Below are 72,089 nucleotides of genomic sequence, written 5' to 3'. Positions count from 1 at the left end.
ACGTATTAATATGCGTCTGTGCCCTGGGCTTTAAGAGCCTGACCCGTATTAATACGTCATGGCGATTGCGCGCACACAGGCTGTGCGGGCGCGATCGCCGCCGGGTGTCAGCTGATTGTCACAGCTGACACCCGGTACTATGTGCAGGGAGCGGTCCCGCACCGCTCCCGGCACATTAACCCCAGCAATGCTGCGCTCAAAGTCGATCGCAGCATTGCAGTGGATATGGGGAGGAGATCAGAATACTCACCTCCTCTTCCGGCCTCCAGCACTGTCTGCCGCGGCTTCCCGGATGTTCCATGACAACCCGATGTCGTCATGACAACATCCGGGTCACCAGACAGCAGGAAGATTTTTTGGTCATGCGCAGTGCATGACCAAACTATCTTCTCCCTGTGCAGCGCTGACAGCCTGCATAGCACAGGGATGGTGCTCCATTCCTGTGCTATGTAGGCGATCAGAATAAAAAAAGTGAAAGTCCCATAGTGGGACAAAGTATAAAAATAAAAAACTGTCAGAAAGTGAAAAAAAAATACAAAAAAAAGTTGTAAAAATATAAAAAAATAAATAAAAAAAATAATCCACCAAAAATAAAAATATAATGTACCCATCAATAAATATTATTATGAAAAAAAAAAAAACAAACAAACAATAAAAGTACACATATTTGGTATTGCCGTGTCCGGAACGACCTGACCTATAAAATTGTCTCACTAGCACTAGTTAACCCCTTCAGTGAACACGGTAAAAAAGAAAAAAACAAAGCAAAAAACAATGCTTTATCATCATACTGCCAAACAAAAAATGTAATAACACGCGATCAAAAAGACGAATATAAATAAAAATGGTACCGCTGAAAACGTCATCTTGTCCCGCAAAAAACAAGCTGCCATACAGCTCCATCATCCGAAAAATCAAAAAGTTATAGCTCTCAGAATAAAGCGATGCAAAAAAATAAGTTTTTCTATAAAATAGCTTTTATTGTGTAAAAGCGCCAAAACATAGAAAAGCGATATAAATTTGGTACTGCTGTAAACGTACAGACCTGAAGAATAAAGCTACCTTATCAATTTTATCACATGCGGAGCAGAATACAAAAATGTAAGAAAACACAATTCCTGAATTGTTGGTTTCTGTTTATTCTGCCTCCCAAAAATCGGAATAGAAAGCGATTAAAAAATGTCACGTGCCTGAAAATGGCACCAATAAAAACGTCAACTCATCCCGCAAAAAACAAGCCGTCACATGACTCGGTCAGCCAAAATATGGAAAAATGATGGCTCTCAAAATATGGCGATGCAAAAACTAGATTTTACAAAAAAATGCGTCTTTTAGTGTGTGACAGCTGTCAATCATAAAAATCGGATATGATTCTGGTATCTCTGCAGTCGCACCGACCCGAAGAATAAAGTCGTCTAATCACTTATACCGCACTAGGAACGGCGTAAAAAATAAACGCTAGGGCTGGGGTTGGGGTTGTATTAGGGTTGTTTTTTTTTTCAAAAGTAAAAAAAAAAGATGACGATATGGCAACTAGTGTTGAGCAAGTGCTCGTTATTTGAGTTTGCATCGGGTGCTTGGGTATGCATTGAGTATCGCGGGTGCTCGAGTCTCCGCCTCATATGCTTCGCGGCCAAAAAAACCTTGCGGGGATAGCCTGCCATGCACGAGTGATACCCGCATGTTTTTTTTTGGGTGTCTAATAACCATGAAACATCCGAGCGGGGACTCGAGCATGTCACTCGAGCACCCTTGATACATGGTGCATACCTGAGTACCCGATGGAAACTCAAGTAGCGAGCACTTGCGCTCAAAACTAATGACAACTTATCCAATATGATGACCTAATGTTATCAAATTCTGTGTCGTACCTCTGGGTTCAAAATGTTCACTATACCCCTTGATAAAATCCTTGAGGGGTGTAGTTTCCAAAATGGGGTCACTTGTGGGGTTTCCACTATTTAGGCACATCAGGGGCTCTCCAAACGCGACATGGCGTCCGCTCTCGATTCCAGCTGATTTTGCGTTCAAAAAGTCACACAGTGCTCCTTCCCTTCTGAACTCTGCCGTGCGCCCAAACACTGTATTTTCCCCACATACAGGGTATTGGCGTACTCAGGAGAAATTGCACAAAAGTTTTTAGGGTCCATTTTCTCCTCTTACCCTTGTGAAAATAAAAAAATTGGGGCTAAAACATAATTTTTGTGGAAAAAGTTAGATTTTTTTATTTTCACGGCTACATGTTATAAACTTCTGTAAAAGACTTGGGGGTTCAAGGTGCTCACCACACATCTAGATAAGTTCCCTGAGGGGTCTATTTTCCAAAATGGTGTCACTTGTGGGGGGTTTCCACTGTTTAGGCACATCAGGGGCACATCCGCTAATTATTCAAGCAAATTTTACAATCAAAAAGTCAAATGGTGCTCCTTCCCTTCCGAACCCTGCCGTGCGCCCAAACAGTGATTTTCCCCCACATATGGGGTATCTGCTTACTCAGGAGAAATTGTACAACACACTGCATGGTGCAATTTCTCCTGTTACCCTTATAAAAATGCAAAAGTGGGGGCTATAAAACATTTTTGTGGGAAAAATGTGAAAATTTTATTTTTACGGCTCAATGTTATAAACTTCTGTGAAGCACCTGGGGGTTCAAGGTGCTCACCACACATCTAGATAAGTTCCCTGAGGGGTCTAGTTTCCAAAATGGTGTCACTTGTGGGGGGGGGTTTCCACTGTTTAGGCACATCAGGGGCACATCCGCTAATTATTCAATCAAATTTTACAATCAAAGAGTCAAATGGTGCTCCTTCCCTTCCGAACCCTGCCGTGCGCCCAAACAGTGATTTTCCCCCACATATGGGGCATCTGCTTACTCAGGAGAAATTGTACAACACACTGCATGGTGCAATTTCTCCTGTTACCATTATAAAAATGCAAAAGTGGGAGCTGAAAAACATTTTTGTGGGAAAAATGTGAACATTTTATTTTTACGGCTCAATGTTATAAACTTTTGTGAAGCACCTGGGGGTTCAAGGTGCTCACCACACATCTAGATGAGTTCCCTAAGGGGTCTAGTTTCCAAAATGGTGTCACTTGTGTGGGGTTTCCACTGTTTAGGCACACAGGGGCTCCCCAAATGCAACATGGCATCCGCTAATTATTCAAGCAAATTTTACATTCAAAAAGTCAAATGGCGCTCCTTCCCTTCCGAGCGCCCAAACAGTGTTTTTTCCCCACATATGGGGTATCTTCGTGCCCAGGGGAAATTGCACAACAAATTTTGGGGTCCATTTTTTCCTGTTACCCCTGCGAAAAAAAAAAAAATTGGGTCTAAAGTAACATTTTTGTGAAAAAAGTTAAATGTTCATTTTTTTCTTCCACATTCCAAAAATTCCTGTGAAGCACCTGAAGGGTTAATAAAGTTCTTGAATGTGGTTTTGAGCACCTTGAGGGGTGCAGTTTTTAGAATGGTGTCACTTTTGGGTATTTTCTGTCATAAAGACCCCTCAAAGTGACTTCAAACATGATGTGGTCCCAAAAAAATGGTTTTGTAAATTTTGTTGGAAAAATGAGAAATCGCTGGTCAACTTTTAACCCTTATAGCTCCCCAATAAAAAAAATTTTGGTTCCAAAATTGTGCTGATGTAAAGTAGACAAGTGGAAAATGTTATTTATTAACTATTTTGTGTGACATATCTCTCTGATTTAAGGGCATAAAAATTAAAATTTTGAAAATTGAAAAATTTTCAAAATTTTCGCCAAATTCCCGTTTTTTTCACAAATAAACGCAAGTGATATCGAAGAAATGTTACCACAATCACGAAGTACAATATGTCACGAAAAAACAATCTCAGAATCAGGGGGACCCGTTGAAGCGTTCCAGAATAATTACCTCATAAAGTGACAGTGGTCAGAATTGTAAAAATTGGCCTGGTCATTAACGTGCAAACCACCTTGGGTTGTAAAGGGGTTAAATACCTGAAGAAAAAGTAGTCAGACATGGCAACAAAGCCATTGAATTCAATGATGCAAACAGAGTCTAAAACATGAATCTTTCTGGAAGTGCTCCTTCTCGCACAAAAGAGTAGATACTAGTCCTACTGCTGGGTTGATACCCTCTTACGGCCTTCTTCGGCTCTGCTTGCATCGTAATATTTGCTCTATGGTGTTGAGACTGTGCTGGAAGACAAAGCAAACCTTCTTGCCATGGCAGGCATAGAGGATCAGGGCTGTGGATTCGGAGTCGTGGTCCAGTTTAGTGGAGTCGGAGTCTGTATAAAATGGACCGACTCAGAGTTCATTAGCACAATGCAGTATGTGCTGTAAATGTTTTCGTAAGAATTTGGGAAAGTTTTGAAATGTCCTATAAATGTCTGTTCTATTCTTGATCGAAGGATCTATTGATGTGGAAACCTATATCCAAAGTTTTAGGAGAAGCTCAAGAGGCTTCACACGTTTACCAGTTTTGATCAAATAAGGGAGTTGATCGGAGACAAGAGAATACACAACCAATTCTGTGTCCCAGACTGGTCTGAGTCTCACATATCTTTATTACAAGCAAAGAGATAAGGAAAAAAGGGGAATATCTTTACAGGCTTTACCTAAAAAGGAATGTTTCAGTTTGGGAAAAAAAGGTTGCAAATTATGTCAAAATTCCTTAGAAACGGGCTAAATCTACTTTTACTATACTTTAAAAACAAAGGAAGGTTTTAATGCAAAGACAGCTCTGTATTAGATATGCCTTATGCTATTTGCTTTTACGAATAGTACATATAAAGCTAATATTAAAATACAAAATTATAAAAGATGTACAGTACAGACCAAAAGTTTGGACACACCTTCTCATTTAAAGATCTTTCTGTATTTTCATGACTATGAAAATTGTACATTCACATTGAAGGCATCAAAACTATGAATTAACACATGTGGAATTATATACTTAACAAAAAAGTGTGAAACAACTGAAAATATGTCTTATATTCTAGGTTCTTCAAAGTAGCCACCTTTTGCTTTGATGACTGCTTTGCACACTCTTGGCATTCTCTTGATGAGCTTCAATAGATAGTCCCTGGAGATGGTCTTCCAACTATCTTGAAGGAGTTCCCAGAGATGCTTAGCACTTGTTGGCCCTTTTGCCTTCACTCTGCGGTCCAGCTCACCCCAAACCATCTTGATTGGGTTCAGGTCTGGTAACTGTGGAGGCTTGGTCATCTGACGTAGCACCCCATCACTCTCCTTCTTGGTCAAATAGCCCTTACACAGCCTGGAGGTGTGTTTGGGGTCATTGTCCTATTGAAAAATAAATGATGGTCCAACTAAACGCAAACCGGAAGGAATAGCATGCCGCTGCAATATGCTGTGGTAGCCATGATTTTCACTGGTCTAATGTCCATTCCTTGTGTTCTTTAGCCCAAACAAGTCTCTTCTGTTGCCTGTCCTTAGCAGTGGTTTCCTAGCAGCTATTTTACCATGAAGGCCTGCTGCACAAAGTCTCCTCTTAACAGTTGTTGAAGAGATGTGTCTGCTGCTAGAACTCTGTGTGGCATTGACCTGGTCTCTAATCTGAGCTGCTGTTAACCTGCGATTTCTGAGACTGGTGACTCGGATAAACTTATCCTCAAAAGCAGAGGTGACTCTTGGTCTTCCTTTCCTGGGGCGGTCCTCATGTGAGCCAGTTTCTTTGTAGTGCTTGATGGTTTTAGCAACTGCACTTGGGGACACTTTCAAAGTTTGCCCAAATTTTCGGACTGACTGACCTTCATTTCTTAAAGTAATGATGGCCACACGTTTTTCTTTACTTAGCTGCTTTTTTCTTGCCATAATACAAATTCTAACAGTCTATTCAGTAGGACTATCAGCTGTGTATCCACCTGACTTCTGCACAACACAACTGATGGTCCCAACCCCATTTATAAGGAAGAAATCCCACTTATTAAACCTGACAGGGCACACCTGTGAAGTGAAAACCATTTCCGGTGACTACCTCTTGAAGCTCATCAAGAGAATGCCAAGTGTGTGCAAAGCAGTCATCAAAGCAAAAGGTGGCTACTTTGAAGAACCTAGAATATACAGTGCCTACAAGTAGTATTCAACCCCCTGCAGATTTAGCTGGTTTGATAAGATGCAAATAAGTTAGAGCCTTCAAACTGCAAACGAGAGTAGGTTTTATGAACAGAAGCATAAATCTTACAAACCAAAAAGTTATGTTGCTCAGTTGAATTTTATTAAATTTTAAACATAAAAGTGTGGGTCAATTATTATACAACCCCTATGTTTAATATTTTGTGGAATAACCCTTGTTTGCAATTACAGCTAATAATCGTCTGTTATAAGACCTGATCAGGCCGGCACAGGTCTGTGGAGTTATCTTGGCCCACTCCTCCATGCAGATCTTCTCCAAGTTATCTAGGTTCTTTGGGTGTCTCATGTGGACTTTATTCTTGAGCTCCTTCCACAAGTTTTCAATTGGGTTAAGGTCAGGAGACTGACTAGGCCACTCCAACACCTTGACTTTTTCCCTCTTGAACCAGGCCTTGGTTTTCTTGGCTGTGTGCTTTGGGTCGTTGTCTTGTTGGAAGATGAAATTACGACCCATCTTAAGATCCTTGATGGAGGAGCGGAGGTTCTTGGCAAAAATCTCCAGGTAGGCCGTGCTATACATCTTCCCATGGATGCGGACCAGATGGCCAGGCCCCTTGGCTGAGAAACAGCCCCACAGCATGATGCTGCCACCACCATGCTTGACTGTAGGGATGGTATTCTTGGGGTTGTATGCAGTGCCATCCAGTCTCCAAACGTCACGTGTGTGGTTGGCACCAAAGATCTCGATCTTGGTCTCATCAGACCATAGAACCTTGAACCAGTCTGTCTCAGAGTCCTCCAAGTGATCATGAGCAAACTGTAGACGAGCCTTGACATGACGCTTTGAAAGTAAAGGTACCTTACGGGCTCGTCTGGAACGGAGACCATTGCGGTGGAGTTCGTTACTTATGGTATTGACTGAAACCAATGTCCCCACTGCCATGAGATCTTCCCGGAGCTCCTTCCTTGTTGTCCTTGGGTTAGCCTTGTCTCTTCGGACAAGCTTGGCCTCGGCACGGGAGGACACTTTCAAAGGCTGTCCAGGCCGTGGAAGGCTAACAGTAGTTCCATAAGCCTTCCACTTACGGATGATGCTCCCAACAGTGGAGACAGGTAGGCCCAACTCCTTGGAAAGGGTTTTGTACCCCTTGCCAGCCTTGTGACCCTCCACGATCTTGTCTCTGATGGCCTTGGAATGCTCCTTTGTCTTTCCCATGTTGACCATGTCTGAGTGCTGTTCACAAGTTTGGGGAGGGTCTTAAATAGTCAGAAAAGGCTGGCAAAAGAGATCTTTAATCCACACATGTGAAGCTCATTATTCTTGGTGCCTGAACTACTTCTTAATACTTTAGGGGGACCAAACAGAATTCTTGTGGTTTGAGGGGTTGAATAATAAATGACACTCTGAATTAACTTTTAACGTTTTAAAAAAAAACAAAAAAAAAAACAAAAACAAAATTTGCTGCAGTGCATTTCCCACTTCCAGGCTGATCTACAGTACAAATGTCACAATGCCAAGTTAATTCCGCATGTGTCAACCAGCTAAATCTGCAGGGGGTTGAATACTACTTGTAGGCACTGTAAGACATATTTTCAGTAGTTTCACACTTTTTTGTTAAGTATATAATTCCACATGTGTTAATTCATAGTTTTGATACCTTCAGTGTGAATGTACAATTTTCACAGTCAAGAAAATACAGAAAAATCTTTAAATGAGAAGGTGTGGCCAAACTTTTGGTCTGTGCTGTACATATATATATATATATACACACACACAATATGTAATAAACTATGTAAGTGGCAAAAAAAAGTTTTCAACAAAAACATACTAAATAAAATTTGTGCAGTCTCTGAATTTATTCTAAGAAATAGAATTGCCTCCATCAGATCCTCCTTCATAGATGACCTCAAATCTGACCTAATAATTTTAAGGCTAGAGAACAACCTCTCTAACTTGGGTTGGAGGCAAAGCCGTAACAACATGGGCAACATCTCTAACACTTTCCGGGTATAAAGGAATTGCCTCATGCACAGTCAGTTTTGATGAACGGTTGAATTTTTCTATTTCTTTGAGAGCAAGTGAAACATTTTGCTGAAATATGGTCAATCTGCTTGCTATAGGAGACGGAGTGAAATCTTTTTCCTTGCGGCAACGCTTTGCCTGCTCCATGTCATCCAATTACTTGTTTATTGAAAGTTTAAATATGCTTTAAGAAGTAATTACCTTAATCTTGTTATCCTGTTCACTCTAGCAATTCTTCTGAGATGAGTGCAGGCCTTCCTTCTTTCTGAGTGTGTTTACTTTTTACCCTTGTCTGTAGAGGAGGAGCTTCCCTGGTGCTGGAGTGCAGCACTGACTTATCTCAGCTAAGACAAAGCCTAGATCCTCAGGCTACATTCACACCATGGGCGTAGCCAGGATCAAAACTAGGGGGGGCAGAACCTCATACTGCACACCTCAGCTGCTGCAGAACCTCATACTGCACACCCCTACACTTGAAAATAAAGCCTGCACCTTAAGAAGATGTGGTGAATGCAGTCTATTTATTCCAACTATCAATTGATGTTGATGTGCTACTGAAGACGAGCATTGCCTGTCCTGGGCGTTCTTTTGGGCAGCTATGAGGTGTACCTGACTGGTGCTAAAAAAAAAGGAGTGTTAGTTTGTGTGCTACCCGGCTTTCATTCTTTTTGGTACAGATAAGATATGGATAGACAGATATGGATAAATGGATAGATAGATGGATAGATACAGGGATGGATGGATAAATATATGGAAAGATAGATGATAGATAGCCATATGGATGGATAGCTGGAGGGATAGATAGAGGGATGGATAGATAGAGGGGTGGATGGATAGATGGAGGGATAGAGTGTGATAGACAGATGACAGCTACAGACAGCAAATAGTACATTGCACATATAGTTCACACACATTGTACAGAGAGCACATAATAATCACCTACAATATTAGCATTAGTTACCTTCCTGTGACAGAGATGAGAAGTAGTACTTTCACTTTCTCCAGCTCGGGGCCCAGGAATCGGATCCTGTGCAGGGCAGGCACCCCTCCCCCTCCTCTCTCTGGTGAAAACTGCAGAAGACAGGACAGAGGAGGGGAGATTGCCCCCTGCAGTCTGGAGCCAGTGCAGGACAGGAGCACTGCAGCATACAAGTGAGTTTTGATAGGTGTGTGCCCCTGCTTCTAGGGGGGGGGCAGCTGCCCCCCCTGCCCCTCGCTGGCTACGGCCATGATTCACACACAGCTTTTTTGCAGATCCGTTTTTTGCAGTAAAATGCTGTGTCTCTGGGCATCCCAGCAAAGTCAATGAGTTTCAAGATATGACACTCAGACACATCGTTTTGTGAGGATCCGTTTTTGGGCTCAAAAACGGATCCTTACAAAGAATGAGCATGTCAGTTTGTTCGGCGTTTTTCTAATCTGCTTTTGCTATAGAAAACATTATCTATGAGCTCAAAAACCTTTCAGGTGATGCGGTTTTTTAAAAAGCTGATCTGCTTTTGCAGCTGAAAAATGTATCCTTAAAAAACGCAGCAAAAACGCTGTGTGTGAATGTAGCCTTAGATCAGGAATAGAACAGCCATTTATAGGACATTTCATAACTTTCCCAAATTCCTTTTAAAAAATATTCCCCACAAACTGCATTGATCTACTGCACCCAATTTATTATATATTTTAGGAGTCGGTCCATTTTATACCGACTCCACCAAAATGAGCACCGACTCCGACTCCACAGCCCTGGTTAAGTCTCCCCTCTCGGAATATACTGGCTGTATAGACTACAACTCCTATTATGACATTTTCTCTCTTGAGTTCACACAGCACGGACACCAAGGATGATGATTCATCAGAACTAGTTCACATAAAACAGAGCACAGGCACTGAGGACAACGATTCTGACTCACCAACATAATTTTACACTACGTCAGTCACTCAATCCACAGTCCACAAGCGCTGCTATAAAATCCTCCTGCTGTATTCGGGCTTAGGCTGCATTCAGCGCCTCTTTCAAGAGTGCCCTTATCAATTTACAGGGGACAATTAATACCCTCAGAGTACTACCTTACCATGAAGGATTCCTCGGTTATGAACAGTCACACTTCCCTGATCCTGTTAGGGACCAATTTTTCACTTCACCACATGTGAACGAACACACCTAACGGGATCCCTTATCAATCGTAGAGACCGTAGTACCTTATTGATCACTCAAAAATCATTCAGTCCCACATTCAAGGATCCTCATAGTTTACAACAATATTACACCAGACTTTACAATCACATAGACAATGAGGACTACATATAACAATCCTCTGACTCCTGAAATATACAGGCAGAATTGCGAAGGCGCCTGACCAAAATCGTTGGGCAAAGATGGCTTGTCACTTCATTCAATGTTCATTCAATCACAATTATACATCTAAAGACACATTGAAACGTATGACAGACCACAAAATATACAAGCAAAATTCAAAAACCGGCAAAGGTTCAAGAGAGATTGTCTTGTTCAGACCACTAATTACCCGTCTTGGAGCCCTCTAGGTAACACTGAATTTTTAGTAACAGAATGGGCTACTGACCGAGGATCATCATTCAGTGTTCCGAGAGATATCCTTGCAGTCGGGTCCAAAGGAGGTCCAGCTCTGACAATCCCGGGTTTTCGGCACCATATAATGATGTGGAAACCTATATGCAAAGTTTTAGGAGAATCTCAAAACTGGTAAACGTGTGAAGCCTTTTGATCAAATCAGGGAGTCGATCAATCGGAGACAAGAGAACACAACCAATTCTGTGTCCCAGACTCGTTTGAGTCTCAGATGCCTGGTCACATATCTTTATTACAAGCAAAGAGATATAGAAAAAAGGGGAATGTCTTTACAGGCTTTACCTAAAAAGGAATATTTGAGATTGGGAAAAACAAGGTCGTAAATTATGTCAAAATAGAAACTGGCTAAATCTAGTTTTACTGTACTTTAAGAACTAAGGAAGGCTTTACTGCAAAGACAGCTCTGTATTAGATTTGCCTTATGTTATTTGCTTTTACGAATAACACATATAAAGCTAATATTAAAATACAAAATTATAAAAGATATATGTGTATATTTAATTGTCTAAATAATAATCAAGGTAAAGTATAAGTATTTACCATAACACTATCTATGCTTTTAGTTGAGATGAATCTGTGCTGCACATTATGTACATGCTCAGTAGTGAGACAGTGCCGTGGAGCTGGAGTCAGGAGTTGTGGAGTCGGTGTAATTGAGGAGTCTGAGGTTTGGCTTACCGACTCCGCAGTCCTGATAGAGGTGCTATCCTGGAGGAGCTGGACTTCCTTTACAACCTGAATAAGCTTCAGGAACCACTTCATGCTACCAGTAGTGACAAGGACACTAGGAAAATTACTGAAGAATCAGTCAAGAAGGATAAGGAGAGAGTAATAGTCTGTAGCCATCACTTTCAAAACCATTCCCTTTGGGGGCTTTGTCTTGCTGTTTCCTCTCCTGTGCACCTATCACTTATGCGTCCTAAGAGTTTGAGGTTATGGCTGATTGTAAATGATGTGCAGGTTTATCAGCTGTTATTATTGTAATTATTATTTCTTTTTAAAGAATCATTAAAGGGAATCTGACACCCCCTTGGACGTGCCTAAGCTATTAATATGGGAATACAGGTTCTAGAATACTTAAAATAGTCATACCTGTATGCCTCATATCCGCAGTCTTGGTCTTCAGAAATCATCCTTTAATCCTCCATTCTTCCAGGCTCTGGGGCGTGCGGTGCCTGGAAGGAAACTCTGCCTCCGGTCTTCATTTGCGTGCCTGTCGCCTCCCATCAACGTCACAGGGCCCTCTGACGTCTTGTGGTTGTTCAGCGCCAGCGCTCTGCAATTCTGATATTCCGTCTTATTTCTCTGCCCTTCTATGGACATGGCTTCTGGTTTCTTCTGCGCAGGCGCTGGAAGAACAAGACTGCAGATATTACTATTAAAGTATTATAGAACCTGTATGCCCATATTAATAGCTTAGGTACGTTCAAGGGGTTGACAGATTCCCTTTAATTCCATAGTGCTGTACATATGAACAGGATTAAACACATAAAACATGCGTAAAATAAAGCTGTTCCCCCTACAAGATCAACTAATTGTCATACAATCACCAAACAGCAACGGTTTAACTGTCGCTCGGAATTTTAGCTGCATGTCGCTGAACCTCTGCTTTTCCATCTGGATATTCCCTAATTAGACAAATAGATATTCCTGAAGTTTAGCTTGACTTGTGGTTATACTGTGATGTGCAAGTGTTGCCTTGAGACCTTGAGAGGTGTATTTCTCAATAATTGCGTACACAACATGTAGATCAAATCATTGAGATTTTTTGCAATGAGAACCAAATTCTCTGTTCCCGTGGCTGTCCGGTCATCTTCAGATATAAATAATGAATTGAACATGCGACTCTCAAGATTATAATATCATACATGTGTGTGAGTGTTACCATCTAAGACAAGTGGATCGATTTTTTTTTTCTCAGGTGTCACACTAGTTGCATGATATTTATTTTACACTGATGTAGACAGACTGTCTGAACTTTCTTATTGACTCTTAGCAATGGATCAGTTAAAAACGGATGAATCTCGGATGGAAAACTGAAATACAAAGTCTGGACCTGATTCATCACAGCTTTTACGTCAGAATTCTGGCATAAAAAACTTTGAAACGTCTCAAAATTTTGTTACAACATAAGGCGTCACTAACATTTTTCAACTCTTGGCGTTCTTGCGCCATTTCGTCCCAGGTCTGAGAAAGTGGGAGGAGCTGGGGCAGGATGGGCATGTGGCAACCTCCGCTAGTCAAATTCATGGCAGGCGGCGGCGTTCCTTAGGCCACAAATCTTACTTCAGTCCTAGACTGGAGTAAGATATGTGGTGAGGCGTGGACACGCCACTTGTCAGACGCTCCTGACTCAGTGCACCTCTTAATGAATCAGGAGCGTCTGATTCCAGCACGCCTCATCATTAGGATAAAAGTGAACAACTCTGGTCGTGATGAATTGGGGCCGATGTCTGATTATTATTATTTTACTCCTTTATATAGCACCATTAATTCCAAGGCGCTTTACAGACATTATCGCCACTGTCATCATTGGGGTTCACAATCTAGATTCCCTATCAGTATGTCTATGGAGAACCTAGAGGAAACCCACACAAACACGGGGAGAACATACAAACTCCTTGCAGATGTTGTCCTTTGTGAGATTTGAACCCAGGACTCCAGCACTGCAAGGCTGCAGTGCTAACTACTGAGCCACGTCTTCCATGTTTTATCCGTTTTTACTTGGATCCCCACTAATTTTAATGGCCGAATCTGATCTGCAAAACAGATAAGAATAGGAAATGCTCCTAGACTTATCGGATATGGATCTGTTTTAAAAACCGATGTGTGTTTGGATTTATGAAATGCTAAACGGACAGCACACAATCTTGTGGTGTCCTCAGGGGCACTGTAGCATACAGCATCTCCTACTTTTAACGTAATCATATTATTTTTTATACATTTATGATGGATGAAAACATGCAGTTTTTGAACCATTGTAGATTTTTTTTCACAATAATTTTTTTCTACAGTTTTTTTTACATATCATAGCCATCAGAACAGTGTGTGCAAATTCTTCTTACTCTGCCCAATTATAGAGTGAATTGTGCAGTTGTTAGGCTAGGTTAACCATACATTTTTATTAACTCTTGTAGACGAAAGCCTCCAGCTTTCAGTCACAGAGGCGTACCAGCACAGCTTCAGTCACCGCGCAGCACATAGTGGGTGGCGGCGGCTGTAACTAAGCCCTGGCACATTGACTGACAGCCGTCTCTGCACTGTTATGCTGCTGAATCGGCTGTCGGTCAGTGCCAGACTGTGCTTACAGTTACAGCCACCACTCACTATGTACTGAGCGGAGACTGCATTTGCACCTTTATGACTGAAAGCCGGAGGTTGCCGGTAGGAATAAAGTTCATTTCCTTCTGGCAGCAGGGCTGTCAGTGCGGCAGTTGCGCAGCTTTGGAACGCTGTTAACTTGCAGATCAACCCCATATCTGAAAGTTAATTGCATTTGAAGATATGACAGGTTCAGTATTTTGTGCTTCAGCAAGAAAAGCTAAAATTGAATACAAAGAGATGAAAATGTTGTATGCACTCCAAAACTGTATCAATTAAAACTATTCGTCCAACGATTGTTATGTGCTGCTGCTACCAGGGCTGTGGAGTTGGTAAGCCAAACCTCCGACTCCTCAACTTCCCTGACTTACGACTCCACAGCACGGCCTCACTACTGAGCGTGCACATAAAGTGCAGCACAGATTCATCTCAACTAAAAGTCTAGATCCTTAGATCAGGAAGAGGACAGACATTTATAGGACATTTCATAACTTTCCCAAATTCTTATGGAATCATTTACAGCACATCCTGTATTGTACTACTGTACTCAATTTATTATATATTTTAGGAGTCTGTCCATTTTATACTGACTCCGACTCCACAGTATAGTGCAGGTGAATGGGGCGGCGTTGTGGCCTGCAAGGTACCACAAGAAGCAAAATGTCAGAATCAGTAACACTTTTTGCGACTTGCTTGTTGCGGCAACAGTAACTTGTGAGTTGTAATGCAACTCCATTCATTTGCATCATGCTGCGATGTAGCAGCGGCACAGAACGATTTTTGACCGAGCAACCTGAGTCGCAGCCAAAGTTTCTGTGCCTGGTATATGGGAATGGTCACACGCAATATCATGGTAAGTGCGCACGATGCATAATTGGTGATTTTCCTTATGGGTTTGCATGCGGAAAATCTGTCATGTACACAGTTCAGCAATTGCATCCATTTTCTGCTTGTTAACCTTTAATTAATCCATTGGACCCCAAGCGAGTTTGTTTTTGTCATATTTCCACAAGTATGGCAGGTAGGTTTTGGTAGTGTCCTAGTATGGTCGCCCCTCCCTCCTCAGTGCAGTGCGAGACGTTTACTACGTGTCACAGTGAGGGGCTTGTGACTAAGGCTATGTTCACACACATTGTGTTTTGCAGTGTATTTTGCTGCAGATTTTTATTCAAATTTTCAGCTGCGTTTTGCAGTACCAGCAAAGTGTATGAGAAACCAGAATTCTCAGTTCACACATCGTGTTTTGTTTTTTTTTTGCTGTGCATTTTGTGTTTTGGTTGGGTTTTTGGGAAAATAGAGCATGTCACTTCTTCCAGCGCTTTTTCACCCATATGAAGTAATGGGTGGTGAAAAAAACGCTGAAAAAACACAGGTACATTTTTTTTCAGCGCTTTTGATGGCAAAATAGAATGGGGTTCTTTTTTTTCACAGAACTTTATATACATGCCTAAACAGAGCATTAAAAAACGCATTAAAAAAAAAGCAGCAATACCTGTGTTTTTGACGCAGCTGATTTCCTGACAGAGATCAGTGTTGCTGCAGATTTCTGCAGTAAAAAAAACACAACGTGTGGGAGCATATCCTAATAGTGTATTGTTTGGGCGACTGAGGGTTAATTGACCTGTGGTGCAGATTTGTGTGGAGTCCACTGCTACTTCATATGATAAAATCTGCATGTGACACTCTGGGATTTTGCAGCAGATATGTTGTGGAAAATCCGCTGGCGATGGCCACAAGTCTAAGGACACGTTTGGTATTTGGTCAGTATTTTACCTCAGTATTTGTAAGCCAAAATCAGGAGTGGGTGATAAATACAGAAGTGGTGACGTGTTTCTATTAGGCTATGTGCCCACGATGCAGAAATGCTCTGGATTTTTTCCTGAGCGTTTCTGCATCTCCCTGGCAGAAAAAAACGCATGCGGATTGTACATGCATTTTTCCTGCCAGGGACATGCAGAAGTGAAGCGTTCTTCACATGCATTTCCGCATATAAATCCATGCAATCGGCATGGATTTATATAGTGTGACCCCAAACATTGGTAAAAAATAAAAAAATATTATACTTACCTTATGATGGCCCCCGGTGTCCTTGTCTTGGCTTGCCGGCAGCTCGCGGTGGACTAAAGGACCTGCCGACGTCAGCAGTGGCGTGACCCGTCACATGACTAAATGACGTCAGCGCAGGTCCTTTAGTCCACCGCGAGCTGCCGGCAAGCCAAGACAAGGACTCCGGGGGCCATCATAAGGTAAGTCTAATATTTATTTTATTCTTTTTTTTACAGGTTCTATGGTACCCAGGTCTGGAGGAGAGTCTCCTGTCTTCCACACCAGGTACCATCCGCACATTGAAACGCATGGAATCCGCATGTACATATACAGTGATGCGTAATCCATGCGTTCCAATGAAAGTCAATGGTGACGAAAACGCAGCACTTCAGCAAAATAATTGGTAGTGCTGCGTTTTTTTCCGCAATGATAATCCGCAGCGAAAATCTCCGCATCATGTGCACAGCACATGCGGATTATCATTGGGAACATGGCAGGCCTTCTACCTTGCGTTTTTGCCCCTGCAGAAACGCTTAAAAAACGCATCGTGGGCACACAGCCTTATACTTTTCCTCTGCTTGTTACACTCCTGGTTTTGGCTTACAAATACTGAGGTAGAATACTGACCAAATACTGACCATGTGAACGTGGTTTAACAGCTGCAGTAATCTCCCACAGAGTTTAGTGTGCGGCACTAATACAAGTCAGTTACATGTTTCTCCAACATTCACTTCGTTCCTGGCGCTGGGAAAGCGGGGAATGCTGGGAACTCTGAGGACAGTTTGCCACCACTAATATGGCTGCTCGCGCCGGCTATTTGTGAGGTCTGGGGGTGGGCTTTCTTGTATCACTCACAGACCCCGTTGGTGCGGCGGGCCCACCACATACCTGCAGCGTCCCCGGGCCTCCGGACTACACTGCAGCCTGGCGGGTGATAGGCGTCACACCTGTGAGCGGGGAGACCAGGCCAGCATCACGTGACGGCGGTTGGTTGCTAGGCAGCGGCGGCTCCTGGATACTAGTAATGCAGCGCGGAGGCTTCGGAGGAAAGATGGGGGTCAGCAAGCAGGTAACGTCCGGGGCTGCTCACTGGACTCCCACCTGTGTGTGTGTGTTAGATGTGTGGTGAAGTAATGGAAGGGGCAGAATACATGAATACTCCAGGTGTGCTATGGGCACTACAACCCCCAGCGTGCCCACCACAGCTACTACATGCTAACTGTATCAATTAAAGAGAGAGAAATATTATATAGAGTATTGCTGGACTTTGTCAATAAAGTTTGTTGACGATAAACATGTTGTTGTTTTCGCCCTTCAGGCCAGGATTATGTGCCGACTGCAGTCACATGACCAAAAACATGTCGGATCTGTCTGCAGGTCGCTGTCACACAATTGTGCACAATCACCATCGTATTGTGAGCGATTCGCCGTCACTTGTAACTTTCACTGGGTTCTAGGCTGGAAAAGTCTCCTATGACTGCAAACCGGAGATCCCAGCTATGGCCTCTCTGCGGCTGCTGCGACGTGGCCTGCGGCACATTGGTGGTCATTAGATGTCATGTCCGAGGACCTAAGTCGCCAGGTAGCTCCCGCCTACGGGGTGGGGGGCGTCAGTACATGTTCTCATCCACATGGATACAACTACAGGATATCTACATAGATCTCATGGACACTAACCTCATTGATCGGTTTCCCTTAGGCTTAATTCACACATTGGTATTTTTGATCAGTATTTGTATGCCAAAACCAGGAGTGTCTCCAAAACACAGAACAGGTGTCAATCTTTCGATTATAGTTTTTCTCTATATGTTTTACTCCTGGTTTTGGGATACGAACACTGATGAAAACTACTGACCGGATACTGATGTGTGAATGAGGCCATCGGACCATATCAATAAAGTTTATAATGTAGGGCACCGGACATGGCCACACATTGTAAGTCTTGGATATCATGGCTACGGGTACTGCTATGTCTGTACAAAGATGAGTGAGTATATGTATTCCTTGTCTGGGTATATACTTGGCGTAAACCAACAGCATACCATGTAGGCTAGCACTCGGGGGGGTCAAGTTGGCACATACAATATGTGATAAGGTTTGATCATGATTGGCGGACCATCTGATGTGTAAGTGGGCTTCTCGACTTCCCCTGACAATTACATTTCAGCGTGTCCAATCCTTTTGGGGGATAGCGGTTAGCTGCACAAGCATTTTGCGACATTAGGCCACGGTCATACATTCAGTATTTGGTCAGTATTTTGCCTCAGTATTTGGTGAGTATTTGTAAGCCAAAACCAGGAGTGGAACAATCAGAGGAAAAGTATAATAGAAACGTCACCACTTCTGTATTTATGACCCACTCCTGGTTGTTTTAGCTTAAAAATACTGAGGTAAAAAACTCACCAAATACTCAAGTACATGTGGCGGTAGAGTAGTATTTAGCTTTACCCTCTGAGTACATGCACACTGGCATGAAACATTGTAGGCTCTGCTGGGCTCTGTATGTACAGATCTATTTTTCCCTGGAAGCAATAATTCTTCAGAAACTAGAACTCCATACTTAAATGGAGTGTGCTATGTCAGATTTGGACGAAATCCAAAATCAGAGACATAATTAGGTACAGAGCATTTGGGTGACTCATGCACCTCTATTTAAAGGGGTTCTGTACTGGATATGCTATAAATGTTCAATAGATGCAGGTCTACTGCTGGAACCCCATTTGTCAGGGAAAAAAAAGGTGGCTGCGTGTGCGCGTCTATCTCCATTCATTTCTGAAAATTGCAGAGCAAGCTTTGATCCAGTGATATGCGAAATGTCTCTGATGGAACAACACTTTAGGCCGGTTTCACACGTCTGTATATTTCCGGTACCAGAGATGTCCGTATGTGTTTTACATGTTGCATCCATGTGCCTCATCAGGATCACACGTACCATCGCCTGGGAATCGCGTTGTTTCCAAGCATCGGGTGCTGAACGCTGCTCTCATCATGGTTCCCTACCGGCGCCGTGATCAGCACCGGCAGGGACAATGATGAGGGTAGTAGTATTCTGCTCCCGCAGTGTCTCTGTGTAAAAATAAGAATAAAATAATAAAAGCCTTATACTCACCTGTCCGGAGATATAGCATGCGACTGCTGACACAGAGGAGCCGAGGAGAGTGAGCCGCTCCAGCGAGCTGGCCCCGTAGCTTAGGAGCGGTGGCCTGTCACTGACTGAGCGTTTCTCCGGAGCCGCTCATTCTCCCTAGCTCCTCTGTGTCAGCGGTCGCATGGATTACAGGGGGGGGGGGGGACACTTAGGACAGGTGAGTATAAGAATTGTATTATTTTATTAGCTTTTCACAGGGACACTGCTTGAGCAGACTACCGCTACCCTCATCATTGTCCCTGCTGTTGCTGATCGCAGCACTGGCTGGATCCATGATGAGGGCAGCGTTCAGCACCCGGGGCTTGGGAACAGCGCGATTCCCAGACGCTTGTACATGTCACACGGATGTCATCCGTGTGGTACGTTTTGCGGACCGTGCATCCATGAAAAAAAGGACATGTCAGTGTGTGGAGCACATGGAAACACGGTTCGTGGAAACACACTGACATGTGCACAGGCCCATAGATTTTAATGGGTCTGCGGCATGTGTCTGTGTCTCTGGTACGTGTGGAAACTGTCACCACTTGTACCGAAAATACTGACGTGTGAAAGAGCCCTAAAAGAGGTTTTACCTTTTCACAATTTATTTGCCTATAGATTTATTGATGTGTAAAATATCATCCTGGGCTTTTCTTCACCCTCCCCAGGTCCAGCCCTGCCTCTCACCACTGCTCTAGTCTTGGGCTGCATTGGTGACGTCATTACTATTGCACTGCAGCCAATCACTGAGCTGATGTAGAGGCATGAGCTGTTCAGCTCAGTGTTTGGCTGCCGCACTGAAGTCCTGTTATCACTGTTGCAGCCGATCAACAAAAACCAGAGGAGGCAAAAGGCAGCGCTGGACTTTGGGAGGGTGAAAAAAAACAGTTTGATATTTTATACGTCACTGAGCCTATAGGCTAATAATAAAGTTTTAAACCCAACAACACCTTTAAAAAGGACCTGTCTCCAAGTCAAAAGTGCCCAGTTTTGCTGCTATTTTATTCCCTCTGCTCCTCTGAGCATTCTGTTTGTTTTTATTTTTTTAATGGGAATCTGTGAGCAGATTTTTGTTATGTAATCTGAAGACAGCAGGAGATAGAGGCTGAAACACAGAATTCAGGATTTCACTTGTCAAAGTGCGTATTGCTGTTTATTTGATGTGATGGATTTATCACAAAGACTAGTGGACTAGTCTCATACTGTGATAAGCAGCTCACTGTCTATTGACTTTGTATATGGAGAGCCTGGTGTGGACAGGGTTAAACTGTGGCCTGTGGGCCAAATCTGGCCCGCAGGGTGATTTTATTTGTCCCGCGACACCAGAACCACCACTCTTATGTGGGCCCACTATTCTGTATGGAGGACTTTGCGGGGCCCACTATTCTGTATGGAGGACTTTGCGGGGCCCACTATTCTGTATGGAGGACTATGTGGGGCCCACTATTCTGTATGGAGGACTATGTGGGGCCCACTATTCTGTATGGAGGACGATGTGGGGCCCACTATACTGTATGGAGGACGATGTGGGGCCACTAACTGTATGGAGGACGATGTGGGGCCCACTATACTGTATGGAGGACGATGTGGGGCCCATTATTCTGTATGGAGGACTATGTGGGGCCCACTATACTGTATGGAGGACTATGTGGGGCCCACTATACTGTATGGAGGACTATGTGGGGCCCACTATACTGTATGGAGGACTATGTGGGGCCCACTATACTGTATGGAGGACTATGTGGGGCCCACTATACTGTATGGAGGACTATGTGGGACCCACTATACTGTATGGAGGACCTATGTGGGGCCCACTCTACTGTATGGAGGACCTATGTGGGGCCCACTCTACTGTATGGAGGACCTATGTGGGGCCCACTCTACTGTATGGAGGACTATGTGGGGCCCACTCTACTGTATGGAGGACTATGTGGGGCCCACTCTACTGTATGGAGGACTATGTGGGGCCCACTCTACTGTATGGAGGACTATGTGGGGCCCATTATTCTGTATGGAGGACTATGTGGGGCCCATTATTCTGTATGGAGGACTATGTGGGGCCCATTACACTGTATACTGGTTGGTCTGCGACTTTGTCCAAGTTTTTAATTTTGGCCCTCTGTGGGTTTAAGTTTGACATCCCTGAACTAGGGGGAGTGGTTCACAGGGTAATAATGCAGAGCAGCTTAAAGAGAGTCCTGTGAGCCACCATCCCTTGGTAAAGACCATAAAAATTATCACTAACTAAAAATAATAACGGGAGTACTCAAAGGAGCAGTGTGTGTGTGTATGTGTGTGTATGTGTGTATATATATATATATATATAGATAGATAGATAGATAGATAGATAGATAGATAGATAGATACGTACATACATTAAATGTGTGTGTGTAAAAACTTGTGACAGATGCCCTTTCCTATTTTGACCTCATACATGGAGTTGCAATGTGGCCATGTGTGACATGCAGAAGTAGTGCTGGTGCTTTAAAAGCATCCAGCAACTAGAGGGGTTAACACAGCCACAGGAGAAGGGGAGTGTTTTAGCAGAGCCCCAGGGGGATTGTGAGAAAGTTGTTTACTGTCTGGCTGGAGCCAAAGAGAAAGGTGGTGTGTGTGTTCTGTATCTCACAGAAGCGCCCCTGCAAGTGAAAAGGATTCAAGTCAGGAGTGAAGCTAAGCACAGGTCAGGTAGAGTTCCTGAACTAGCAGTGCAGAGTATTGTCAGGCAGAAAGATAAGGACTGGAAGAAATGGTGTCACAGGGATCATCTCCCTCAGCAAACCTCATCCTCAATCTCACTGTGCTGTAAAGAATGCTGTGTTCATTAATGTGCCTTTGCATTAGAACTGTCCTGTACTACTGCGAAGACTGTGAACTGCTGTGCTGCTAAGGAAACTGTATTGTTTGTCACTGGAGCCTGTTGCTCATAAGACTTAACTTGCACTGGCCGTGCGGCTTCTTATTAAATGCTACTGTCTACCGTTTATGAAGACTCTTTTCAAGTGTGTCTGGTCAGAAAGTGAAACAACCTACATGTCTGTGCCTGAGGGTCAAAACCCCTGTGTGCCTGAGAGAAGCTGCAGCACATGGTCTGTGGTCGCCCTGAGTAACGGTTCCCCCAGGTTTCCAAAGAATTCATCTAACCTGTCTCACTCCTATCTGAACCTAGCAGTGTGCGTGTAACACATGTACATGTGCCCTTATGAGTGAATTGTGTGTATTTTTAGCCATATTGCTATTAGATCATTTAATAAAGTATAATATCAATCTTAGCTGCCTGAGATAACTATTCTGTTTTTAATTCAGTAATTTGCTATAAAAGTTCTATTTGTTTCCTATTATGTGGTCTATTAAATCTGCCTAGTTTGTATTACTTTTAATTATTCACTTTTTATCTTTTGTTCTTAGGTTGCATCTGATCAGGAGAATCGTACCACCATCTTGTTTAATGTGTCAAAGAACGAGAGTGGAGGGTACAAGACTCTACAGAAAAGACTCCGGGCCCACTGGAAAATACAAAGGTGAAGTATTTCAAGATAATTTAGTTCCAAGACATATCATTTTAAATGGGCTATTAAATCTAGCCCCTTAACGACAGCTGTAATGCAGTTTTACCGCGGTCATTAAGGATACTTATTCAACAGCGCCGTTAAAAAGCGGCTCTGCAAAATAAGTGAATAGCGCCGACTAGCAGCGGCGATTTCTGCGGATGTCAGTGACAGCTGACACCCTGCAGTATCGGCCCCGGCTAGTCTCTATGCCGGTCGGAGCCGATTAACCCCTTAAATACCGCTGTCAATAGTGACAGTGGTATTTAAGTTGTTTACTTACTTCTTGCGACCCCCTTAGTAACCATCGGACCCCCGCGATGAGAATCGTGGGTCTTGATGGTTACCATGGTACCCTGAGATCATGTGATGATCCCAGGGCCTGTGAGATTCAGCAATAAGCTGGATCTCACAGGCAGAGTGAGTGAGTTCAGAAACTCACTGACAGGTCTCATGCACTTCAGTACAGGAGTACTGCAGTGTATGAGACCAGCAATCAAAGTGAGAATTACACATGTCCCACACCCAAAAAGTAAAAAAAAAAAGTGTAATTAAATATGTAAAAAAAATGCACAAAAAAGTGCACACAAATCACTAAAATCCATTTCACCGCTCAAAACTCAGCGTTTGTGATAAAACAAAAATAAACAAAAAAAACTTACACCTAATTGGTATCACCACGTTCAGAACGACCTGCTCTATAAAACTGTTGCGTTATTTAGCCAAACCGTCCCGCAAAGCCCTAATATGGCTCATTCGGCAAAAAAATGAAAAAGTTACAGCTCTCCGAATGCGACGATGCAAAATAAAGTTCTTTTTTGTAAAATACAGTTTTTAGTCTGTATAAATAGCAAAACATAAAAAAAATATATAAATTTGGTATCGCTGTAATCGTACCGACCCGGCGGACAAATCAGTCTTATCATTTTTGGCGAACGGCGCAAAAATAAAAACAATAACTGAACTGCTGTTTTTTGTTCATTCTGTGTCTGAAAAATCTGAATAAAAAGCGATCAAAACTTACTATGTGCCCCAAAGTGGTACCAAAAAAATCTGCAACTTGTCCCGCAAAAAATAAGCCCGCATACTGCACTGTTCACCAAAAAATAAAAAAAGTTACAGCTCTTTATAAAAAAAAAAGCATTTTTACTGTGTGATGGCAGCAAAACCTAAAAAAAAACATATAAATCTGGTATCGCTGTAAATCCGCCTTATCAGTTATACCACACTGTGAACAGTGCAAAAATAAAAACTATTCTAGTACTGCTGTCTATTTCTTCATTCTGCCTCCGAAAAAAAAGGAATAAGGCTCTGTTCACATTTATCCTGCGCTCTCCGCTGAGCGCTTATGTCGGCGTTTCTGTGTAAATTCACCAAAACCACAATTCAGACAAAAAACCCAGATGGAGCCACTCATTTATGAGGCCGATGGAGTCCCTTTGGACTGGTCTCTGTTCCGGCGGCGTACCATCATTTTAGGCTTTTTTTTAGCGCACAAGTGTGAACGACCACAGATCTGTGCATGCCTAAAAAGATGGAGACCACTAGAGCCGGCGTCAAATGGACTCCAAAGTGTCTCCATCTGCCTCTTTGTTGTGGGTGGTTTCTTTGGGGGTTTCGTCTGAATAACATTTTTGTGGGATTTACACGGAAACCCTGTCGTAAGTGCTCACCGTAGACTGGCGATCCATTCTTATTCTGGAAGCAATCAAAAATTATGTACCCCAAAATGTTACCAATAAAACCCCTAATTTATCCCACACAAAACCAGCCCTCTCTCAGGTCCGTCATCTGTCCCTCGGACTATGGGGGGGTCTCACCTTACTGGTAGAACAAAGACTCTGGAAAAGCGACATGGCTCCTGTCCCCTCAAATAAAATCTAGTGAATTCTGCGCACCCAAATCCAAATGCACCCCCCTCCTTCTGAGCCCCACTGTGCCTAAACCGCAGTAAGCAGCCTCATGTTTGGCATTATTGTAGCGGGGAGAGCACTTAACAATTTACGGGGTGTGTGCCACCAGGAGAAATGTATGGGGGTTCTACAATATATGGGGCACTACACTTTATGGGGGCACAATGTATGGGCAATAAACTGGCATAATTGGAATTCTCCAGAATAAAGCCTGGCGTGGATGCTACATAATGGTCACTGCTGCAGTAGATGAATTCATTGAGATGTGTAATTTCTACAATGGGGTCACCATTAGGGTTTTTCTGCTTTTCTGGCACCTTAGGGGCTCCGCAAATGTCACCCACAAACTATTCTACCAAAATCTATGCTCCAAAAGCCAAATAGTGCTCCTTCCTTCTCAGCCCTGACGTGTGGCCTAACAGTAATTTCTGACGGCATATGGGGCATCATCGCGTTCGGGAGAAATAGCATAACAAATTATGGGGTCCGTTTTCTTCTATTATCCATTGCAAAAATTACAAATTTGGTGCTGAAACTACATTTTTGTGAAATAAATTAAAATTTTCAGTATGACCAGCTAGTGTTATCAAATTCTGTGTAGTACCTGTGGGTTCAAATTGCTCACTATACTCCTGGATAAAATCCTTGAGGGGTGTAGTTTCCAAAATGGGGTAACTTGTCAGGGTTTTCCACTGTTTAGGCACATCAAGGGCTCTCAAAACGCGACATGACACCCGCAGACCATTCCATCAAAGTGTGCTTTTAAACCTTCACTCCTTCCTTTCAAAGCCGTGCCGTGCGCCCAAACAATAGTTTTCCCCTACAGATGGGTTATGTCCGTACTCAGGAGCAATTGCATAACAAATTTTGGGGTCCATTTTTTCCTGTTATCCTTGTGAAAAGAAAAAAATTGGGGCTAAAAGTACATTTTTGTCAAAAAAAAATTGGATTTCTTAATTTTGCACGGCTCTACGTTATAAAATTCTGTGAAGCACCTGGAGGTTCATGGTACTCACCACACATCTAGATAAGTTCCCTAAGGGGTCTAGTTTCCAAAAGGGTGTCACTTGTGGGGAGTTTCCACTGTTTAGGCACATCAGGGGCTCCCCAAACACGACAAGGCGTCCGCTAATTATTCAAGCAAAATTTACATTCAAAAAGTCAAATGGCGCTATTTCCCTTTCAAACCCTTCTGTGCGCCCAAACAGTGATTTTCCGCCACATATGGGGTATCTGTCAGGAGAAATTGCACAACAAATTTTGTGGTCCATTTTCTCTCGTTACCTTTATGAAAAATTGGGTCTGAAGTAAACATTTTGTGAAAAAAAGTTAAATGTTAATTTTTTTCTTCCTCATTGCGTCAGTTCCTGTGAAGCACGTGAAGGGTTAATAAACTTCTTGAATGTGGTTTTGAGCACACTGAGCGGTGCAGTTTTTAGAATGGTGTCACTTTTTGGTATTTTCTGTCATAAAGACCCCTCAAAGTGACTTCAAATGTGATGTGGTCCCTAAAAAATGGTTTTGTAAATTTTGTTGGAAAAATATGAAATCGCTGGTCAACTTTTAACCCTTATAACTTCCGAACAAAAAAAAAGTTGGGGTTCCAAAATTGTTCTGATATAAAGTAGACATGTGGGAAATGTTATTTATTAACTATTTTGTGTGACACATCTCTCTGATTTAAGGGCATGAAAATTCAAAGTTTGAAAATTGCTAAATTTTTGCCAAATTTCCGTTTTTTTCACAGGTAAACGCAAGTCTTATTGAAGAAATTTTACCACCATCATGAAGTATAATATGTCACGAAAATACAATCTCCGAATCAGTGGGATCTGTTGAAGCGTTCCAGAGTTATTACCTCATAAAGTGACACTGGTCAGAATTGTAAAATTTGGCCTGGTCATTAAGGACATAATTGGCTCCGTCCTTAAGGGGCTAGAGTTAGAATCATCAGTCCAGGTGATCTATTGATTGCTGTGAGTACAGCAGGGAAATATAGTTTTGTGTGGCAAATGAAGGACAACAAGATAACACACGGCAATGGCGTATTCCCCAAAAAAGGTGTCGTTCCTTTGGCAATGTATCTACATCAATGACATTCATATGCCTAAATAGAGAGTTCAATATAAATAGTGATTTATAGAATACTGTTAGTATATGGGATCAATATGTGCAGTTCCAAATATTGGTTCCCACACCTTGGGTGCTGCTGTATTGTATTGTTCTCAAGTGTAACTCCACTACATTCACTTAGAGGGAACCTGTCACAGTGAATATGCAGTACAATCTGAAGGCATCATGTTATGGAGCAGGGGGGTTGAGTAAATTAATATATAGTTTTGTGAGAAAAGATTCAGTATTAGGGCTCACCCACACAAGCGATTATTTTCTCTTCCGAGAGAATTGGATCTGTTATGGTAATGACACTTGGCTCAAACGCTGATCTGAGTTTGATCCGAGTGTCCGTTTACTGTGATCTAATTCTCTTGCATGAGAGAATTGTATCACAGGTGTGGAGAAGATGGAGAACTTAATTTCTCTATCTTCTCCATTGTCTGTATACATTGTAAGGCAGCGGCGTTTCCGCAAGTGAATTTAGTGAGACAGTGACCCAGGCAAATTAAGTAAAACGTCCTTTATTGTCCAGATATTGCAGACATGAAATTGCTCACCTCCAGATTGCAGTCGGGAACACTTAAATAAAGTTGCACCCCCATATGGTTCTCGGGTGCTAACGCGTTCGTCCACGTCGATGGCTCTAGTCTGTGTTAGCTTCACATAGCAAGGTATAAGTCCACCTTCAGCTCTGCTACATGTGAAATCCAAACACAAACTGACACACCCAAACCTTATCTGTAGGTTTAAATGAAATTCGTGGCCATAAGCCACTTGTAAGACCCGGATTGGAGGGAGAGATCCGTCCCACTACCATCATGCAGATCTCTCCAAAAATAAAAGTCAAAGACAGGTTTTCCTAAACTGGCTTGGTCAAATAACTTGACTCTATCCACACTTTTATTTTGCATGGTAACCACAGCCGTGGCTGTGAGTACAATGCAGTCCAGTGGTTCAGTATGCTTCTAAGCACATTCTGGGCAATTCATAATGGCCCTATCTCACAACACGTTAATTGTTTTACTCTCATCCATAGACTTGAATGGGTGTGCGTGATCCAATTTGCGGAGTCACTCGCAGCTTGCTACTTTTTTTTTTCAACAGACCAATTCAGTCTGTAGAAAAAAATGCAAATCTGCACTCCCCCATAGTATAACATTGGTCCGACTGCTACCCGATAAAACATTGGATAGCACCAATTCGAGTTATATGCTCATATGAGCGAGCCCTAACTTTTGTTTTCATTACCAAAAATTTCAGAAAGAGATAAGGATTACATGATGGAAACATAAGTTATACTGATTTTTCACTCCACTCCCCCTGCTCTATAACATAGTGCCTGCAGATTGGACTGCATATTTATCGGAACTGGTTCCCTGTAAATGAGGCAAAGCTTCAATACCAGACATCAGCTCAAGGGTGATGGTGACTCTGTGTTTGGTAAAAGCTAAAGAGATAGCAGTGGTTCATTAAGCTGAGTAGCCTCTTTTTCCTTCATTCAGTAGGATCTGCATCGATAACATATTGATGGCATAATCTATGGACTCAATAAGTATTAATTCCACAGGACAATTTATAAAATATATTTTGTTTGTATTGGTGACCTCATGCTATCCAAAATCTGTAATGCACGACATTATATGTCATATGTAGAAGCACAGCTTATTTCTCCGATCCCTAGTGTATGGGTCTTCTTTAGCAGCTTTTTCATTTCTTTTTAGTTTGAAAGAAGATATTACGCCTGAGAAGTTGTCAGGTGTGAAGCTCTGGATCACTGCTGGACCCAGGGAGAAATTTACAGCGGCTGAGGTAAGCTTTATAGAAACATGCCTATACACTAAGTACAAATCAGTTTATCATTAGCGAAGAAAAATTCCACATAAAAGGGTTTTTTGGGACAGGCAGCAAATTTATCAATGACTGTATAATGCTGAATCATTATAAGTATGTAGTTTCCTCACTGTTAGGATTCTGCTCTATAATATCTTCACTCTTAGGACTTCGCTCTGTAATTCACTCACTTTTAGGATTTTGCTCTACAATATCCTCACTCTTAGGATTCCGCTTTGTAATATCGTCACTGTTAGGATTCTGCTCTGTAATATCCTCACTGTTAGGATTCTGCTCTGTAATATCCTCACTGTTAGGATTTCGCTCTGTAATAGCCTCACGCTTAGCATTCCGCTCTGTAATATCCTCACTGTTAGGATTCCGCTCTCTAATATCCTCACTGTTAGGATTCCGCTCTCTAATATCCTCACTGTTAGGATTCCGCTCTGTAATATCCTCACTGTTAGGATTCCGCTCTGTAATATCCTCACTGTTAGGATTCCGCTCTGTAATATCCTCACTGTTAGGATTCCGCTCTGTAATATCCTCACTGTTAGGATTCCGCTCTGTAATATCCTCACTCTTAGGATTCTGCTCTGTAATATCCTCACTCTTAGTGTTCCGCTCTGTAATATACTCACCCTTAGGATTACGCTCTGTAATATCCTCACTCTTAGCATTCCGCTCTGTAATAGTCTCATGGTTAGGATTGCGCTTTGTAATATCCTCACTGTTAAGATTCCGCTCTGTAATACGCTCACTCTGTTTTCCGCTCTACTTGCTAGTTCTAGCAGTTGTCATGTGACCACTCATATTAGCATTTACATGCCAACTAGTTTTTAAGAGCCAGAATGTGCACATTCTGGCTCTTAAAAACCCATTCAGAACAATAGTAGTGAGGCAGATTGTTTTCCTAAACATCTCTCAGCACATTAGCTTTAGCTTGGACATTTAGCATTGTCTTTTCCGTTTCATCCAACTTCACAGTTTGAAGCACTGAAGCTGTTTTTGGAGAAAGGTGGTGACATCCTGGTGATGCTGGGAGAGGGAGGAGAGACCAAATACGATACCAACATCAACTTTCTGCTTGAGGAGTATGGGATAATGGTAAACACTGGTAAGGATCCACTGCCTTTTTTTAATACTTCTATAGTTGTATTACACATAGTATTTATTATGTCTATACTTTTTTTGTCCTGATTTTGATATTTAAATATTAATTCTAGTTATCCATGGGATCTGTGGTTATTTTTGCTTTGGTGTTTAAGGGGAACTTATTAAAGGGATTTTCTTGGACTATATATAGGTTGTCACACTCTAAAATGTTTTGTGTCTCAGATTGGTCCTGGTTACTTGCAAAGGGACAAACCACCACTTTGATCGAGGGATGCTGCTTCCCCAAATATAGAAAATGCAGCTATAGCATAGTGCTAAAGCGTAGAACTCCTTTATTGTGGTTGTGATGCAAGCATGACAAAGGAGTTGGACCCACTCTGAAATACGTCGCAAGCACAATGTAGGAATCCTTCACTCTATCGTTTTACTTTATTGGCATTTTTTACATTTAGGATAGCAGCACCAGTCAAGGTGATTGTTTGTTCCTTGCATGTTGCCTGCCGTTCCATCAGAAGTCTGGTGAGACTCCAGGCTGCTGCATCCCGCATCTGCTCTCCGGGTTGTCGCGCATCTAGCATTACACCATCATATTAGTAGTTCTGCTATTCCGCTAACAACTGATATGTGTGTGTTGTTGTTGGGTAATGCCCTAGGTGCACTGGTATTTTTCTTTTGTCTATTTTTTTAGAACAAGGTCCTGGTTACTGACTTAAAGAACTGTGGCTATAAGGATTGGTATCATCAGGACTGCAGACTGAATTTTGTCACATACGATCTTTCAGAGTCTGTGCACATTCTGATCTCTGGTCACTTACAAAGAGATGCATCAGACTTACAAATAACAATCTATATTTATTAAACATGGATTTAATGAAACCCAATAAGGCTGTGTGCCCACTATGCTTTTTTTAAGCATTTCCGCAGCGGCAATTCCGCTGCAGAAACGCTTAAAAAACGCTTGGTAGAAGGTCTGCCATGTCCCCCAATGATAATCCGCATGTGCTGTGCACATTCTGCGGAAATTTCCGCTGTGGATTATCATTGTGGAAAAATCCGAAGCATTACCAATTATTTTGCGTAATCGCTGAGTTTTCGCCGCCATTGACTTCCATTGAATCACTTAATATCCGCAAGACTACATGTGTGCATGCAGATATTAAGCGATTCAATGTGCGGATGGTACCTGGGTCTGGAGAAGAGGAGACTCTCCTCCAGACCCGGGTACCATAGTACCTGTTAAAAAAAAAAAAAAAAAAAAAAAAAAAAGAATTAAAATAAAAAATATACATTATACTCAACTTCTGATGGCCCCCGGTCTCCATAGTGATGCGTCCTGGCTTGCCGGCAGCTCTCGATGGTTTAAAAGGACCTGCCATGACGTCGTTTAGTCATTTGATGAGTCACGTGACCGCTGATGTCGGCGGTCGCGTGACCTGTCACATTACTAAAGGATGTTATGGAAGGTCTTTTTACATGACCGCGAGACACCGGGAAGACCGGACGCACCGGAGAAGGAGAGCGGGGGCCATCGGAAGGTGAGTATATGTTTTGTTTTTTTTTGTTTTGTTTTTTACCATTTTTATTCTTTTTTTTTTTTTTAAGCTAACTTGGTCACACTATATAAAATCCATGCCGGTTGCATGGATTTATATAGTGTGACCAAGTTGTCAAGCACTTTCCAAGTGATGCTAAAATCGCTTGGAAAGCTCTTGTCAACCCGCATGCGAAATCTCATGATCAAAACCCTTCTCTTCCGCTTGTCCCTGACAGGAAAAACGCATGTACAACCCACATGTACAATCCACATGCGTTTTTTCTGCCAGCGAGATGCAGAAACGCTCAGAAAAAATCCGGAGCATTTCTGCATCGTAGGCACATAGCCTAATACTTATATTACCTTCTCATTCTCTGTCTGATACATTTCTTTAAACAAAATAACAAATGTTACTTTATATAGTATATGAGCGCAACCTGCAGCACTCCAGCTGTTGTGAATCTGTCAGGGCATGCTAGGAGTTGTAGTTTCTCAAGAGACGCAGGTCGCTGACCCTTAGTGTTTCGGAATAGCTGATTTGCCCTACAAGAGAGAAATACCTACCTGACCCCTATTAGTAGTTTGGCTGACTACAGATTCATGATTGATGTTGAAAATAACCTCGGCAATCAATGGATATGAAAGAATATGATATTGACCTTCATCAGTATTGCAGACTGCCAGTGAAAGTGTGCGTGGCTGAACGGCCCGGACAATGAGTCTCTAAGGCTATCTGAGCGGTGACTTGTGTATGGCCTGGACTACGCGGTATCCCCCGCTAGTAGAGGTCAATGTGGACCGAAACGTTTAATTTGGACTGCATATTATAATAAAATATCATATTCTTTCATATCCATTGAGTGCCGAGGTTATTTTCAATATAGTATGGGTTCGGCCCCTACTCGTGCACCACTTTAAACAGCTGTGCAGTGTTTTTTGCTTCTACAGATTCATGATTGTGATTTTTGCTATGATTTTGGCGAATGATGAAGAATCTATTCACTAACAAAATATTACTTCCTTTGAAGATGCTGTTGTGAGAAATGTTTACTACAAATACTTCCACCCCAAGGAGGCGCTTATTTCCAATGGAGTATTGAATCGGTAAGTCCACTTAGCTGCAATCAGCAAAAATAGAAGGGAGTTTGTTAGAGTTTAATATTCTGCCAACTGAGTTTGATAAAGGAAGATTAGTCATTTGTGATATGACCCTTGATTGTGTATTTAAGGCATTACCTACAAGGTTTAAGGCTTCATGTGAATAATCCATATATTTCTACACCACCCGAAGAATGAATGCACCTTTACGAGAAATTTCTTCTTGAAATGTTGGATGCTTATATATCCCTTATTGCATCTGCCATATCTTGGATAAACAATAAATTAATATATTAATATATACAATGTGCTAAATAAATACAGAGTGATAGACACAACACAATGACCTTGTTAGAGAAGGTTCAATCGCTTGTTTGGATAATGTACCAACCTCATGTAAATTCACACTGGCATCATGAATTTCAATCACTATGGAACACTGAAGACTATTTCATGTCGATTGCATTGAACTTTATTGGCTTATGATTGAAATGAAATGGTCAGGATTCCCTCTTTAGGAAGTTCATTACTTTTTATGGTAAGGATTTGTATACAAATTAACATGTTAAATTGCAACCCCAGGAAGGAAAAGTTGTGGAATTATATAAACAAGAGGATGAATAAACACATTAATTTATGTGCATTGATGACAAAATTGAAACAACATTTTCAAAACCTCTTCATTTATTGCGTATGAAGTATGCGTTGTCACACACAGAAATACATGCACTTACACACCTTTGCAGCTATTAATGAATGTCTGAGGAATGTTCAGCCACACTGAATGCACTTGGGCATGTTAATCCATCAAGATCCGCTTCTGGCAGCTTCATTTGTAGTTGCCGACCAATGACATCTCAGAGGTGCTGGGATGAGATGAGAGACAAGTCCGGAGACGCTGCAGGCCACAGTAGCATGTTTAGGCCAGACAGGCTTCTCACAGTTGTCATGTTGAAAAATGGCTCCTTTAAAGATATGGGTGTATCACTGTTTCCATGACCAAATCAATGTTAAAAGAATAAAGAAAAAGGGGTCTAGCTACTGTACATTATGCTACCACACACAATATTCCCAGAAGTGTGATGTTCCCTTGTGAAGCCCTCTTAGTAGCGTTCCCCACATGGTCTCCGGACCAATTTTCAGCTATCATTGCACTTAAGACAAAAGTGGGACTCGTCACTAAAGAGGATAGACCTTCATCCCAGCCTTCATTGCTGTCTTGCTTTGCACAGTGATAGCCTTTGAAAGCAGAGGCATGAGGTCAGTGGAACACCTGTAGCTGGACGTCTGACTTGCAGCTTAATGTTGTGCAATTGTCTTTTGATGGTTTGTGTTGACGCTGACACCTTACACTTGGTATGCAACATCCAATTTTACTTGCAATACAGAATGGATAAATCGTGGAACTAGTAGTATGACTATTTCTCCAAAGTGTCCCAGGAGCCATTTTTAAAGATGACAACTCCAGGCCGCATGTTGCTCATGTTACTGTAAGGAACCTACATGGCCTAAACGTACTACCATGGCCTGAGGCGTCTCTGAACTTGTCTACCATCTCATCTGAGCACAACTGGGATGTCATTGTTCAGTAATTGCAAAGGGAGCTGCCAGCATCGGATCTTGATAATTTGCTGACCCAAGTGCATTCAGCGATGCAGAACATTCTTAAGTCAGCCATTAATAACCTCAGTGATAGCAGCTAAGGCGTGTAAGTGCGTGAATTTTTTTTTTTGCACCATTTTCATATTATTAACATGTCTATCCATCCTGTGACTTCCATAAATCCAAGACTTGTCCTTCTTGAGGTTGCAATTTAAGTGTAGAGGAGTATACTTGTATGTATATAAATGGAAAACCTGTTTTATGGCACTGTGGTACATGTATTTAGTTTCTAAATGTGCTCAGTTTTTTTAAGTAAAACTTTTGCAAAATGTAACATGTGGCCATTATGGGGAATGATAGTTTAATTTAGTGTCTCTGATCTTCAGTTTCCCTACTTTTTTCATTACAAAGGCTTTCATATCCTGATTGCAGGTCACATTGAAAAGATTTTCCTAGACATGTCCAAGAAGGCCACGACCCACTATCAGTATTTGGTCAGTATTCAGTCAGTATTTTTTTCTCAAGAGTGGGAGCCAAAACCAGGAGTGGAACAATCAGAGAAAAGGTATAATAGACACAAGTCACCAATTCTGCATTTATCACCCACTCCTGGTTTTGGCTCCCACTCCTGAGAAAAAATACTGACCAAATACTGACAGTGGGGCCGTGGCCTAACAAGAATGCTCATATACTGGCCAAAGGCACCTATAAATTTAAAGCATAACCGTTGTTTTAATTTTTATTTCATAAATCAAAATTCTCAATTTCCTAGTAAAGTCGGTGAAGACAGACTTTCCCTTTACTGAGATAGGAGATGGCTGCTACTGCTAAGATTCTATGTAGATAGGAGTGGGGGAGGAGAACGGAGGAGTCATAGGTAGAACTACTCCCCCCTCCTCTATATACAGAAGCTTGTAATATACACTACCGTTCAAAAGTTTGGGGCCATTTAGAAATGTCATTATTTTTTAAAGAAAAGCACATTTTTTTTCAGTGAAGCTAACATTAAATGAATCAGAAATACACTCTATACATTGTTAATGTGGTAAACGACTATTCTAGCTGCAAACGTCTTGTTTTTATTGCAATATCTACATAGGTGTATAGATATCCAATAACCACCACTCCAGTGTTTTAATGGTACATTGTGTTTGCTAACTGTGTAAGAAGGCTAATGGATGTTTAGAAAACCCTAGAAAACCTTTGCACAAGTATGTTAGCCCAGCTGAAAACGGTTTGGGCTGATTTCAGAAGCTATAAAATTGACATTCCTTTGAGCTAGTTGAGAATCTCGAGCATTACATTTGTTTGTTCTATGAAACTCTCAAAATGGCCAGAAAAAGAGAACTTTCATGTGAAACTCGACAGTCTATTCTTGTTCTTAGAAATGACGGTGTGTACTACTCCCTTCAGAGGAGAGCACAAACAGGCTCTAACCGAAGTAGAAAGAGAAGTGGGAGGCCCCGCTGCACAACTGAGCAACAAGACAAGTACATTAGAGTCTCTAGTTTGAGAAATTGATGCCTCACAGCTCCTCAACTGCCAGCTTCATTAAATAGTACACGCAAAACGCCAGTGTCAACGTCTACAGTGAAAAGGCGACTCCGGGATGCTGGCCCTCAGGGCAAAGTGGCAAAGAAAAAGCCACATCTGAGACTGGCTAATAAAAGGAAAAGATTAATATGGGCAAAAGAACACAGACATTGGACAGAGGAAGATTGGAAAAAAGTTTTATGGAATGACCAATCAAAGTTTGAGGTGTTTGGATCACACACAAGAATATTTGTGAGACGCAGAACAACTGAAAAGATGCTGGAAGAGTGCCTGACGCCATCTGTCAAGCATGGTGGAGGTAATGTGATGGTCTGGGGTTGCTTTGGTGCTTGTAAAGTGGGAGATTTGTACAAGGTAAATGGGATTTTGAAAAAGGAAGGCTATCACTCCATTTTGCAACGCTATGCCATACCCTGTGGACAGCGCTTGATTGGAGCCAATTTCACCCTACAACAGGACAATGACCCAAAGCACACCTCCAAATTATGCATGAACTATGTAGGGAAGAAGCAGACAGCTGATATTCTATCTGTAATGGAGTGGCCAACGCAGTCACCAGATCTCAACCCCATTGAGCTGTTGTGGGAGCAGTTTGACCTTATGGTATTCAAAAAGTGCCATCAAGCCAATCCAACTTGGGGAGGGGCTTCAGGAAGCATGGGGGGAAATTTCTCAAGATTACCTCAGCAAATTAACAGCTAGAATGCCAAAGGTCTGCAATGCTGGAATGGCTGCAAAGGGATCATTCTTTGATGAAAGCAAAGTTTGAAGGAGAAAATTATTCTTTCTAATAAAAATCATTATTTCTAACCTTGTCAATGTCTGGACTATATTTTCTAATCATTTTGCAACTCATGTGATAAATAAAAGTATAAGTTTTCATGGAAAACACAAAGTTGTCTGGGTGACCCCAAACTTTTGAACGGTAGTGTAGTTTCAGAATAATCCTGTAATTATCCGAAATTCAGTGTCCACACAGAGCTTCCCTTGATGTTTTGCACTGTGGGAAGTGTAATCTTAATAGCAGTTACATTAGAGTAGTAACTTACTGTTACAGAGAAAGTTGGCTGATCAGTTGGATTTTATGAGCTCAGCCAGATCGTAAGGCTAGATCCACACTGTGTTTTCCTGAAAGGGTTTGGCCACTACTATTTCATTGATGGTGTGGGTGCAACACTCTGCACCCTCTGCCGATCAGCTGTAACTGGCGCCAGACGGAATTTCTCCGATGCTGCCAGAACAAAGCAGCTCCATCATTTCTACAGCACCATAGTTTTGATGGAGCTGCTGTTTTCCTGCAGCATCCAAGAATTTCTGGCAGCTGCAGATAACAGCTGATCAGCGGGGGTGCCGGGTGTTGCACCCCCTGAAATCAGATATAAATGGCCAACGTATCAATGGAAAAGTATTGACCAAATCCTTTAACGATGTACAACTCCTGACGTTTAGCCGGCGCCTGTGACATCCATCATACAGAGACCTGTCTGTATACTGCGTGGTATACTTTTTTTTTTTTATTCCGTTCTACTGTATATAGACAAAAAGATCCAGAGCCTGACATATACCATAAATTACCTCCCTTGGGTGAATGGGAAGTCTACAATAAACGTACACCGCAGATGCTGCTACAGGATAAATAACTGGTGTTTTTTTGTCACTTCTTTTTTGCAGAGAGATTAATAGAGCGGCTGGAAAGAATATCTCAGCAGTAGCTGATGATGAGGGAGAAGGGAACAATTCACAGTAAGTACTCAAAATAGTTGGCAACTGTAGTGTGTCAGCGAAGCGAAATAAAATGTGTGATACATCTGTAGGTGCCCATACACACACATACACGTTGGCCAAACCTAACAATTTTTTTTTAGGCTCAATTGACCGTCCAATATGTATGCATTGTGTCCCGACTCCCCGACAGCAAATGTCGACGCAAAAAAGAATCAGTAATGTCGGTTGTGAGCAAGATGAACCCTATATTCTCACCAAAGTATATCCAGTGAATAATGAACAGGTAGAAACCCTGAAAGTATACAATCTACAGATAGTTCCCGATGCTCAACACATCACTGCCCATATAGGACACCTGAAAAAAAAACTTGTCCAATGCATTTTCTCACATTAGAAGAGACTGCTGTAAATCATCAGGGACCCAGCAGCATTAGTGATTCAGGTCCAACATGATACATTTTTTATTTATATATTTTGCTGGCATATATAATGCCATTCATTTCACAGCGCTTTACAGATGTTTTATTGCTGTCCCCATTGGGGCTCACAATCTACATTCCCTATCAGTATGTCTTTGGAGTGTGGGAAGAAACCGGAGTATCCGGAGGAAACCCACGCGAACCCGGGGAGAACATATAATCTCCTTGATTGAAAGAACTATATTAGATAGTGTGTCAAAGATTACGTGCCTACGAAATTGTTATTCCACTCTGGAACTGCTTCCTTTATACAGCAGCGTGGTCTACTCTGAAACGTCAATCTGCCTTTTTTTACTAAAATATTACATGCCGCCATTCTCATGTATAAAATGCTATTCAAACAGTTATTCATCTTCTACTTGTGTTCCTCTCCTTTACTTACAGGGGTTTGACATTCGTTTATCCATTTGGTGCCACACTTAACATTATGAAGCCGGCAGTGGCTGTCCTGTCCACAGGCTCTGTGTGTTTCCCACTCAACAGACCAGTCATGGCATTCTATTACTCTAAGGTGATACAATGAAGAAATTCTGGCGGGTTAAATTGATTGTAGCTGTTTGTAATGTATATTGATTATGGCTATTGAAAATGTTGTTCTTTGTTCTACTAAAATGTTCATTCCGGATATCTATGTAATCTGAAAATTCTGAAAGAATATGATTAGTCTGACAACCCCTTCCCAATCAGCATGTTTGACCCCAGTAAAATAACAACACTTACACTCCCCTCCACTGCCGTTCTGCACTCGCTCACCCGTGGATTTTGTCACATTTTTATATCACGCTATACCTGCGCCCTTTCAGCGCTGGCTTCACTCTCCCTACCTACGGATGAATCAAACATCAAGAGGGGGCAGACATGCAGATTGAGACATGGCTGTCCGTGTGACATCCACTTTAAGTTACCATGATGAGGTTTTGGTACATTTTTAAAAAAAATGCAGCGTCTTGCAGATCCAGAAAAGTAGATAGGGTTTTTACGAATATCACGCCCATTGTGCTTTTTTTTAGTACATAGTTTAAACTGACCTGTGGTGCATTTTTGAAATACGCAACATGTCAATTTCTTTTGTGGGTATGCTGAGTTTTATGTGCATTTTCCCCATGGAATTGCATTAGGTGCATAAGAGGAGAAGCTCTGCCTCTAGCTTATCACCCCTTCCCTCTGCAGAGAATCTTATCAGCAACAATTGTCATCTCCAATCTCAATAATGTAACACTCTGTCTTCACTGAATACAGATTTTACCCATGAATTAAGAATTTTGAAAATTAATGATCAGTGCTGACGGAGAAAGAAGCACATTTCTCTGATTAGATATATTACAAAGTTGCTTATTTTCACGTGTACTATTGATTTATAAAATTAAAATTTAAGTTCATTACTGTTTATGAGGATACTTAAACCTGTGATTGTTTCTTCACATCTACAATACTTTCCATACTTCACTATTACTTATTGTCAATTTCTGATTCTCTATGAAGCCCAGGAGCATGCTGTTAGAGATACGTGTCGGCTGTATAAAACGAATGGCACCTGCTATGTGTAAAGCTTGCTCCTGAGCCCACTCCACTCAGTGTTCATCGTGACAGATTTGGGAATGGTTAAGTTGCTTTGCAAATACTTAAAGAGTAATTGTCACTTTAAAATTTTGTTTCCTAAGTTAATAGTACAAGTGAAAATAAGAAACTTTGTAATATGTCTTATCAGAGAAATCTGCTTTTTTCTCCTCCAGGACTGATCTCAAATTTCTCAATTCTAGGGTAAAATCTGTGTTCAGTGAAGACAGGAGATGGCAGTTACTATTGGTAAGATTCTATGCAGATGGGAAAGTCGAAGAGGCTCTGCTTCTAGCTCGTCTCCCCTTTCCGCAACTTAGAAGAAGACAGTTGCCACTGATAAGATTCTATCTCCGTAATATAAAAATCTGTCTTCACTGATTACAGATTTTTCCCCCGAATTGAGAATGAAAAATCAGTTCAGAAGAAGAAAGAAGCAGATTTCTCCGATAAGATATATTACAACGCTTCTTATTTTCACATGTACTATTGATTTATGCAATACAAAATAAAACAATGGTTACTCTTTAACTTATTTTATTCTAAATGTGAGATGTTGTTTTATCATTGCTCTGCAGTGTTGTGCCCACATTTGTTTTTGTTGGTTTGCATAGTAAATACATTTTTATTTCTATAGCGCCAACATACTCCGCAGCACCATTAATAGCAATCATTTGCTCTGATATGTGCCGCATGTAAATGAGCAAATTGATCGCAGTTGAAGAGTAAAAATCATTCATTAGTGATGGCTTTGGTTGTGCATGCTTAGAAGTATCTGGGATCTTCCATTCATAGTTTCCTAGTCATTACCCGGGCAGTGCGGGAGCTCTGATGACATTTTGCACAGTTAGAACTTTATGCCCATGTACAAGTCTCCGGGAGAGGAGTTATAAAATGTATATTCATTGAGGTAACATTTCCCTGTCTCTTAGCTGTTTAGCCTTTACCATTTTTTGGATGTTTCGTAGCAACAGACTGTAATCTGTCACTATGGATGAGTTTGAATATATTAATGTTGTGCAAGTCCTCCCGTCTCCTTCCACAATACAAAGAACAATTATAGAGTTTACTGATAATGTGAGATCTTGAAGTATCTGTTTTCATATCCAAACTGTTAATAATACTGACTTCTCAGACTAGTGCCGGTACTCTGCACTCACTACTGTGGCCCACTCCAGGCCCTGGTCTGCTATCATCAACATCTGACGAGGGCACCGTGCCAGCTGCAGCCTTCACCTTCTGTTCTTCTTGGATAGGATGTGAAGGCTGCAGCCCATCATCAGCCAATGGTTACTGATTGGCTGCAGGGGTCACATGACACTCTTCTCCTGGATGTTGATGGCAGCAGACCAGCAGAGGGCACAGTACAGCTTACAGAGAAGCGTCACTGGTCCAAGAAGAGAATGTTGTTGTTTTTTTCTTAAACCACAGTGGGTCTAGGGTGGACAACCCCTTTTAAAGTGGCCTTTAAACAGACTTGTGCTGATTTATCTTACCTCTATTCTTTCAGTCACATGGAGGGAAGCTGGCTGTGGTGGGATCATGTCATATGTTCAATGATCAGTACCTGGATAAGGAAGAAAATGCAAAAATTCTGGTAAGTTTTTGCTGATTTACCATTGTGATTGTCTCCGGATGTATATAGTTTGTGTATGTATGAGTGAAAATGTATTACTCTCCTTGAGCAATATTAAAGGGTATTTGTCAGTTGATTCATGCTACCCAAACCATAGACAGCATTAATCAGAGCCTGGCTGCAGAAAAAATATATATTGAACAGTTTACCAGGGACCATAGGAAAAGACGAGATTAGTCCGGTACTTCCTCCCCAACACCACCACCCGGCTAGCTTTTCCCTGCAGCCCTCTAGTTGATTGACAGGTCTCTCCCAATGAACACACATGGGAGAGACCTGTCAGTCAATGAAAAATCAGCAGTAGCTGTGTGGTTTTGTAGTGCAGTACCAAAACATCTTGCAACAAGGAAACCTCTCCAATCTCATATATGTACGAATAGGAATGAAAAAACGCAAGGAGACCGAGCTATATAATTCAATGACATATAGTCTTCCTTATATCTAAAGATATGACAGAGACTGTGTGATTAATATATCTGTGATAAATTCATCAAAACTATATGCACAGGAGTCCTTTCTATAAATTATTATGTAGCGTTTGTTAAATTTAACATTGCTGCAGCGTAGATATGCTATTGGTAGAAATGTTACAAACTTTGCTGTCACACGCAGTAAATTTTCTGGCTTGTTATAAACAGGATGTGCTTATGCAGTGGCTCACTACTAATGACATCCAGCTCAACCAAATTGATGCGGAAGCTCCGGAGGTGAGTGTAGTAGAATTAGCTTAATCCTATAAGGCTGTCAGTAAAACGGTTGGCGTTTGAGGTGCTTGTTTTGGCTGTTCCCGTTCTGAACCTTCTTATCTTCCAGATTTCAGACTACACTATGATCCCCGACACCAACAAATTATCCCAGCAGCTTCGCGTCTGCCTGCAGGAAGGAGATGAAAATCCTCGGGATTTCACAACTCTGTTTGACATGAGTATCTATCAGCTGGATACTTCTTCTCTCTCCAGAGTTATCAAGTATGTGTCTGGCTGTTTATGGTGTTCTCCTTTTATACTTCTGTCCTATTTTGTCAGCCATTGGTTTCTGATCTCCAAAATTATGACTTTGCAGAGCCTACAAAGAACTGAATGTGAAGCATGAGACTTTGCAGCTTATCCAGCCACAGTTTGAGGCTCCGCTCCCCGCTCTCGAGCCTGCTGTATGTACTTTATAAAGTTATCTTTGATTCTTACACATAATGTGGTAACTGTCATCTTACATTGACATTTAAAGGAGTTGTCTACTTTATCTTCAGAAATATTGGGGACTTGATTTTGTGGCACTGACTAATATATATGTATTACAGGTTCTCCTATTGCACTTGTTAGTACTGCCATCCTCACAGATTGCATAGCTCTCCTGTCCTCAAAATGGCAGCTGACTCAGGAGCATGTGATAAGATCTGTCCATCTCCATCCTCCTAAGTGCAAAGCAGATTTCCCATGTGTAATGTTTTTCCATTGGAGGACAGGTCTGGCCACATACTCCAATATCAGCTGCTAGGATCATGGGGAGAGTGATGTGTTGCATTGTGTTGACGTGTATTCGGCAATAAATGTACAGTTAGGTCCAGAAATATTTGGACAGTGACTGAAATGTCGTGATTTAGCTCTGCATGCCATTATTTTAGATTTAAAATGAAACAACTGAGATGCAATTGAAGTGTAGACTTTCAGGTTTAACAAAAATATCTTGTGAAACGTTTAGGAATTGCAACCATTTTTCTAAGCCTCCTCATTTCAGGGACTCAAAAGTAATTGGACAAACTAACTTTACCATAAATAAAATGTTAATTTTTAATACTTAGTAGAGAATCTTTTGCAGGCAGTGACTGCAGAAAGTCTTGAAGCCGTGGACATCACCAAACGTTGGGTTTCCTCCTTTGTGATGCTTTGCGAGGCCTTTACTGCATCTGACTTCAGTTGTTTCTTGTTTGTGGGTCTTTCTGCCTTAAAAGGGAATCAGCAAGTTTTTGCTTTGTAATCTGAAGACAGAAGGAGATAGAGACTGAAACACAGAATTCGGAGCTATGTCCTTTGTCAAAGTGTGCTGTTGTTTACTGTGAAGGATTTATCACTAAGAGATTAACATTGCTGCACTACATTAGTCTGGCACTGCCCCCTCCTCCTATGATAGGCACCTTACTGTCTATGGACTTTGTACACAGAGAGCCTGGTGTGGGCGGGCTAGCTTTCTCAGCTCTGCTCCATTCTAAATCTATCTGATTGTGTCAGAACGGCTGTGTCACGGGGATACCGTGAAAGAGTGGGGTCAGACGATCACAGCATCTGGTGACACCTACAGCTGCGGTAGTTACAACTGCTTCACCGCCCTATTAGCAGTTCTGGCTGTCTTTTCTCTGGTGCTGCAAGAGTTAAACTTAGAGCCAGATTGGCCATCTGGCAGTTGCCAGATGGGCTGGTACCTGCGCTGGGCCGCTCTGTCACTTGGTATTTCCAGATATCTTTCGCTGCACAGGGATCAATGCTGCACCCCTTCTCCCACGAGTCCCACGTGACGTCCTTTTCTTCACATTCATGTTATGCACGTGAAGGATGAAAGAGTAGATGACTCCTCAGCCAGTCGGCATGATCATTACCTACAGCCAGCCGGCCTCGGAGGAGCAGGCTGAGGTACGTAGCTTCCACACATTGAAAGTGTTAGTGCAGGAACCCTCCCCCCTGTCCAGCTGATGAGGACCCTTTTCCCGGTGTGCGGGAGGACGTGTTAGTTGAAACACTTGCCCTCTGTTCTGTCCAGCAGCTCCTGCCTCTGATCTGCTGCTCCCATCTTGTTACACATGATCTTCGGCGTTCGAGCCATAGCACATGACATCACTGCCATGTTCCCCCAGTCGGGCACGCCAACGTCAGCTGCCAGCCTCTGATTGGCCAGCGGCATATATGGCCGCGTAGGGAGCTGGCAAGTTCACTGCAATCGCAATACATTTCAACAAGATGTGCGCCGTTGTCTCCGGACCCCTCCAACTCTGGGCCCGGTGCAGCTACACCGGCGATATGTCCTCCCCTGCCATTACTGATCCCTGTGGCACCCCACTGTTAACTGTGACCCAATATGAGTGTGTTCAATTAATAACCACTTTTTGTTTCCTATCATTGAGCCAGTTAACCCAGTTACACATATTTCACCTGGTCCCACTGCTCTCATTTTATGTATCAACCTTTCTGTGGCACCTTATGAAGTGCCTTTGAAAAGTCCAGATAGACAACATCCACTGTGTTTCCCTGCTCCAATCTAGAACTCACCTCCTCATAGAATCTGATCAGATTAGTTTGCAGGATATATCCCTCATTAACATATGTTGATATTGGGAAATTAGGTTATTTTTACTGAGATACTCCAGGGTAGCATCTCTTAGAAAGCCTCAAAGATGTTGCCCACAGTAGAGGTTAAACTTACCAGCCTATAAATTCCAGGCTCAGATCTTGTCCCCTTCTTAAATATTGGTACCACATTTGCTATGCAGCTGTAACGCTGGTGGATGAATGTAACGCTGGTGTCTACTGAGTCTTCATTAGAGCCACTGGTGGTGAGGATAGGCTGGGCTGCCGATAGACCCCAGGTACCACTCCATGGCAGTCCCAGAGACTGCAGCAGCAGACCAGAGGGTCAGAGGTGTGGGTACCAGGTACAAGAGGACAAGGTTCAGGATAGAGAAAGTGATGCTGCAGATTTCAAAAACTCAATACATTTCAAATTCTTTAGTGTTAAAAAATACACAGGGGCGTGAGAGTTACTGTGGGTACGGAAAGTATTCAGACCTCTTTAAATTTTTCACTCTTTGTTTCATTGCAGCCATTTGGTAAATTCTAAAAAGTTCATTTTTTTTCTCGTTAAAGTACACTCTGCACCCTATCTTGACTGAAAAAGAACAGAAATGTAGAAATTTTTTGCAAATTTATTAAAAAAGAAAAACTGAAATATCATATCGTCATAAGTATTCAGACCCTTTGCTCAGTATTGAGTAGAAGCACCCTTTTGAGCTAGTACAGCCATGAGTCTTCTTGGGAATGATGCAACAAGTTTTCCACACCTGGACTTGGGGATCCTCTGCCATTCTTCCTTGCAGTTACGTCAGGTTGGATGGTGAACGTTGGTGGACAGCCATTTTCAGGTCTCTCCAGAGATGCTCAATTGGGTTTAGGTCAGGGCTATGGCTGGGCCACTCAAGAATAGTCACAGAGTTGTTCTGAAGCCACTCCTTTGTTATTTTAGCTGTGTGCTTAGGGTCATTGTCTTGTTGGAAGGTGAACCTTCGGCCAAGTCTGAGGTCCAGAGCACTCTGGAAAGTTTTCAGCCAGGATATCTCTGTACTTGGCCGCATTCATGTTTCCTTCAATTGCAACCAGTCGTCCTGTCCCTGCAGATGAAAAACACCCCCATAGCATGATGCTGCCACCACCATGTTTCACTGTTGGGATTGCATTGGGCAGGTGATGAGCAGTGCCTAGTTTTCTCCACACATACTGCTTAGAATTATCACCAAAAAGTTCCATCTTCGTCTCATCAGAACAGAGAATCTTATTTCTCATAGTCTGTGAGTCCTTCATGTGTTTTTGAGCGAATTCTATGCAGGCTTTCATATGTCTTGCACTGAGGAGAGGCTTCCGTCGGGCCACTCTGCTATAAAGTCCCGACTGGTGGAGGGCTGCAGTGATAGGTGACTTTGTGGAACTTTCTCCCATCTCCCTACTGCATCTCTGTAGCTCAGCCACAGTGATCTTGGGGTTCTTCCTTACCTGTCTCACCAAGGCTCTTCTCCCACGATTGCTCAGACTTCTGGTGGTCCCAAACTTCTTCCATTGAAGGATTATGGAGGCCACTGTGCTCTTAGGAACCTTGAATAATATCACAAAGTCTTGATTCCATATATAAAGGGAATATCTTTTACCAACTAACACAAAAAACCCTTTTATCTATTTATTATGAAAGATAATCTTTAATAGTCAAATATGACAAATATAACATACATAAAGTGCCCGTAAAGTGCCCATAAAAAGTGACCTAGTGCAGGCAGAAATATACATTCATCATAATTGATTTTTCCTATTTTCACACCTTCTTACTGAAGACGATAATCTTTCACTACTTGATACATAATGTGTAGGTGTGAACTTGAACAAAAACAGCCTATACATAATAGGTCACTAGTCTTAAAAACAGCAGGAGAAGGTTATTGTAGGTGGGACTTATGAATACATATCTATTATTTCCCAAACTGAATCAATATACCACATACATGTCAAGGGCTCAACCCTATATATGGAGTCCTTAATCAGATGCTTTACACAAATTACAGTATGATATTCACAGGGTTAACAGTGCTAATCCACCTCACAGTTTGGGTTTATATGATAAGCTAATACTCCATTCCAAAATACTTTTTCTAGACCATAACATGATCAAAGATAGGACTTATCTGAAATATGTATTTAGGTTGCCCCCATCATTCCTCCAAACTTTTTATGGGCACTTTACGGGCACTTTATGTATGTTATATTTGTCATATTTGACTATTAAAGATTATCTTTCATAATAAATAGATAAAAGGGTTTTTTGTGTTAGTTGAACCTTGAATAATGCAGAAATTCTTTTATAACCTTGGCCAGATCTGTACCTTGCCACAATTCTGTCTCTGAGCTCCTTGGGCAGTTCCTTTGAGCTCATGATTCTCATTTGGTCTGACATGCACTGTGAGCTGTGAGGTCTTTTATAGACAGGTGTGTGCCTTTCCAAATCAAGTCCTATCAGTTTAATTAAACACAGCTGGACTCCAATGAAGGAGTAGAACCATCTCAAGGAGGATCACAAGGAAATGGACAGCATGTAACTTAAATATGAGTGTCTGAGCAAAGGGTCTGAGTACTTATGACCATATGAAATTTCAGTTTTTCTTTTTTAATAAATTTGCAAAAATTTCTACATTTCTGTTTTTTTTCAGTCAAGATGGGGCGCAGAATGTACTTTAATGAGAAAAAAAATGAACTTTTTAGAATTTGCCAAATGGCTGCAATGAAGCAAAGAGTGAAAAATTTAAAGGGGTCTGAATACTTTCCGTACCCACTGTACATACATGTCAGAAGCAAAAACATGCAATGATTAAGACAGTCGCCTGAAATGTGTTTGCATACGTTTTTATTGTTTTTTAGAGATGACGTTGCGACTTCCTTTCTCTATTTTTGCACAATAAAGTATGGCTTTTAATAGAAGATTCTGATGCTGGATCACTGCTTCTGCCTACCTCTCGCTGCATTACAAGTCTCCGTGCATGGATCTTCTTATGGCTGAGATGACTTTTTTTGCCTTTTTGATTATATACATGTCATCCACTTTGTGTAATACGTTGTAATATGTTTTGTTTTGTTTTTTTTGCATGAAAATATGCAGCAGAGCTTAGCCTAAATGAATGCGTCTCAAAGTCAGATGTGAGGATAGGGAGGCAGTTTTCATAGAAGGGATCATATGCTGCACAGTCTTTCCCGGGGAGGGTGAGGAAAGTACAGTATGGCAACCGTGGGATATGAGTTTTTGACACCAGAAAACTCCTTTAACGCTTGCAACTTCTGCTGCTTCACTGCAACTCAAACTCTGAAATCAGTCAGTAAGGATTTAGGGCCCTTTTACATGGCGATATTTTTCATCAGTATTTGTTAACAGACGCTAGGAGTGAATCCAAAACACAGAAGAGGTGAAAGTATTTCAGTTATTATTTTTCTCTGTGTTTGTTCCTCTCTGGTTGTTAGCTTACAAATACTGATGTAAATTACTGCCCAAAATACTCACTGTGTGAATGAGGCAAGGAAGCTGTGTGTAATACTGTAATATAAGTCCTTATTCCGAGGATGAGTGCACACTTGCAGGTGCTGTGCTGTAATGCTTGTCTTCTCTGCTCCATCATACTGCCCAGAGCTGGAGAAACACTGCTTGTGGCAGATGTCCACACGTATCACTCAGTGACAGTGACGGACCCAGACTCCCAAACAAAATGAATCAGACAAGCATACAAAATACACGAAGCATTGCAATTGGGTGTCAAACATTCTCAACTTTATTTAAATTCACATGACACCAAAAATAGCACAACGCCCTACTCACAAAGAGTCACCCTCCAGCACTCAGGAGAGGAAAAACCCCTGTGGAGGAAACCTCTAGGAAACCATGGCTGGAGGATTGCCCTTCCCTTGGGTCAGTGCCGATATAATAGCGTTTTAGAATTTGTACATTTTACCAGATTTACAGAGAAAAACATAAATATAGACTATAAATGTGATCAACTGGATGTGGGAGAGATCTGACTGTGATATCTGCCACCACATTGATTGCTAGAATAAATTTGGTTGATCTGATTGCCCAGGTGGATGTACCATTTATTTCTTACAGATCCAGGTCCAAGTCTCAAGAAGTTGGACACTTGTTTACAGTTTTTTATGGATAATCCCTAATAGGATAAATAACCCCTCCCCCTGCCCTCCTCGCCCCTCTTCCTTCCTCCTCGCCCCTCTTCCTTCCTCCTCGCCCCTCTTCCATCCTCCTCGCCCTTCAATGTTTTGTTTTGTTAAAGTATCCAGACCTTTTTTAAATGCTTTGTTATAGTGTCTGCCATTACTACCTCTTGTGGTCATCATTCCAAAGTCTGTAAAGAACCCTTTCCTATTTAGCTGCTAGAATTAGTCATCAGAAGCACATAACCTTCAAATATGCAGTGATTATACACTACCCATTATAAAAGTGTATAATGTGCTACTTACTACCATGTTTTAGCTAAGATACAAGATATACTTGTAAGGAGAGATGAAAAAGGTAATGGGGGATGACATAAATATATTGCGGAACTCTATATAACATAAAATATAAGCAAAAAAGAAAGGGAAGAATGGCCGGCACAACTATTCTTAGCCGTATTGTAACCACTGTTTTAAAAATGGTTACAACTGTTAAAGGGGTGCTTCACCCAAAGGAAACTTTCAGCGAGCAGTACAGCTTGCGGAGTAACTGAGTGTGCAGTATATACAATGTTAGGATTTGACTCTGCTTGTCGGTTGGACCGGTTGTCACGTCACTGCAGGAATGTGATTTGCACTAAATTTTGATCATGTTCTGGCTAGATTTTCATCTGCTTTACTCAGCAGAACATTGAGAGATGATGAGAATATACTTCGCACGTAACTGCAACTGTGGAAATCCCATACTTGCAGTTACATGACAAAGCGGTGGAAAGCCGTTTTACCGGTTGCAGTCGGCCAGTGTAAATGCACCTTTCTCCTGTTCAAGATAATTGTTGGAAGTCAGTATCTAGTTAAGATAACAGTCCATAGTCTGCAATGTTTACTGATCATGAAATGGCACGCGTATGTGACAGACATTTTTGCACCAATAATGTGTTTCCTATATTACAAATATGTCCGTCTCTCCTGTTGAAAGAAATTAACATTTTCATGGATGGAAATTTATATTTTACATTATGTCAATTCAGTTTTGTCTGTCGATGATGAAGTGAAGTTTGCAGCAATTTTTATTTAAAAAATGTTTTGAAAATATTTCACATTCACCGCTGGGTGTGTCTGTTTGCTCCCAATTGCCAGGGCTGAGCTTCCGTTCCAGTCCGGCCCTGGTTAAACTGCTTAGTTGGACTCCCGGGGTTCTGTGTCTTGGGTTGTATCAGCTGTTCTGAGTTTCTTACTCCTTACTCCCAGCAGGTATAAGAACCCTCCTCCTTGCTTCTGACCTTGCCAGTGATAGTTAGGGTTTGTGCACACGTAGAGTATTTTGCATGCAGAAATTTCTGCACCATCTCTGCATATCGTGGCAGGAAAACCCAGCCTCAAAACGTTGCGTTTTTTGCATGAGTGTTTGCCTGCCCTTTTTCAGTGCATTCAATGGGTGAAAAACGCAGAGAATTGATGTGCTGCAGAGTATTTCCTGCACCAAATATGCGAGTCAAAAATGCTCAACATGTGCATGACACTTCAGGTTTCTCATTCTCTTTGCTGGCATCAGGTTTTGCTAGCAAATCTGCATGGCAAAAATGCACCAAATCTGCAACGTGTCCACACAGCCTTACCACTACCTGGTTTGGAGCTGAAGTAGAGAGTTCACTGTTTGGAATAGGCGGTTGTAGAGTTTTTCAGGAGATTGCTGTGTGGAGTTGGTTTGCATGTTTATCCTTATCCTCTCCCATTTGGTTTCTTCCTTCCTATTCCTCCCCTTCTTCTTGCTCTGATGTTTTGTGAGTGTATTTATATGATTGTAGGTGTGTACCCCGGTTGGGGGAGGGTACAGATAAGGTTAAGATTGGAGCATAGCAAGGTAGAAGATCTCGGGATCTCCACCATCCGGGATAATCCGGGGGACAGGGATAGCTTAGGGCGCCCCTAGTTCGAGGGATCGGGTAGGTGCCCACAGTAGTCCCTTGTCTCATACGTGACAGGCTGCACCCAATAAACTAAGTACTACATCTTTGGATTCCGCTTCTCTTTGCCTACATTATATTTCTGTCAAATGAGGTAGCGAAAACCTGCTGACAGATTCCCTTTAAGGTTTGTCTTAAGCATGTGAAATGCATTCTTGGTGAAGTTGAGATCTGGTGATTTACTCTGCCATTACAGAATATTCCATTTCTTTGTCTTAAAAACTCCTGATTGCTTTTGCAGTATATTTTGGGTCCTTGTCCATCTGTACTGTGAAGCGCTGTCCAATCAACCTTGCTGCATTTGGTTGAATCTGAGCAAAAAGTATCGCCCTGTACACTTCAGAATTCATCCGGCTGCTTATGTCTTCAGTCACATCATCAATAAACACTAGTGACCCAGAGCAATTGGAAGCCATGCATACCCATGCCATCACACTGCCTCCATCATGTTTTACAGAGGATGTGGTGTGCTTTGGATTATGAGCCGTTCCAAGCCTTCTCCACACTTTCCTCTTCCTATCATTCTGGTACAGGTTGATCTTGGTTTCATCTGTCCATAGAATGCTTTTCCAGAACTGGACTGACTTTAGGGCAAAGTCTAATATGGCCTTTCTATTTTTGAGGCTGATTAATGGTTTGCACCTTGTATGAACCCTCTGTATTTGCTCTCATTGAGTCTTCTTTTTATGGTAGACTTGGCGAATCACCTACTTCCTGGAGAGTGCACTTCACTTGGGTGGATGCTGTGAAGGGGTTTTTCTTCACCATGGAAAGGATTCTGCGATCATCCACCACTGTTGTCTTCTGTGGACGTCCAGACCTTTTTGAGTTCCCTAGCTCACCAGTGCGTTCTTTTTTTCCAGAATGTACCAGATGGTTGATTCCTAACATTTCTTCTATCTCTCTGATGGATTTCTTCTTCTTTCTTTTTTCAGCCTAATTTACTGCTCCTTTGACTGCATGTTGTGGGTTCACAGCAACAGCTTCCAAATGCAAATGTCACAACCTGGAATCAGCTTCAGACCTTTTAACTACTTAATTGATTATAAAATAACGAGGGAATAGCCCATGCCGCCCATGAAAGAGCTTTTGAGATAACTGTCCAATTACTTTTTGTCCATTTAAAAAGAGCTTCATATTAAAAAGCTTCATATTAAAGCTTCATTAAATGCTTCATATTAAAAAGCTGTAATTTACAAGTAATTGGTTAGAGATTGATTTATTCTGGCTCCATGGACAACTTTCCTATAAGGGTTAATTAGTCCTATAATACTACCATTGTTGCATTACCAATCAGTTATCTTAGGAGCTACTAGAAGGCCTAAGGTCCTATAGTTAAAGGGAACCTGTCATGTCAGTTGGAGCATGTAAACTGCCCCCAGGTTGTTGTTAGTGGTGCATTGTGCACACTGGATGATGGGGCCATACATACCAGGATTGGTGATGAGGGGTGCCATACATAACCAGGATTGGTGATGAGGGGTGCCATACAGAACAGGATTGGGGATGAGGGGTGCCATACATACTAGGATTGGTGATGAGGGGTGCCATACATAACCAGGATTGGTGATGAGGGGTGCCATACAGAACAGGATTGGGGATGAGGGGTGCCATACATACTAGGATTGGTGATGAGGGGTGCCATACATAACCAGGATTGGTGATGAGGGGTGCCATACAGAACAGGATTGGGGATGAGGGGTGCCATACATATCAGGATTGGGGATGAGGGGGGTCATCCATATCAGGATTGGGGATGAGGGGGGTCATCCATATCAGCATTGGGGATGAGGAGGGGTCATCCGTATCAGGATTGGGGATGAGGGGGGTCATCCGTATCAGGATTGGGGATGAGGGGGGTCATCCGTATCAGGATTGGGGATGAGGGGGGTCATCCGTATCAGGATTGGGGATGAGGGGGGTCATCCGTATCAGGATTGGGGATGAGGGGGGTCATCCGTATCAGGATTGGGGATGAGGGGGGTCATCCATATCAGGATTGGGGATGAGGGGGGTCATCCATATCAGGATTGGGGTTGAGGGGTGCCATACATAACCAGGATTGGGGATGAGGGGTGCCATACATAACCAGGATTGGGGATGATGAGGTCACACATACCAGGTTTGGTTTGAGGGGAGCCATGCATACCAGGATTGGGGATGATGGGGCCATGCATACCAGGATTGGGGATGAGGGGTGCCATACATACCAAGATTGGGGATGATGGGGCCATGCATACCTGCTTTGGGGGATGAAGGGGCCATGCATACCAGGATTGGGGATGAGGGGTGCCATACATACCAGGATTGGGGATGAGGGGTGCCATACATACCAGGAGGATTGAGGATGAGGGGTGCCATACATACCAGGATTGGGGATGAGGGAAGCCATGCATGCCAGGATTGGGGATGATGGGGCCATGCATACCAGGATTGGGGGATGAGTGGGCTATACTTACCAGGATGGGGAAATTTACCAGTAGCTAGTGCATTTCCCACCCTAGGCTTCTACTCGAGTCAATAAGTTTTCCTGGCTTATACTTAGAACGGCTTATACTCGAGTATATACGGTGTGTGTGTGTGTATGTATGTGTATTTATATATGTGTATGTATGTGTGTGTGTATGTATATATATATATATATATATATATATATATAATATATAATATATAATATATATATACACTGCTCAAAAAAAATAAAGGGAACACTTAAATAATACATCCTAGATCTGAATGACTGAAATATTCTCATTGAATACTTTGTTCTGTGCAAAGTTGAATGTGATGACAACAAAATCACACAAAAATCATCTATGGAAATCAAATTTATTAACCAATGGAGGCCTGGATTTGGAGTCCCCCCCTCCAAAATTAAAGTGGAAAAACACACTACAGACTGATCCAACTTTGATGTAATGTCCTTAAAACCAGTCAAAATGAGGCTCAGTATTGTGTGTGGCCTCCACGTGCCTGTATGACCTCCCTACAACGCCTGGGCATGCTCCTGATGAGGTTGCGGATGGTCTCCTGTGGGATCTCCTCCCAGACCTGGACTAAAGCATCCGCCAACTCCTGGACTGTCTGTGGTGCAACGTGACATTGGTGGATGGAGCGAGACATGATGTCCCAGATGTGCTCAATCGGATTCAGATCTGCGGAACGGGCGGGCCAGTCCATAGCTTCAATGCCTTCATCTTGCAGGAACTGCTGACACGCTCCAGCCACATGAGGTCTGGCATTGTCCTGCATTAGGTGTAACCCAGGGCCAACCGCACCAGCATATGGTCTCACAAGGGGTCTGAGGATCTCATCTTGGTACCTAATGGCAGTCAGGCTACCTCTGGCGAGCACATGGAGGGCTGTGCAGCCCTCCAAAGAAATGCCACCCCACACCATTACTGACCCACTGCCAAACCGGTCATGCTGAAGGATGTTGCAGGAAGCAGATCGCTCTCCACGGCATCTCCAGACTCTGTCACGTCTGTCACATGTGCTCAGTGTGAACCTGCTTTCATCTGTGAACAGCACAGGGCGCCAGTGGCGACTTTGCCAATCCTGCTGTTCTGTGGCAAATGCCAAGCGTCCTGCACGGTGTTGGGCTGTGAGCACAACCCCCATTTGTGGACGTCGGGCCCTCATACCACCCTCATGGAGTCGGTTTGTGCAGACACATGCACATTTGTGGCCTGCTCGAGGTCATTTTGCAGGGCTCTGGCAGTGCTCCTCCTGTTCCTCCTTGCACAAAGGCGGAGGTAGAGATCCTGCTGCTGGGCTGTTGCCCTCCTACAGCCCCCTCCATGTCTCCTGGTGTACTGGCCTGTCTCCTGGTAGCGCCTCCAGCCTCTGGACACTACGCTGACAGACACAGCAAACCTTCTTGCCACAGCTCGCATTGATGTGCCATCCTGCATGAGCTGCACTACCTGAGCAACTTCTGTGGGTTGTAGAGTCCGTCTCATGCTACCACGAGTGTGAAAGCACAACCAACATTCAAAAGTGACGAAAACATCAGCCAGAAAGCATTGGTACTGAGATGTGGTCTGTGGTCCCCACCTGCAGAACCACTCCTTTATTGAGGGTGTCTTGATAATTGCCAATAATTTCCATCTATTGTCTATTCCATTTGCACAACAGCATGTGAAATTGTGTCAATCAGTGTTGCTTCCTAAGTGGACAGTTTAATTTCACAGAAGTTTGATTCACTTGGAGTTATATTCTGTTGTTTAAGTGTTCCCTTTATTTTTTTGAGCAGTGTGCATATGTGTATATATATATATATATATATATATATATATATATATATATATATATATATATATATATATATATATATATATATATATATATATATATATATATATATATATATATATTCACACAGCTTAGCAGAGCTTAGTTTTATGCTGTGCGCAACTTTCTTTTTTTTCCCCTCTCGCTTGTTAGGTATTCCCTCCATCATTTCGTGAACCTCCCGCTCCAGCTCTTGAGCTGTTTGATTTGGATGAGAACTTCTCGTCAGAGAAATCACGGCTTGCACAGATAACAAATCGATGTGAGTACCTAATTCCTTTATACTTTTTGTATGTACTCTGTATTTTTTGTAGCTCATGTTGTATAACCATTGGTGCTGATGTATCTAGGCATTTGCATCAGAAGACACTAACAATTTGGTGTCCTGTTTATGAAGCTCCTACTTCACATTTTATTACCACATCTGAATGTGTCGGGAAAGGTGGACAAGTTTATGAGTGGTATTGTGCAAAACTTTTTTCTTTTCCAACTTGGCATTGTCTTCAGACAACAGCAGATTCATGAACAGGACATCTGCTCTGTTCGGGAATTGAGGGCATGTTGCACTGGTGGGAGAGTGGTAAACTGTAGGTACTGTGTGCCAACAGTAATAAAGCTGCCTCATTTACTAAAGCTAAGCAAGGGCACCCGAGAGAGCCATAGACAGTCATAGAAATTTCATTACCATTGGTCAGGAGAATGCAGTTGAATATTCAACTGCACAGAATGTGACAACTGGAACATGTAGACGGGCCGATCACAGCCTGTTAACCAGTGCCGAACGACTATACTCACATGTTTATTGGCCAACAAAAACTGATGGGAATGTTCACTGATTCTCGGCCTATCTAAATTCACCTTAAGTCACCAAATAACCTTTTTAGTTTTTGAATAATCTACTTGCTTCTCTTGTTATTCTTTATGCATCTTATAGCCACAGTGGATAAGATATGAATGAAGTCATTCTTGGTATAGTCCCTCACATGGTCAGTGTTTGGCTGATATCTGCGGTTCAGTCAGATCTAGTAACCTCTCTCTCGCTGTAAACCTGCCAACCCACCGTATACAGACTTTTTATTGTGAATACACTTGCTGTTTTTTCCATTCATGCAGGCACAGAGGACGACCTGGAATTCTATGTACGGAAGTGTGGTGATATCTTGGGGGTAACTGGAAGCCTACCAAAGGAAGAACAAGATGCCAAACACATTCTTCAACACATTTTTTTCCAAGTTGTTGAATTCAAGAAACTTAATCAGGTAGAAAGAACATGAATGCACTTCTGAGGACTTAGTTTGAAAATAAGTGCTGTAGAAAAAAAGGCATTAAAGTGAACCTGACAGCTGATGCACGTTGGTCTCACCACTGGCAGCATGTATCAGAGTACGGCTCCATCATTTCAGGCAGGTATGTTTTTTATCCTGGAACACTGTGTTGTTTCTGAGAAAACATAGTTAACAGCTGGCTGGAAACTATGGGGCTTGGGTGACTAGTTCAAGAGACTACTCCCTGAAGGTTTCTTCTTGCTCCTTACATGTATGGACACAACGGTCACTCAGAGGGGTCTGGCACACAAAGCTGCCCCTCGGAATAGTCACCGACTTCCATGTTCTCCTTTCAGTTTTTTTCTCTGACACACCACAGCGTTCCAGAGTAAGACATACCAGCCTGAAATTATTGATAACTCTGAATCATGCTGCCCAGTTCCATTTAAAGATAACCTGATAAAAAGGAAACTATTTTTATAGTGGTGCAACCTATACAAAATATGCTATTAAAAGAGAAAAAAATAAACATGCAGATTTGTTTTTTCCCACTGATTTCCGTGAGGAAAAAGTGAAGGACTACAGGCACCAAACTAAGTGCACTACCGCACGGTGTGAATGAGAGGTCCTAACTCCCCTTTGATCTACACCTGAAAAATGCTGACCTGACATAAGTTGCTAGGCATACGTTCCTGCCCTATCTGACATTTGGAGTGGAGAGATGTAACTGCACACCAGGTGGGACGCGTTAACCACCCTACAAGTATTGTGCACAGGTTCCAATAATTAGAATAGGAGCTAACAGATTTTGCAGGACGTTATGCATGGACAACCCCTTGAAAATGTCTTATGATTATATTATGAGGATGGTCTTTCACACTGGTAAGTGTCTAACTTAGTAAAGGTCCAGCCCATTCTGCCCCACAAATCAACAGAACAAAGGTGCCCTGTCACTACAGTACCATCCATGTCCTGGTGCCTGTGTGATACTGCAGTTTAGCTTTTATTAAGCAGAAGTACGTATATAAACTCAAGCACCATTCATACAGTGGCTTGAAAAAGTATTCACCCCCTTGGCATTTTTCTTGTCTTGCCTCACAACCTGGAATTTCACTCTTTTTTTTTTTTTTTTAGAGTTTGCATCAGTTCATGTAAAGAACATGCCTACAACTGTGAACATTTGTTTGTTGTTTGCTTCACAATAAAAAAAAAACAGGACAAAATAAATGAAAACTTCAGTGTGCATAACTAATCACCCCCCTAAAGTCAGTACTTTGTAGAGCCACCTTTTGCGGCAATTACAGCTGCGAGTCTCTTTATAGAAGTCTCTGAGCTTTCCACATGTTGCCACTGAGATTTCTTCTGGCGCACAGCAATCCTCAAGTCTGACCACAGATTTTCAATTGGATTAAGGTCTCGGCTTTGACTAGGCCACTCCAAAACATTTACACGCTGTAACGGGTCCGGGAGGCGGAACCTCTGAGCTACTATACAAGGGGGCGGCCCTTGTAAGGGAGCGGGTGGCAGTCTCCGGGTGAACGGACAGGGAGTTACGGCAAGTGATCAGGGCAGTCTCTGGGTAAGGGGTAGGTACGACCTGTGATGGCAGAACCTCCGGGTAGGCTAGCAGGCAGATGGTAGACGTGTGCTCCCAGGTGAGCAAGCGAGAGTCTCTGGAATAGCAGGTGGTCACGGCACGTGACGGCGGAACCTCCGGGCTGGCAGGCAGGTAGGTAACGGAGAAGCGCTCCCAGGTGAGCGGGCAAGAGTCTCTGAGATAGCTGGTGGTCACAGCACGTGACAACGGAGCCTCCAGGCTGGCAAGCAGGCAGGTAGCGGAGAAGCGCTCCCAGGTGAGCGGGCAAGCTGGTCCATAGACAGACTGACCGGAGTTGTAAGGCAGACCGTCGGACCTCAGGCAAGCAGGCAGGTAGCTGATGTGCGCTCCCAGGTGAGCGGACAAGTTGGTCCTTAGACAGACTGACCGGAGTTGTAAGGCAGACCGTCGGACCTCAGGCAGGCTGGCAGGTAACAAGTATTCAGGCAGGAATCAGGCAGGTAACTAGCAGGAAACTGGCAGGTAACTGGCAACGGGACCTGAGGGCTGAAGCACAGGTGAGACACAGGTGCAAACAACATTGCTCGGGCACCTCCATTTTGGAGGAGGTGCCTTATATATGATGAAGTCCTCCGGCCATTGGCCGGGGACTCCTTAGGACGGCGCGCGCGGCCCCTTTAAGAGGAGGGGAGCGCGCGCGCCCTAAGCACAGGGGCCGGGAAGGAGCGCGCGCTGAGAGCAGAGCGGGAGGAGGACGCCGGGAAGGAGCGCGCGCTGAGAGCAGAGCGGGAGGAGGACGCCGGGAAGGAGCGCGCGCTGACAGCAGAGCGGGGAGAGGACGCCGGGCACGGAACAGAGCGGTGAGGGGAGCAGCGTCCCTGCCTAGCAGAGGGCAGGGACGCCAGCGCTACAGTACCCCCCCCTTTAGGCCCCCCCTTTTTTAGGCCAGACAGAAATTTAGCTAGGATGAGAGGGGCATGGATGTTCTCCCGGGACTCCCACGTTCTCTCCTCAGGACCAAACCCCTTCCAATCTACTAGAAAAAAGGTCTTTCCTCTTACCCTTTTGGTGGCAAGAATGTTCTCTACCTCAAACTCGTCCTCAGCAGAAACCGGAGCAGGAGGCGTACCTGTAGACTTGGAAAAAGAGTTAAGCACCACAGGTTTGAGGAGAGACACATGGAAGGAGTTAGGGATCCGTAAGTTGGCCGGGAGTTTCAATTTATAGGCCACCGGGTTGATCTGACTGATGACCTCCAGTGGGCCGATGAACCGAGGCCCTAACTTATAGGAAGGGATCTTGAGCCGGACATATTTGGACGAGAGCCAGACTTTATCCCCAGGGCGGAATTGAGGAGGGTCCAGACGTTTTTTGTCAGCGTGTCTTTTCATACGCTCGGAAGACAGAAGGAGTGCGGACCGGGTACTCTCCCATATGGAGGAAAATTTGTTAACAAGAGATTCCGCAGCCGGATTGTCCGCCGAGGTGGAGACGGGAAACGGGATCCGAGGATGCTGACCGTAGACTACAAAAAACGGGGATTTGGAGGAAGACTCGCTCTCGTGATTGTTGTACGAGAATTCGGCCCATGGCAGGAGATCCACCCAGTCAGAATGGTGGGCATTAACGAAGTGCCGAAGGTAACTGGTCAGGTTCTGATTGATCCGCTCCACTTGACCATTAGACTGTGGGTGGTAAGCGGAGGAGAAGTCCAGGGTGACGTCCAGCAATTTACAAGTGGCTCTCCAGAAACGGGAAGTGAACTGTACCCCACGATCCGACACGATGTGACGGGGCAGGCCATGAAGACGGAAGATGTGGCGGATAAAGTCTTTAGCCAGCTCGGGTGCAGACGGAAGACCTGGCAGTGGAATGAAGTGAGCCATCTTGGAGAAGCGGTCAGCGACCACCCAAATGACCGTACAACCGGCAGAGACGGGTAGATCAGTAATGAAGTCCATCGCTATATGCTGCCAGGGGGCAGCAGGTACTGGCAGAGGTAGGAGGCGGCCGGCCGGCAGGTGTCTCGGAACTTTGTTGCGGGCGCAGGACACACAGGCAGAAACAAAGTCTATTACATCCTTGTGCAGGTTAGGCCACCAGTAGTGCCGGGTAATAAGCTGGAGGGTCTTTTTCTGACCGGCGTGGCCAGCTAGTTTAGACGAATGACCCCAGTGTAGGATCTTCTCCCGATCAGGTACAGGTACGAACGTCTTACCAGGAGGAAGACGATTTAGACTCACGGGAGCCACCTGCATTACTCTGGCGGGATCGATGATATGTTTCGGATCCTCCTCGAGATCAGACACCAGAAAGGACCGAGACAAGGCGTCCGCCTTGACGTTTTTGTCAGCCGGGCGAAAATGAAGGACAAAATCAAAACGAGCAAAAAACAAGGACCACCGGGCTTGGCGCGGGTTAAGTCTCTGGGCATGCTGGAGGTAAGCCAAGTTCTTGTGGTCAGTGTAAATTATTACCGGGTGAAGAGCCCCCTCGAGCAGGTAACGCCACTCCTCCAATGCCAGTTTGATGGCCAATAACTCTCGGTCTCCTATGGAATAGTTGCGCTCAGAGGAGGAGAAGAGTTTAGAGAAGAAGCCACAAGTTACCATCCTCCCGGAAGATGATTTTTGAGTAAGTACCGCTCCGGCTCCAGAGGAGGAGGCGTCAACCTCCAGGAAGAACTGTTTGTTGCCATCTGGGCGATGCAGCACCGAGGCGGAAGAGAAGGCCTGTTTAAGGGAAAGAAAGGCCTCCTCTGCTTCGGGTGGCCACTCTTTGGGATTAGTACCTTTACGGGTGAGCGCAGAAATTGGAGCCGTCCGGGAAGAGAAGTGTGGTATGAAGAGGCGGTAGTAGTTGGCGAAGCCCAGGAATCGCTGAATGGCCTTCAACCCCTCCGGTCGGGGCCATTTCTCGATGGCAGACAGTTTCTCAGGATCCATTTGTAGGCCGGTCTGAGAGATAATGTAGCCCAGAAACGGAAGCGAGGTCTGCTCAAAGAGGCACTTCTCAAATTTAGCGTAGAGATGGTTCTGCCTTAGCCTGAGCAGGACCTGACGAACGTCCCTCCGGTGAGTCTGGAGATCCGGAGAGAAGACCAAGATGTCGTCCAGGTACACTACTACGCAGGAGTAGAGAAGGTCCCGGAAGATGTCATTGACCAACTCTTGAAAGACGGCAGGAGCGTTACAGAGACCAAAGGGCATTGCCAGGTATTTATAGTGGCCGTCCCGGGTGTTGAATGCCGTCTTCCATTCATCCCCCTGACGAATACGAACCAGGTTGTACGCCCCACGAAGGTCCAGTTTGGTGAAGATCCTAGCCCCCCTCAGGCGATCAAATAATTCTGGAATGAGCGGAAGGGGGTACTTATTCTTCACCGTGATCAGGTTTAGGCCTCTATAGTCTATACAGGGACGGAGAGAGCCGTCCTTCTTTTTGACGAAAAAGAAGCCTGCTCCCGCCGGGGAGGTAGATTTCCGGATGAATCCTCTGGCCAGATTCTCCTCAATATATTCGGACATTGACCGGGTCTCAGCAGCGGATAAAGGATAGATACGCCCACGGGGAGGAGTAGTACCGGGTAGCAGATCGATGGGACAGTCGTATGGTCTATGTGGTGGTAATGTCTCTGCCTCCTTTTTATTAAAGACATCTGCATAAGACCAATAAGGAATCGGAAGTCCAGGTAGATTAGCTGGGGTAGGAGAGGGACGGACGGGATGGACGGGAACCAGGCAGGTTTTATGACAGTCTTGTCCCCAGCGAAGGACCTCTCCGGTTTGCCAGTCTAGCACGGGTGCATGTCTCTGGAGCCAGGGCAGACCTAGCAAGAGGGCGTGAGAGAGTCCAGGCAGAACATGAAAGGAGATACTTTCAGAATGCAGCATTCCCACCTGCAGGGTAATGGATTCGGTGATGAGTTGAATGGGGCGAGGTAAGAGGCCCCCACCCACGGCAGCGACAGACAAGGGTACAGCCAGAGGTTTGGTGGGGATGCGGTATTTCTCAACCAGGGACTGTGAAATAAGGTTCCCGGCTGCTCCAGAGTCAAGTTGGGCTAGTTCGAAATAACGGTTCTCCCCGTAGATGATCGAAACTGACAACAGCAGGGATGGAGAGGATTTATTCTTGTCTAGGTGGACCTCTCTGAGCGAACCTAGACACAGGCGTTTCCCGACCTCTCCGGGCAGGCACGGATCCGGTGCTCCTTACTGCCACAGTAGAAGCAGCTCCCCTCGGCACGGCGTGAGTCCTGACGGGTTTTGACCATCTTGGTCTGGTCGACCTGCATAGGCTCAGGAGAGTGTACCTGGGGAGAGATGGAGGGAATGACGGGTTTCTGGAGAGTAGGAGCTAAACGTGGAATCCCTCTCTCACGGGTGACCTCTTTGGCACGCTCCTGGAACCGTAGGTCAATCCGGGTGGCAAGGGTTATTAGATCATCGAGAGAGGTAGGAATGTCCCGACCAGCAAGTTCATCTTTAATACGACCGGACAGACCCTCCCAGAAGACGGATACCAGAGCGTCGTTATCCCAGGCCAGCTCCGAGGCAAGGGTGCGGAACCGTATGGCATATTGGCCCACGGTGAGACCCTCCTGACGGAGGCGTAGCAGAGAGGATGCGGATGAGGTCTTCCGTCCGGGTTCGTCGAAGACTTTCCGGAAAGCCGAGAGAAAAGCAGGCAAGTTGGACACCAGGGGGTCTCCTCTCTCCCATAGAGGATTTAGCCAGGCCAGGGCCTCCCCGGTGAGATGGGACATGATAAAGGCAATTTTGGCCCGGTCGGAATTAAACTGATGGGACAAAAGTTCAAAGTGCAGGGTGCACTGATTTATGAAGCCCCGAGCCTGGACGGGGTCGCCTCCGAAGCGAGGAGGTGCAGAGAGCCGGGGTCCGGGGTAGGATACCATAGTATTAGTGGGCAGCGGAGCTGCCGGTTTGCAAGATATGGCACTGGCGGAGGTTGTTGGTGGATCAGACAGAGTGTTCAGGCGAGTATTAACATTCCGCAGGTGACCCAGGATGGCCTCCTGTTGGGACCTCTGACGGGACAGTTCAAGACAGAGGTCCGAGAGCGAGGGAGCTTGGGTGCCACCGGGTTCCATGGCCCGAGCAAACTGTAACGGGTCCGGGAGGCGGAACCTCTGAGCTACTATACAAGGGGGCGGCCCTTGTAAGGGAGCGGGTGGCAGTCTCCGGGTGAACGGACAGGGAGTTACGGCAAGTGATCAGGGCAGTCTCTGGGTAAGGGGTAGGTACGACCTGTGATGGCAGAACCTCCGGGTAGGCTAGCAGGCAGATGGTAGACGTGTGCTCCCAGGTGAGCAAGCGAGAGTCTCTGGAATAGCAGGTGGTCACGGCACGTGACGGCGGAACCTCCGGGCTGGCAGGCAGGTAGGTAACGGAGAAGCGCTCCCAGGTGAGCGGGCAAGAGTCTCTGAGATAGCTGGTGGTCACAGCACGTGACAACGGAGCCTCCAGGCTGGCAAGCAGGCAGGTAGCGGAGAAGCGCTCCCAGGTGAGCGGGCAAGCTGGTCCATAGACAGACTGACCGGAGTTGTAAGGCAGACCGTCGGACCTCAGGCAAGCAGGCAGGTAGCTGATGTGCGCTCCCAGGTGAGCGGACAAGTTGGTCCTTAGACAGACTGACCGGAGTTGTAAGGCAGACCGTCGGACCTCAGGCAGGCTGGCAGGTAACAAGTATTCAGGCAGGAATCAGGCAGGTAACTAGCAGGAAACTGGCAGGAAACTGGCAGGTAACTGGCAGGTAACTGGCAACGGGACCTGAGGGCTGAAGCACAGGTGAGACACAGGTGCAAACAACATTGCTCGGGCACCTCCATTTTGGAGGAGGTGCCTTATATATGATGAAGTCCTCCGGCCATTGGCCGGGGACTCCTTAGGACGGCGCGCGCGGCCCCTTTAAGAGGAGGGGAGCGCGCGCGCGCCCTAAGCACAGGGGCCGGGAAGGAGCGCGCGCTGAGAGCAGAGCGGGAGGAGGACGCCGGGAAGGAGCGCGCGCTGACAGCAGAGCGGGGAGAGGACGCCGGGCACGGAACAGAGCGGTGAGGGGAGCAGCGTCCCTGCCTAGCAGAGGGCAGGGACGCCAGCGCTACACACGCTTCCCCTTAAACCACTGGAGTGTTGCTTTAGCAGTATGCCTTGGACCATTGTCTTGTTGGAAGGTGAACCTCCGTCCCAGTCTCAAATCACTGACAAACTGAAACAGGTTTTGCTCAAGAATATCACTGTATTTCGCACCAAACATCTTCCCCTGGACTCGGACCATTTTCCCTGTCCATGTTGAAAAACATCCCTATAGCATGATGCTGCCATCACCATGTTTCACTGTCTGGATTGTGTTTTTGGGGTGATGAGCTGTGTTGGTTTGGCACCAGATAAAGCATTTATCTTGGTGGCCAAAAAGTTAAATTTTGGTCTCATCTGACCACAGCACCTTCCTCCATACATTTGGGGAGTCTCCTTTTACTTCCTTTCACTAATCATGTGACTTATGAAGGTAATTGCTTGCACCAGACATTTTAGGGGCTTCACAAAAGGGGTGAATACATATGCACATGCCAATTTTTAGTTATTTGTTTCCATAAATGTAATTTATGCCTATATTTTTCTCATTTCACTTCACCAACTTAGACTATTTAGTGCTGATACATCACACACAAATCAGAATACAAAAATATTTATTTTTTTAAATCAAATGTTTATTTTAAAAGATTTTTTTAAACAACAACATTACAAACATTAGAGGAACACAGTCCTCTACCCCCCAACATTAACATACATTTCTCATGAAATAGTTATATTCCTTGGTTCTGCAAAATAAGGGAGTGCAAAAATATTTAAATACAGGTTGTAATGTAACAAAATAGGTAAAAAGACAAGAGGGGTAAATATTTTTGCAAGCAACTGTATATAGTTACATGGTCAGGAGCAGTGCTGAGTGTGATGTTGCACTAAAGTAGTCATAGTGCTCCAGTGGAGACCCGAGCCCTCTCTTTGGCTGATTGTTAGGTTATCACAGTACCTCTATGGATAGGATGTTAATGCTATTTTCTGAGATTTAACATCAGTCATACATCTAACATACTGTATTACCTATACCCGTTATGTATTTAGGTTAGATCCCTTTTTTTTTCTTATTGTATTTATAGCAGTGCTTTGGTTGGCTTAAAGGGGATGTCCACTTTCAGAAGTGTTATAAAATAATAAAAAAAAAAGCTTTAATCACCATTCCCAGGTCCTAGCATCCAGTCTGTGAACTCAGCGGCTCTGAGTGGTGTGTTCAGTCTACACGGGCAGAGCCACTGAGCTCACTGATTGACGCTCTGTTGACTTGACGTCCGCACCGCAGCCAATACCAGATATTGGGAGCAGCGGCAGAGATTCACAACTGAGTCCTGGGATGGTGAGTAACGCACAGTTTGTTTTTATATACAAAATGCACCTAGGAACCAAGATTTTCTGAAAGGGTACAAGCTCATTAAACTCATGATTATACTTACTGTTTAATTGATGTTTTTTTACTTGTCACTTTGTTGCAGGAGCATGACATGGATACTAGTGAAACGGGTTTCCAGAGCAGCTGAGATCCGACGAGTAACTCTTACACCAGCTGACGTCCAAAAATACGACGGATCAGTTCTCATATTTATTCATGTTTTTATAATTTTGTATTCCGTCATATCTAGTGCGATTGTAAATATGCTATTTGTATGAGGAACATACAGAATAAATAGCTTTATATATACCTATGATAAGGGCGTCTTGCATTTCTCACACATTAAAGCCTGCTGTTTTCCTGGGGTACAGAGTTTGTTTGAAGACTGGCACTGCGGCGGTACGCTGGCTTTGTGTCTTAGTGTATTAGCGTTAGTCTGGGACTGCCCGTACTGTAGGAATGTGCCAGGAATAGCAGTGGTAAAATTCCTCCAGCACATTATGTTCTCATGCAAATTATCCATCCTCTGTGCTTGCTGACCCCTCTCCTATGTGTCAGATCTAGGGGAACACACTGGATTTGTTTTCTCCCATTACAACAATGGAAGTTTTTCCACCTACAGTGGACTTGCGTAGGTCCGTCTCAATGTATTCAGCAGCAGAAACAATTGTCAGTCACTAAAAATTAAATGAATGTATAGAGCATCAGGAACGTCTGATCAATTAGAAATGTCAGTAAAATATAAATAAGCACATGAGTATTACCCAGAGAACTTTATAGAATAGTGTGTCTGGACGAATAACTAGTTATAGCATGGACAAGCCAGTATTTTCAGCTCCATTTAAATGAATGCTATAGAGACATTGGGCTGGGTATGAAAAGCATCTGATTGTTTCAATGGACTCTGTCTAGCTATAGAATTCTGGGCTGTAAGAAATACTATAAAATGTTTAAATCATTCAGAAGATCATTGACACAGCCAACTTGGAAAATATTGCACTTGAGACTCTAAAATTCTGTAAACATTGTATTGAAGTTGATGAACCCCGGGTTAATAAACTAAACTATGGTTGACAAGGTAGAATATGGTGGTTGTACCACAGATACCTGTTGTCAAAATCCTGTCTGACTTAGGGCTGGAACTTTAGTCAGCACAAACTGACTGTTCAAACCAAGTGCAGGTATTTATTGCATCTATCTTCGCCGTCCTCTTCCTTTGACAACTCTAACTTTACAGAAGCAAGAGTACAGAAAAGATAGATGGGAATTGAAATGGATTAGCACACCATTGGAGAACAAAGCACTTGTGCTTGGTTTGGACAGTCAATTATAAGAATTGCAACTGCTTTAGCAATCCTAAAGTCAATATTGACTCTGACGATCTTGGCTTGACATGTCACTCTTCGCAGGGAGAAAGGTTACCTCTTAGATCCTGATCAGACGCATCTCACCCAGCCAAACCAGATCTCACACTTTACACTGACGAGGGGCAGTACTCCGAAACAGTGTCTGCAATTTGAGAATTTGACTTTAATCTTAAGCCATGTGACAAGGCTCGTTAGAGTTGATATTGGCTTAGGTTTGCTACTTCCTATAGGTGGCACTAGAGTTCTAGTCCTCTAGACAATTTGCATATTTCCCAGGAGCATTGCAGTTTAAAAAGTCCCGTCCCCCCCAAAAAAAAAACAACAAAACAAAACAAAAAAAACACAGGCACTACAGCAGGGGGTTTGCAGCCAATTATGTGCAAACCAAGTTCCTGCACTCAGACACACCCATTACACAACAGGGGCACATTTATAATCTCAGCACAAATTTATTTTAAATATCCAGTTGTGGAACTTTTATTTTAAGATCTGTCTAGAGCAGGGGTCTCAAACTCAGCTGGGTATATGGGCCGCACACGGAAAAAAAAATTATTTGGGGGGCCGCATTCTTTGCATGACAAAGTGACATTTTTAGTGATACCATTTTTTTTCTATACACCTTTTGAACTGGTCCTCATCTTGTAGTAATGCCCCATCCTGGTCCTCATCTTGCAGTAATGCCCCATCCTGGTCCTCATCTTGCAGTAATGCCCCATCCTGGTCCTCATCTTGTAGTAATGCCCCATCCTGGTCCTCATCTTGTAGTAATGCCCCATCCTGGTCCTCATCTTGTAGTAATGGCTCATCCTGGTCCTCATCTCGTCATAACGTCCCCCATCCAGGTCACCATATTGTAGGAATGTCCCCATCCAGGTGCCCATATGTGCTCACCCAGGTGCCCATATGTGCTCACCCAGGTGGCCATACGTCCCCTTCCAGGTGCCCATACGTCCCCATCCAGGTGCTCTATATGTCCCCATACGTGCTCACCCAGGTGCCCATACATCCCCATCCAGGTGGCCATATGTGCTCACCTGGGTGCCCATATGTCCCCATCCAGGTGCCCATAGTGCCCATATGTCCCCATCAAGGTGGCCAATAGTGCCCATATGTCCCCATCCAGGTGCCCATATGTGCTCACCCAGGTGGCCATACGTCCCCATCCAGGTGCCCATACGTCCCCATCCAGGTGCCCATACGTCCCCATCCAGGTGCTCTATATGTCCCCATACGTGCTCACCCAGGTGCCCATACACCCCATCCAGGTGCCCATATGTGCTCACCTGGGTGCCCATATGTCCCCATCCAGGTGCCCATAGTGCCCATATGTCCCCATCAAGGTGGCCAATAGTGCCCATATGTCCCCATCCAGGTGCCCATATGTCCCCATCCAGGTGCCCATATGTGCTCACCCAGGTGCCCATATGTGCCCATCCAGGTGGCCAATAGTGCTCATATGTCCCCATCCTGGGGCCCATATGTCCCCATCCTGGGGCCCATGCGTGCTCACCCAGGTGCCCATACGTCCCCATCCAGGTGACCATATGTGCTCACCCAGGTGCCCATATGTCCCCATCCAGGTGCCCATAGTGCCCATATGTCCCCATCCAGGTGGCCAATAGTGCCCATATGTCCCCATCCAGGTGGCCATATGTCCCCATCCAGGTGCCCATATGTGCTCACCCTGGTGCCCATATGTGCTCACCCTGGTGCCCACGTCCCCATCCAGGTGGCCATACGTCCCCATCCAGGTGCCCATAGTGCCCATATGTGCTCACCCAGGTGCCCATATGTCCCCATCCTGGTGCCCATACATGCTCACCCAGGTGGCCATACGTCCCCATCCAGGTGGCCAAATGTCCCCATCCAGGTACCCATATGTCCCCATCCAGGTGCCCATATGTGCTCACCCAGGTGCCCATATGTCCCCATCCAGGTACCCATAGTGCCCATATGTCCCCATCCAGGTACCCATAGTGCCCATATGTGCTCACCCATAGTGCCCATATGTCGCCATCCAGGTGCCCATAGTGCACATAACAGAGAAAAAAAAAAAAGATTCTTCTCACCTGTCCTCCGTTCCCTCGGCGTCCTTCTGCACATGCAGCATGCAGGCACCATAGACCCCTTGACGATCGTGGCCCGGTCCAGGAGCCGCCAACATCAGCGCTGTAGTGCAGTGTATTACTGGCTCTCTGCACAGCAATACCAATGCCAGCCACTGGCCTATCAGAGGCCAGCAGCTGACATCAGCGCATGTCAGTGACGTCATACGCCGCTGCGCTGGGACGCAGATGTCAGCTGCTGGCCTCTGATAGGCCGGCGGCTGGCATTGGTGTTGCTGTGCAGAGAGCCGGTCTCTGCGCAGCAATACACTGCACCACAGCACTGATGTCGGCGGCTCCTGGACCGGGCCGCGATCGGGGTCTATGGTGTCTGCGGGCCGCATGAAGCAGCCGGAGGGGCCGCATGCGGCCCCCAGGCCACGTGTTTGAGACACCTGGTCTAGAGTGTAGTCTGAGGGAATATATATTTTTTGACCCTGCAAAGAAAGAACAGCCTCCCTGAAAACAAAAAGGATCTGCTTTGAAGTGTCAGCTGCCTGATCCTCATCTCTCAACAGTACATCAGGAGGCCTCACTCCCACTGAAGTGCACAGATGTCAAGAGGGAATATATGTCGTTATGCCATGCTGAAAGAATACTACTAAGCAGTGTATGAGTCTATTGTGTTCCTGGAGAACAATTGACATGCTGTACTCCTAGCAGTGAGTCACTGCAAAGTATGGTAGCTCTTGCCTCATGAATATACCATGCAAGATGCATTCAGTACTTAGCAATCAGTTATCTTTCGCACCATTTTTTTGGCTACTAATGGTACACCTATAACATGCTGCTCTTACAATGGTTAACAAAAAGTAACTGTTCATTATTTCCATTTAGAAAGGATAGAAAAGACAAAAAGGTGGAGGGGTGTGTATTTTCGTAAGATCCAACTTAAAACCTGTGCTCAGTGACAACATTGGGGGAGCTGCAACAATGTAGAGTCAGTCTGGGTTAATGTACATGGGGATGGCCATGATGGAAAGCTTTTAATTGGAGTTTGTTACAAGCCTCCTAATATAGCAGAACTGGTAGAGGATGAAATGCTGGAACAAATTAAAAATGCAGCAAATAATAATAGGGTCCTTAATATGGGGGATTTTAACTATCCAGATATTCAATGGGACATAGAATCTTCTGGTTGTGCTAAAAGCTGCAAGTTCTTATCCACAGTTCAGGACAATTAGCTCTCTCAGCTGGTAGATGAACCAACTGTTAGAACTCTCCTGTTAGGTTTTTTCTATCTTGCTGGTCACATGACCTTTTTTGCCTATTTAGTCCTGCTCCGCCCTCCTGGCCTTGCTGGACTTCATTGTAATTTCTACTCTTAAGCTAGCTTGGTGCTTAGTTACCTATCTCAGTCAGTTTAGCTAGGTCTTCGGACCTTTATGTTCTATGTTGTGTGTTTGTCTTTTACTGCTACAATTTCTGCTAGGAGGTGTCCAACTTTATCCCAGTCCCTAGTTCTTGTAGGGATCCCTCCCTTGCATCTATAGGTCTTCGTACAGACTAGCCGAGGACTTTAGCGGGTCTGATCGCAGGATCAGGTTCCCCGTTACATCGTAGGGATCTAGCTTAGTTCTATGGTAGGGACAGATCTCCTTTCTTTCCTTAGTGCTTGTAGCAGATCATAACACCAACCAAGGGAGGTGATCTGCTAGATCTGGTTCTCTCAAATAGACCAGATACTGTTTCAGATATTCAGGTCTGGGAGCATTTGGGAAACAGTGACTATAATATGGTAAGTTTCAATGTAATATTCAATAAAACATTTCAAAAAGGAAATGCAAAAACCTGGAACTTTAGGAAAGCTGATTTCAACAAATTAAGGGAAGAGTTTAATCGTCTAGACTGCGACCATGTCATGGTAACTGGGGATACCGAACATAAATGGAGCATGTTCAAGGAAATACTACTAGAGCTTATACACTCTGGTAATAAGATGTCCAGGAATAAAAAGAAACCATTATGGATAAATAAGACAGTACAATGTTTAATAAGACAAAAACAAAGGGCATTCAAAATCTTGAAGGCCGAGAATACAGAAATAGAATTTCAGGAGTATAAAGACCTAAATAAGAAATGTAAAAAAGAAATCAAGCAAGCAAAATTATCTACAGAGCAACAAATCGCCAGCAACATTAAAATAAATACAAAAAAATGTATACATACATCAATGCCAAAAAGAAAAAATCAGATGGTATCGGCCCCTTAAAAAAATGATAACAACAAGATAATTATAGAGGACAAAGAAAAGGCTGAGCTATTAAACAGGCACTTTTCATCCATGTTCACCAACAAACCGTCCGTTCCAGGGATCTTTCAACAGGGCAAAAATCAAAGTTCACCACCTAAAATAACTAGTTTAACACAAAAAGAAGTACGCCTGCGACTGAGAAAATTAAACATTGACAAATCCCCTGGCTCAGATGGTATTCATCCACAGATACTGAGGGAATTAAGCTCAGTAATTGACAAACCGCTGTATCTCATATTCTTAGACTCTCTGGTAACAGGGGTAGTACCACAGGATTGGAGGATAGCCAATGTGGTACCGATATTTAAGAAAGGTAGAAAGGTGTATCCAGGAAACTACCGTCTGGTAAGTTTGACATCAGTGATGTGTAAAGTTTTTGAGGGGTTCTTAAGAGATGACCTGCAGAGTTATATCGCAGAGAATAATATAATAAATGATAATCAGCACAGATTCATGAAAAATAGGTTGTGTCTAACCAACATGTTGGGTTTCTATGAGGAGGTAAGTGCAAATTTGGATGTGATTTATCTGGACTTTGCAAAGGCATTTGATACTGTACCACATAGCAACCTTATTCTGAAGCTACAGAAGCAAGGACTTAGGGGAACTATATGCAGATGGGTAAGGGATTGGCTAAATGATAGGAAACAAAGTCGTCATAAATGGTACATTCTCTAAATGGGACATAGTCAGCAGTGGGGTGCTGCAGGGATCTGTGCTAGGACCAATTATTAGATTATTACAAGGGATGGAAAGCCTCTCATATGATGAGAGGTTGAAAAAGTTGAGTCTCTTTAGCTTAGAAAAACGACGCCTGAGAGGGGATCTCATTTACATATATGTGTGGTCAGTACAAAGGACTAGCACATGACTTATTCCTTCCAAAGACCATACTAAGGAGCAGGGGGCACTCATTACGGGTGGAAGAAAGGCGATTCCGGCACCTAAACAGGAAAGGGTTTTTTACAGTCAGAGCAGTCAGACTGTGGAATACCCTACCCCAAGAGGTAGTAATGGCCGACACTATAACAGCTTAGTTATAGGCTGGCCGATTTCCTCGATACACATTACATTGTGGGCTACAGTTAAATTAGATAAAATATTACACCTATAGTAGTACATTTAATATGATAATAGTAATTACATAACTAGTATGATAATTAGGTTTGATCCAGGGTCCTAGGGACTGATTGCCTTTTCTCGGAGTCAAGAAGGAATTTTTCCCCGTGATGCAAATTGGCTGAATGTGTCCTGGAGTTTTTACCTTCTTCTGGATCAACAGATTTAGGCATAGGAATTTTAGTAATACCATTACTAGAATCACAAGAGTAATACAATATATAAAACTAATTTAAAAGTTATAAACGGGTTCACTTTTATTTGTAATAGTGCTGCAATAATAAAAATGGTAATAATACATTTGTGAAGCCAAGTCCCAGTAAGTTAGTATGG

At 43.6% G+C, this 72,089-nt stretch overlaps 1 protein-coding gene across 1 annotated transcript; it reads left to right on the top strand.

Moving 5' to 3' along the window:
• Positions 1-16,828: 16,828 nt before the first annotated feature.
• IFT52 (intraflagellar transport 52) lies at positions 16,829-65,151 on the top strand. The gene is made up of 14 exons (XM_073681164.1): positions 16,829-17,142; positions 22,609-22,721; positions 28,498-28,585; positions 29,594-29,723; positions 32,285-32,360; positions 37,182-37,253; positions 38,099-38,225; positions 40,782-40,868; positions 41,546-41,614; positions 41,721-41,875; positions 41,970-42,057; positions 54,775-54,883; positions 55,735-55,880; positions 65,015-65,151. The coding sequence occupies exons 1-14, from the start codon at positions 17,098-17,100 to the stop codon at positions 65,057-65,059; spliced, it is 1,350 nt and encodes a 449-aa protein (XP_073537265.1). The 5' UTR covers positions 16,829-17,097; the 3' UTR covers positions 65,060-65,151.
• Positions 65,152-72,089: the final 6,938 nt, after the last annotated feature.

This window comes from Phyllobates terribilis, unplaced genomic scaffold (assembly GCF_046119375.1).
Source record: "Phyllobates terribilis strain yellow unplaced genomic scaffold, ASM4611937v1 Scaffold_5__5_contigs__length_657084704, whole genome shotgun sequence".
In the NCBI taxonomy this organism is placed as follows: domain Eukaryota; kingdom Metazoa; phylum Chordata; class Amphibia; order Anura; family Dendrobatidae; genus Phyllobates; species Phyllobates terribilis.
The sequence above is the reverse complement of the archived record's forward strand: the minus strand, read 5'-3'. Positions and strand labels throughout refer to the sequence as shown.

Coding starts and splice junctions, on each gene's coding strand:
- IFT52 (XM_073681164.1), top strand. CDS start 17,098: ATGCAGCGCGGAGGCTTCGGAGGAAAGATGGGGGTCAGCAAGCAG. Junction 38,226..40,781: donor TGGCATTCTATTACTCTAAG/GTGATACAATGA, acceptor CTATTCTTTCAG/TCACATGGAGGGAAGCTGGC. Junction 54,884..55,734: donor TGCACAGATAACAAATCGAT/GTGAGTACCTAA, acceptor CCATTCATGCAG/GCACAGAGGACGACCTGGAA.